The sequence below is a fragment of the Microcebus murinus genome, chromosome 3 (assembly GCF_040939455.1).
Source record: "Microcebus murinus isolate Inina chromosome 3, M.murinus_Inina_mat1.0, whole genome shotgun sequence".
Lineage (NCBI taxonomy): Eukaryota > Metazoa > Chordata > Mammalia > Primates > Cheirogaleidae > Microcebus > Microcebus murinus.
The window spans coordinates 109,490,338-109,562,426 of record NC_134106.1 but is presented as its reverse complement, the minus strand read 5'-3'; the positions used below and the strand labels follow the sequence as shown (position 1 = coordinate 109,562,426).

The following is a 72,089-nucleotide window of genomic DNA, read 5'->3' as shown; positions in this document are numbered from 1 at the left end:
TATATTAATTCTGATGTTTTCTTATTCTCTAATTCACTTAATATTGATTTTATAATTAAGTCATTCTGCTTTACTTTGGTTTCATTTATTATTATTCATTTTTTTAAAAATTGAATGCTCAGTTCTTTTATTTTTAAATCAAAATGTTCTTAAAGCTTTGAACTTTTCTCTGAACACTGATTTAGATGTGCAATGAATGCTTACATGGTATTTTCATTTTCATTGTTTTCTATAAATTCTCCAATTATGTTTTATATTTTCTTTTGTAAATGTTTGCTTTTAATTAATAAATTTTATTTTTTGAGCAATATTAGAGTTACAGAAAAATTGAACATAAATTGCAGAGTTCCCACATCTCTTTTCTCCTCCATTACTAACATCTTGCCTGAGGGTTGTGTATTTGTAATAAGGACGAACCAATTCAGGTAGACTATTATTATTAACTAAAGTACATTGTTTACACTGTCCATCTTTGTTTTGTAGAATTATTCAGGTTTTGACAAATGCCTAAAGTCATGTATCCACTATTACAGTGTCAAACAGAATTGTTTCACTACCCTAAAAATCCCCTTTACTCTACTTACTTAACCCAACCCTCTCCCCTCAAACCACCAGCAGCCACTGATCTTTTTACTGTTTCTGTAGTGCTACCTTTTACAGAATGTCATATAGTTGCAACCATATAGTATGTAGTCTTTTAAGACTAACTTCTTTCAGTTAACAGTGTGAATCTTGGCGATTTTAATAAAGTTGCTATAAATATTTGCATACAGGTCTATGTATGGACATAAATTTTCAACTCATATGGGTAAATACATATGAGCCTGAATGCTAGTTCTTACTGTAACACTATGTTTAGTTTTGTAAGAAGCCGCTAAACTGTCTTACAAAGTGGCTGCACCTTTTTGCATTCCCACTGGCATTGATGAGTTTCTGCTGACCCATATCCTTTCCAGCATTTGGTGGTGTCAGTGTTTTGGATTTAGCTATTCTAATAAGTGTGTAGTATTATCTCCTTGTGGTTTAACTTACAATTCCCTATGACATGTGATGCGGCTTTCATGTGCTTATTTGCCATCTGTATATTTTCCTTGGTGAGGTGTCTGTTCAGATCTTTTGCCAATTTTTAAATTGAGGTGTTTGTTTCTTGGTGTTATTTTTTTTCCCAATATTACAGGGGTACCAATGTTTTGGTTACATTGATTGCTTACGTATTGCTTGAGACAAAGATATAAGCGTGCCCATCACGCAGATAGTGTACATTGTACCATTAGGTATGATCTCACCCATCCCTGCCTGCCCCTCCCACCTGCTTGATTTCCATTGAGTTTTACTTAGTGTTGAGTTTTAAATGATCTTTGTATATTTTGGATACAAATACTCTACCAGATATATTTGCAAATATTTTCTCTCAGTCTGTGACTTTCTTTTGATTCTCTTAATATATTCCTTGTGACTCAGATTTATTTGGCATCTAGTACAATGCCAGTTTACCAAGGTTCTTTACTGTATACGTTGGTATTAATGGATAATGATTATTTTATATAGAAATCAAGTAAAGAAATATATGGTCTTTGAATTCCAGATCATTTCTCTCCATTGAAGAAATAGAAAAAAAAAGAAAAGGAAAGTAATAACTCAGCAGAGTGGTGTTGATGTATCCAAATGCTAATTTTTAAATGAGTACAGTAACAGAAGAAAATATATTTCTAAATTCTTGATTGTAATGAAAAAAATATTGATGATTGACATTTCTAAAATGAGATCCCTGAATAAAGTTGAAATTTTTAACTTCAGAAAAAAATATTTGCAGTGTTTTTTCTCTATTATCTATCAATCTGTCTATCTATATTTCTGCATTTTATTCATTGTAACACCATGTTATAATAGCCTTCCAGATTTTACTATGTTATTCTCTTCTTCTTTTAATTCACTTGTTTCTTTTCTTAACCATCAGAGACACTTTTAATTTGCCCTTGAAGAATCCATTAAATGTTCATTTTTCTAAAAGATTTTTCTCCAACTCTATATAATTAATCATTTATTCATCAGTATTTATTAAGAGTGTATACACACTTCTCTCAACATTTTTCTTAATTTATTGCTAATATTTGTTTACTATGTTGTGTCCCCAAATCGCCCATTTGTCTATGGATAATTAGAACTATTCTTATTTTAATTTTGACCTTGAACAAAAAGTAGAATATATAAAGTTCTCGTTAGATGTTAATTGAATAGATAATTCATTGTAAAATATTTTAAAGACAATATATATTTTTCTTTTTGTATAGTAAAGGTTTCTTAATTTCTTTCATTTTAAAATTAAAAGAAATATAGTAAGAAAATGAAGCTCATGACCTAAGATTGTTTTACATATTTTATGCTTAAATATTTCTTGCAGTCCTTTAGATAAAGGCTGACACCTAGGAATAAATATTTAAAGTCAGTAGTATTTTAATGTAAGAAATTAAGACTGGCAAACTATGATGACAAATGCATGTTTTACTTTAAAAAGTAGATGAAAAGAAAATCATATTTAATGACCACTTATTTTATGCCAGGAAGTGTAGTAAGTATAAAATATTTAATTGCACAACAAATAGTATATTGTAATCTCCATTCCATACACAATAAAATTCAGATTCAGCAAACAAGTTGACTTGCCCAAGGCATCACACATGTAGAAAGATTCAAAACTAGATCTCTCAGACTCTTAGCACTGTTGGATTTTGCTTCCAAACTGCTTTCACAAGCATTATCTTCAATTAGCCTCCTGTTTAAAAATATTACATTTCATTGAGGAAAAAATATGCTCAAGATATCATGACAACTAAGAGAATTAGCAATAAATTCTATTCACTTCACAGCTTCTAATTGTTCTGCTTATATTGTTAAAATAGGATAAATATTTAAAAATTATAGAAAATAATATGACAATAACATGCTTGTATTTAAGTTGGAGAAAGGAAATATTTACCTGTGTGTGCATGGGTGCGTGTGTTTCCAGAAACTCTTTATTAAATGAATAATTTTGTATTTCTGTTCAATTTTACTACTTGGATTTGAGGAAGAATTGAATTATATGAAGATTTGACCAAAAGCAGTGAAAAACTCAGCAGTCTTCATGGAGATTAAATGTTTCTCAGAAGTTCATAAGTGATCAAGTCAGATGATCGCAGTCATCTATCTTTTGTTGACTGTACCCATTTATCAAACCTCTTTCGCTTCCCCCACTTTTTTTTTTTAGTACAAGTCAACTTCCATGCCCAGTCAGTGATAAAGTAACCTCACATGATGCAATTTTTCTTTAAATAATTACCTTATCTAATCAATCTTACTTTCTTCATTTCCTGGGTCATTGTTTCTGATCATTCTTAAAGCAGTTGTAATGATGGAGGGGAAGCAAAACCCAGAGAAGTAGGAATAAAGGAAGGAATGATACACTGTGGCAAACTCATCAATTCCATTCCACGTTTGTCATCCTAGGAAAAAGGAATTTCTTAAAATATTTGGATATTACCAACAAAATAATTGGTAGCTTTTGTTAGGAACAGAGATAGTTTTATTTATACATTCATATAGAATGTATAATGAATGATTGCATAAAAATGTATCACTCCATTTATATTGTAAGAAAGAATTTTGAATTTATATTTCTATCTATATAAATATTTGAGATTATAGCTAATTTTTCTGTTGCTATTATATATTTATGAAAAATTAACTACAGGCTATCTGTGAAATTTTAGGGATTAATATAGTATAATCATGAAAAAATTGTGTATGTTTTGGATGATAATATACATTTCAAAACAATATACTATATGTGAGAATTTAGATACTGGAGTTAGGTTAACTTACACTGCAGAATATTGAACCAGGCATTTTTATTTAAAGATAATAAATTAAACTAAGAATGAACTTTTACTAAATTAAGAAGACATAATACTTTAAAGTTAGTATCTAGTGGAAAAGAAATTAAACCACAAGCAAAAATTAATACTAATCCTGTAATTCTGTTAAAATGTTCCTAAAGTTTCTAATGTCCCCAGTGAATTAACTATAAAAATAAAAAAGTCAATTGAGTGATAATTTAATACAAATAAATACATATCATAAAAGTTAATTTAAAACATGATGACATAATTGGAAAATTTTAACAAAGATTTCTAGCCTAAAATCCCATATAACTCTTTGATGTACATACATGGTTTTCCAACGTTTCACAGCAAAGTGAAATAAAGTAATAAAAATAGCTTGATGTAGATGTTAAAAACATCTTTTAAAATCATTTAAATTTTTGTTATGAAATATAATATATATTTTAAAAGTTCACAGGACATTTTATGACACAATGAATTATTCAAAAGTGAACACATAATCTGACCTAAGTCTAGAAAAATATTATATTTTAGTATTTCCAAAGACACTTTTGTGCTTCTTCTAATTCCTACCTTCTCCCTTTTCCCAAAATGTGAACATCATGATCTTGGTTTCTAACAGTATATTTTTGTTTTGGCTGTTTTGGGACTTTGTATAAATGGGTTCATACACTAGTTTTCTGTGATATCTTGCTCAATTCGACACTTGTGAGATTTAACTATGTTGTTGCATGTAGGTGTTATCTTCATCTTTATTACTGTATTTTTTCCTCAAAATTTTAATATATGGACATTTATGTGCTTTCTGGCTTGATATTTATATATTCTTATAAAATTGTCATTGCACAAGTAAACTCATTATCATAAAATACACATCTAGCAGTAGAATTGTTGTCTTAGAATTTGTATAGGTTAAACTTTAGTAGGGACTGCTAAATTTATTGCCTTGGTTTACTAAATTACATTCCTACCAAAATGAGTGAATATTACCATCTATCCTCTATAGTACATGCAGTTTTGGTAGTAAGTGCTGTTTACATGTTAGCTATACATGAAGGTTTACAGTAATATCACATTATGTTTTTATTTTGGATTTTCCTGAATACTAACAAGAGATTTTTTTCCCATGTATTGATAAAGCATTCAATATTCTTTTTTTCTGATGTGCTAGCTTAAATTTCTTTCCCAATGTTTTCTATTATTTTTTTTTTCTCTTTGCTTAATAGAAGTTATTTTTGTGCTCAGGATATGAGTCTTTTCAAAAATGTATTTGTTGCAAATAGTTTCCCACAGTTTATCTTGACTTTTCCCTTCATTACATTTTTGACAGAGTTCTTAGTTTTAATATAGTCAGGTTTATCAATTGCAAAATTTTAGAAGTCTTAACTTGCTCCAAAGCAATGTAGCTCATGTCATTCTCTAACAGTTTGTCATTTTTGATGTTATTTTACTTTTTCCTTTCAAGGGAACTTAATTTTAAAAATAGTTTGAGAATGAGCAAATTTAACTTTTTCTTTTAATGGTAGTATATTGAACTAAAGCCATTTATTGGTAACACTGTTCTTTCATTATTTCTTTGCAATGCCACTTTTTCCATTAATTAAGTATCTATGTTTGTATTGATTAGTTTCTGTGCTCTGTACACAAGATCATTGATTAGATTCTCTTGTGGTTAATTACTGTAGCTTAGAGATAAACATTGTTTTCCATTAGAGTTAGTTCTTCCACTGTGTCCATCTCACCTATATTTCTATATAAATTTTAGATTCAGTTTGTCTAGTTTTACTTATGCATACATACTTATACATGCAAACACATATGCTATGGCATTTTGACTGGGATAGCATAAAATCTATGAACTAATATAGATAATAAATATTTATATATTGAGTATTCAAATTAATAACATGCTTCCATTTATGTAGGTCCTCTTTCTTCTTTAATGTTTTAAAGTTTATAAAGTTTTTCTTACCATTTTAGATTTCTTATTGTTATGTGATATTTCAGTGCTATTATAAGTAGTATTTTTTTAATCTTAGGTTGTTTATGTGCCTGTCTGTTGCTGATATTTAGATATGCTGTAAATTTTGTGTTTTTAATATGTTACCATTTTTTACTATTGGCTTATAGATTTAAACACCATATATTAAATAATATTTCATAACACATTGCATCTTAATAAATGATATTTTTCTAATAAATATTCTGTAGATCCTTATATAGATAAGTACACAATCATAGGTGCTATTATATATTCACAAGTTTTGTTGTTTTTCCCTTTGTAAAAGGACTCTCAGTTATTTGACTGAAAGAATTAACCACATGGGAGGAGAAAATCAATTGTTTTTGTAAATCAAACTACCGTTATTCTATATTTTACTACTTTTTAAATCAATGAAAAACTTTAATACATTCTGAGGTGACTGAACAGAGTTATAAAAGAATTCTGAGCGTCGCTCTTATCTCTTCTCATCTTCTTCATGATTTAAAATGTTTACTTTAATGCAACCAACAATAAATCCTTTTATTAATCCTTTAACGAACCCTTTTAATAACTATTTTTAATAAAAGCATTTGTTCTGTAACATTTAGATTCACTCAAAAGACCTCACTTAAGGACCTAGAAAGCCATGTGTGGCCTTATGGCCTCAGGCCCCCCTCCCCCGCACAGTGCCACAGACAGAGTAGGGGTGCTTTCCCAGGCAGAAGGGGGGCCCCTTATGGGGCAGTCAGTGGTAACATTATGTTCAAAACCCTGTACGTGACCAGCGTTGTCTTTTGTTCAAACCATAAATGTTAATCATAAACTGCTATCAGAGAAAGGTAAGTGCAGTTTGTAAGACACCTGGTTTAGTAAATTCATCCATCCTTGGGGGTCCTGGGCCAGTGACTTTCTGGTGATGTCCTTGTTTATGGACACTAGGGTCTGGTATTGGTCAAAATGGCTACACTCAAGCTCTCTTGACTTTCCTTCTCTGCCTTACCTGTACATTAACCTCAAGGCTTGTGACGGGTCTGCAAGAAAGCCTCTTAGAGAAGTCTGGAAGCCTGTGAGGAGGGGAAACTATTAGCTGATTATCTTCAGAACCTTACAGGCTTATGTGAATGAGCCCTAAAAATATATTGCACAGAAAATTGTGGTTCTTGTTCACACACAAAAAAATTTAGAGAGAACGACTATGCGCACCTCATAAATGAAATGCTTTTGCCTGCTTTCCCCTATATCATGCTCCTGTACCTTCCTTGGCTGAAGGAAGCTAAGCCATGGCTCTGGTGTGAGCCTAGAATAATAGAGAACAATTGTATTTGCTGCAAGATTAAAGTTTATACGTGGCTGGACAGAACTTTATTACATCAGAAGGTGAGTAGAAACCACTACAATGAAATTAATAATATAAACAAACGTAAAAGGAAACGTAAAAGGAAAGCTCTGGGATTACCTAATAACATCAAAGGGTAGATGTGAGAGATTAAACATAGCCTGACTAAACATAGTATTATACTTGACAAAAATTAGATCATTTCTTATTTGTGCCCTATTAATGCCAACCTATTCAATACATCTGTTATGTATGTGAGTCATTTGGGTTTGTCTAAATTGCATCTTTATAGTCTGTCTACATTTTTCTTTTATGTTTTTTTTAACTTCACTCTCAGCCAAGTATTTTAAAAAGTATTCAGTCATTGAGAGCTTCACTATTCACTTCTCATCCTCAAATACATTAACACAGTTTCTGTGTCTTCCATTACATCATAACTGATTGTCTAAAATGGATTCTTCAGTCTACATCTTACTGAGACTTTCCAATGCATTCGATTCTCGTGTTTGAAAATTTTTCCTTCTTCAAGATGCTAGATGCTATTTTGTTTGGTCTTACTTTCCCAGTTCTTGGTATTCACTGTATGGGTTTTGACTCCCATATTTGGCCCTTAAGCATTTGTTCTTGCAAGGAGTTGTAAACTTACCTCTTGTGCTTTTTTTAAACAATAGATTGTATCATATATACATTTAAGGAATACAACATTATGTTAAAGGAAACATATAAACAGCAAAAAGACTACTATAGTGAGGCAACTTAACATATCCATCATCTCACCATCTTGCTTTTTCTATACCTTCTCTTTGGTTGTTTTAATTTACTTCCCTGATTGAAAATTCCATGAATATGCTAATGGCTCCCTAATGACTCCTGATGTCTCTCTTTAGCCCGGACCACATCCTGCATTTCTAACTCCTGTATTTACCTGCTTGTAAATCAAGTCTGTGTGTCTCAAAGTTGCCTTAAGCTCCCGATACTCAAAATAGAACTGAACATCTAGTATAAATCTTCGAATTAAACTTCGAATCCAGATAACCTAAATTAATGGCAAAACTTATCCCATGTACACAAATCTATAACCTGGAATCTATTTTATAATTCTTCACCTCCTCCCACTTCCAATTAATTACCAACAACTCTAAAAAGCTTTTCCCAACATGCCCTGTCCTGCCCATTCTTTGTTTTCGTATCACATTGCACACAAATTTATTTTAATACCTATATTGGAATTGGCCCATTTATATGTTTGTCTCTATTATTAAAATGTATGTTTATCCATGGTAGGAAATCTTGTAAAATAATTTTCTTTCACTTTCCACAATAAGATTTCAGCAGATCCAGATATTTATGTAAAATACCTTGCTGATAAGAATGTGATGTGCAAATATAAGCTGTGGCTAACCATCTCGGTTTCTTTGTGGAATGAAGCAGGATATAAAGAAACAAACAAAAAACAAATTGATGACTAAATTTAATGTATGCTCTGTAACCATATATGATGCCAAGTTTTATAAAAGTATTGAGTCTATTAGGAAAATGCCATTTTGCAGAATAAAAGTTCAAGAGCACTTCAGTGAATTGCCATAAAAATAATAAATTTCACAGGTTCTTCCTGTTTCCATTCCTACTACATAATGCAATATTTCCTTTCTTTTGCATCAACTGAAGCCTTTACCTTACAGAGCTATCTTTACCTCACAGAGCTATTTTTACCTCACAGAGCTATCTTTACCTCACAGAGCTATTTTTACCTCACAGAGCTATCTTTACCTCACAGAGCTATTTTTACCTCACAGAGCTATCTTTACCTTACAGAGCTATTTTCCCTTGCTTTGCACTGAGTTTCTATAACCAGTTTTTCACTTCTATTTTCTACAAATAAATGAATTTGTTGTTTACATCTATTGCTGCTCCTCAACATACTTATAACATTTTATCTCATTATAATCTGGCTTCTACATTCTCTTGATCTTTGTTCTTAATCATTTTGCCGCATGTGGCATTGCTGACCACTTCCTTGTGGACATATTTCCTTCTCATCCGAATATTGTTCTACTCCCACTGCTCACTCTGTCTCCCTTTCTCTTCCGTATGGGGAAGGCAATACATTTCCATTGATTTATTCAGTCAGTCAACAAAAACATATTCAGTATCTCTGTGTGGCAGCATTCTGCAAATGACAACACAGTGTCTATCCCCAAGAAACTTACTATGTTGTGGAGAAGACAGGTTGATAAGAAATGTAAAATGGAGTCAATTTTATGGCAATGAGGTCACAGTGAAGAGAGTGAATGAAGGAGAGTTAACATGTGCCAAATAACATTAAAGGAAGAATTAGATACCATATACCAATGAGTAAGTTTAATTTTCCTCTGTAACATTTACTTCTATGTAAGGCAATGGAGAAATACATTCATCTATGAATCATTGATAGAAAGTCATAAAATGTAAAATCAAGAATGAATGGCTTCACATTCATAAATAATATTGCTTTAGAAATTCCTATGCTTATTGCCCATCTTTTGTAATTTACGTACCCTTTAACAGTTATCTTATTGGGCAAGAATCTATGTGGTATTTACGTGATATTCTTTTTTTTTTTCGGCATATGATGGGGGTACAGATTTTAAGGTTTCAATAAATGCCCTTTCCTCCCTCTCCCCACAAGTCTGAGTCTCCAGCATGACCCTCCCCCAGACGATGCACATCTCACTCATTTAACCTGATAAACCGTAAACCTAATTCAAGTTCAGTAGTCTTCTGTAGCCCAAAGTTTTTATCATGGCCTTTGTGATTATTTCAGACTGAAAGGATGTCTTCTGTCACTCAGAATGCTTTTGCACAGTCTTTTGAGGACTCACACATATGAAAAATAATCCTTCGTGATCGTTTTCTCCAATTTAAGGCAACAGTTCACTCCATATCTGGCTGTTTTATTGATAACTGCCGTATAGGGGAAAATGAATAGTGTTTGCAGATTAACTATAAATGTAACCTTGCTAGAGAAATTATATCAGTTTGAGAAGTAGTGTCTCTAGAAGAAAGACAAATACTAAAGAGCTGAATCATGCAGTTTATGAAACAATGTAGTTTTCTTATTCCCCTTAACAAAATCAAAACTCCTTCTCCTTCCGTCTGTCCTTCCTTCCTTCTTCTTTTTGCACTGTATATGATAATTAACTAATCTGTATCCCAATTTCTCCTTATATAAAACTGGGATACTAATCATACTTACCTTACACAATTGCTGTGAGGATTAAATATAAAATATTTACAACAGTGTCTGGCACCCAGTAGGTGTTATTTATATATTGTACATTTATTTTATCACATCTTATCAATTGCTTACAGGACATTCAAAAACTCTGAAACTTTCAAAACTTCTGGTATTTATATTGTGAGTTGGGAACTAGAATCTCTTTTTTACACTGTGCATAGCATGTAGAACTGCCCCCCAACTGTCTATGCACTAATTGCTAGAAGCTGTGAATATCTTAGCCTTGCATGGCAAAAGGGACTTAGCAGATGTGATTAAGGTTAGAAACTTTAAAATCAGGAGATTAACATGGATTATAATGGTGAGCCCTATCTACTCACATTCCTTAAAACAGAATATTCTGTGTCTGGAATAGAGTGCAGAAGGTAAAAGATACTTCTACCAAGACAACTAAATGGTCACCATTACTACTGCTGTTGAACCTCAGAGGCAATAAGATGAGATAAAGACAGAGAAAGATGTTAGAGAGCCAGAGAGTGATGACAGCAGGAGAATGGAAGGCAAAGGGAAGTAGGAATGGGGTAGGTGTAAGAAGGAGGATAATGAGGAAAAAAGGAGGAGATATATAAAAACAAGTAATAATGAGAAAATAAAATAAGTATATATAGGCACCATTTAAAATAGAAATAGAATTCTAAAATATTTAAGAATGAATGCAACAAAAATTATACAAAGCATGATTGAAATAAAATTGAAAAACATGATTGGAAGGCAGCAGATTTCCATTTGAAGCAAAACAAACAAATAAAACAACAACAATAACAAAAGCAAGCTATCCAAAGACAAGATAATTCTGAGAAAGCAACATGAATGGAGGAAAATCTTTACTAGAAACCAACACATATTATAAAGTGTACTGATTAAAATCTAGTAGTTGTGCAGGATTATGGAAATAAACTCATGTAATCGAATAAGAATTCAGAAAGATAACAATACACTTAGACTGTGATTTTACAGCAAAATCTTTAAAAATAATCATAAAAAGACTATCCAATAGTTTTTCCAAAAAAATATTTTAAAAATTGAACAAATATGAAAATATCAAAGTAGATAGCAAATTGCTCAAAATAGTACAAATATGAAACAATTAAGTCTTTAGGGAAAAAAACCTGGAGAAAATCTTTTTACCTTGACATACAGAAGTATGTCTTAAAAAGCAGAAAGCAAGAATCTTAAAAAACTGATAATTTTTTTTATCAATCCCCAAAGCACATGTATCATCATGAATGTATTTTCAAAATAATATGTTAAATGAAAATAGCAAGTTGGTAAAAGACAGGATAATATGATAGAACTTATGTATATTAAACAGTTGTTCATAAAACTTACAAAGTTTCTTATGCAAGATAATTAAGCTCTAGAAATCTGCTACACAGCATAGTACCTATAACTAACAATACTGTATTGTGCATTTAAAGTTTTCTAAGAGGATAGATCCTATGTTGTGTTCTTACAATAAGTAAATAAATAAAAGGGGCGGGGTGAGCTTTGGGCTGTGAGGGATAGCCATGCCCTTGATGCTGGTGATGGATTCACAAACACGTGCTTATCCCCAGACTTACCAGGCGGTATACTTTAAATGAGTATAGCTTTTCCCATATCAGTTATACCTCAAGAAAGTGGTTTAAAAATAAACTTTATGGATACGCATATATTCAATATATAAAAATAGGGACTGGAACATACACTTATTTCCTGGAAATGTCTGTTGGGAAATGGAGCTGGGAAAACTGTTCATACACATGAATTCTGTGTTTTATGTATAGCTGTTTCTATATTCGCTTCTTTACTTTTTATGTTTAAACAAGAATTAAAAAATTTGAGGGACAACCCATCAGTTATTCTGCTCCTTTTTACAACACTATATTCTCATTAAAAAACAATGTAATCCATTTCAATTTTCACCATACATTGTGGAAAAGTTTGTAGTTTAAAAACTTTCACTTGATTTTTTGTGAAAATATTTGTATTTCTAAATTGACTTAAAATTAAATATTCCTGTTAGCAGCTGAAAATGTGACATAATACAAGTAAAACTGAAATTTGCATTTAAAATATGTAATACATTATTCAGTTGTATTCTGCTTTACATTTATAGAGTTTCAAGAGGTGGTGGAAGTCTTATTTTATTCTCAAACAAAAATATGAAATATATTTTAGTTTTAAGAATTTTTCATTCATTCATTTGTTCATCTAGGCAATGCATATATATTGACCAAAGCATAGTGTTAATCTTTGGAGATCAAATAGTATTTAGAAAAGTACTATCATGACTTCTAGAATACTTGGTATATTTGGAATTTTTTCTTTCTACCATACGTAGGCTATCTACTATCTATTATATAGCTAATGTCATATATCTGCTTGGGAAAGACTAGGGAAGATTTTACTCTGCCAGATGACAGGGTTTGAAAAGAGATATGTAAGTAACAGTATGACAGCTGAAGAAGTTGGCAGTTTTATTTAATAAATACATCCCTGTTAATTTTTAAGTCATCATCATTTTGTCATCATTAAGTACACCATGTAATGTCATCAAAATGACCTCCTTACTGAAGTTTAAATGAAATAATCTATGTGAGGGGTCATACTTGGTTATAATAAAACTTAATACAACATTTACATTTTTGGAAATAAATCAGTAATAGTATTTTAAATGATAAGATTTCCATTTATTAATGCTTTTATTTTATTATAACCAGAGACCTGATTCATCCTAGTTGATGAAATTGCAAAAATGCAATCTGTGTGCATAATTATAAAATGTTGAAGTCATATTTAAAACAATTGTAATCATTTGTTCTTGACAATAGAAAGCCATAATCACTCATTTTGACAACACAATGATGGGTTCTTTTTATAGATGACTCAGATGTTCTGAGAACTTAAGGAATTGCAGTTAAAATACTTTCATTTAAATACAATTTCTAAGGCAGAGACCTGCTCAGATTCTTTAATTAATCTTAAAAATGGAATCCTAATGCATAATTTAGACATTTAAGTATGTCAACTTTAAAACTAAATTGAACAGAAATGCTATTTAGAAATCAAACATCCTTCTTATCTAAAGTTGATGTAAAATAAATTTCTTCTAAAAATTACCTTATATTTTGCTACATATTAATACCAAGTATATGATTTTTACTTGCTATGAACTGTTCTGTTTACATAATTATATTTCTAATAAATATAAAAGTGTTACAGATTTCATTAAATTATCTAGTATTATTGTTTGACTATATATTTTAGTATACACGTAGACTTTAGTGGCAAATGCACACTTCTAAATAATTTGAAAAATTTTATTGGCTAAGAAAGAAACATCTTTTATGAACAATGTATCCCTAGAAGACCATAGAATTAATGTGATATTTTTTAATCTATATATTTGGACATTGTTGTCTATATTCTAGAAAATCTTAACAGATTTGTGCTTTACTATTCTTCATAGGTAGATATAGTTGTGATAAAAAAAACTTTTCCAAATTAAATTTATATTTTTGTTGTCAAAATTAGGGAAATTAACCAGCAATGAATACTAACAGCATATGTGCTATTATTTGGCATCTGAAAATATTTAGACATAAAAAGTGCTCTTTGTATTGGATCAATTAAAAGATAGTCATCCCACTGATTGCTCATTTTTAGAATTATTGTAGTTTTTAAAATTTTTTCAATACTCTTTAATTTTTATGAAACATTTTATTATGATGTCTCTGTTAAAACTATTTGTTTGCAAAAAGTCCTACATATTATGAATAGACCTGTCTTTGAAAACAGCAAATATCCAGAGGGTTCAACACATCCTATTGAATTCAATCTTGTCAAAGTTGTCTTGGACCTTTTCCAAAATTTGTAATTACTATACAAAAAATTTCAGAAGTGTTTGAGTGCTTATCATAATTAGGCCTTTCCTTAATAAGTAGGGAGAGATATGATCATTTATAGGAATTATACATGAAAAAAGTTTTAAAAATGTATTTTTGTGATATGCTATGTTGAGAAAAAATTAAATATTTATAATTTTAAAACATTCTTACTGAAACTTTGTACAATGTAATATGCTCAATTTTAATTTTTTGTTAATTTGTCTAAGATATATTAAAAAGTCTTTTGTATATTTTCTTAGTCAAATGGACCCAGTAAGAAAATTTAAATACTAGCACAACATAAAAATTAGCAAATATCTATAAGCAAAATCTATATATATTGAAAATAATAAATTGCGTTTAAAAAAGTGATAATCAAAGAAATTTATAATATGAAATTATATATTTGTTCATAATCTAAACAACTCATTTTTCTGTGTTCCAAATATATTTTATGTTTAGAGCAGACAAAAATAGTATCCTGTTATTGCTGTCTACTACTGTTATGATATCAATAGTTAGACAATTTTTATGACAACCTGTGACTGTCACTTCACAAGGTGCATTTCTGAGGAATAATATATTTTCTGTGCTATTCTAATATGGTAGTCAAAATTGTATTTTTTTTCTTGTTTTATAATTTGATAAGAATGATTTTCCTATTTGTTTTAATACTTTTGGATTTTTTCATGATATCCATGACATACGATAGAGTGGTCTGATAATTTATTTTACTTTTTTCAAGTTTTATTTATTAACTTTTACATTTTATCATTTATATAATCTATACCCAATCATGTACAACTTTACTACAATTATCTCCCAGCTACTAGATAAAAATCTATTTATGTGAGAAAAACCTTTCTAACTAATAGAGCTAAGTTTTTTGATATTCATTATTCTACAAAATGAGAAATTGCTTCTCATGAAAAGAAACTCACATAATATGCATGTGTGTGTGTTCATACATGTATGTATATGTCTTCCTTATGGCCTGCTTGTAAATTCACAATCTTTTCAATTGTGAGACATGTAGCCACTTCATAAATGATTCACGTGGTGCCCAGGGGGGTAGTTAAAGAGGGCAAACTGATACCATGAATACAAGTTTATATAAAGCTTCATTAATAATAAATTAGTTCTCTCTTGTAGAGCTCAAGATAGAGCATCTCTGTCCAATAAATGGTGAGCATGAAATTAGGCAATTCTTTATTAAGAAAATGTGTCTTTCAGGACTCTCTTTCCTTGTAATGAATGCCTCGGGAGAATAAGGATGAAAGTACAACAAAGCTTTTAAAATAAATTCTCTACTATATATTTTTAGAAAATACAGAACCTCCATTAATTTTTATTTTACTACATTGTCCTTTTTTATTATCTACGCTGCAGGATACAACTACAAATTGACACACTGCTAAAAATATGCTGTGAAAGGTATAGCAAGGAAGAAAATTTTACATTTAACCTTCCATTTAGCAGGCTTCTTATAATTTGATGAGTTTATAGTGCATATGAGAGTCATTTTTATAATGTACTTCTTAATATCAATATGGATAGTAGTTATACTGATATGTGTCAAGTATTACACATTTTTTAAGAACTTAAATTATCTCTACCTAGTGCTGCATGAAAATTTAAGAAATTCCCTTAAGAAAAGCAAAACTGATTAAAATCATTGTCTTGGACACATTTATTTAGTTCCACTTTATCTGTAAATCACCAAAATGACAATCATTTTTTTGTTCCACAAGAACAAAAGAAAAGAGAGAGAGAGAAAGGAAAGAATAGCAATATATATATTGGAATCTGGAAAGAAGACAGACGAATGGGAACTGGCTTATCTGAATCAAAAGCTCTGAATCTAAGACAAAAAAAGAAAACTAATTTATATTATAAAATTTTCAAACTCCAAGGAATACATGGGTAGTGAGGTCCGTTGAAGGAATAAAAATGGGAGGATTATGTGACAACATTAATAAAGAAAAATAGACAATGTAGAATGGCCAATGGAGACATTCTAAAACTCTGAATGTCCCTTTACAGCCCTTGGAGAAGCTTAGAGGTTATATCCTGCAAAGAGTGAAAGAGAAGGTCTTTGTGTAACTGGCCCCATCAACAAATCTCAATGACCCCCTATATGTTTTCAATGGCCCTTATATGTTTTTTATAATCCTCTTCCTTAACTAATTACTTGGCCTTTTGAATTGTTTCCCAAAAATGGGGCATTTTCTGCAAGACAAAGGAGCTGGTATCTGAAGGCTCCTAGGCAGCTTTCCTGACCAAGCCCCACAACCTGCCCCCAAAGTGCATAGCCTCTTGCTAGTTACACCATGAACTGCCCCAACACATGTGGCCCATACTGTAACCACTTCGGTGCGAGTGTCGACTAGAGTCGACAGCCACAGATGAATGCGCACAGCAACTTTAGCTGATAGCCGTCGTATGACTTTTCTAATTTTTCCTTTATCAAAATAAAATTGTGAACATTCAAAAATAATGTAATGAAAACATACATATGTATATGTTACCTATTCTGATTTATATTGCAAGTAAAGCTGCCTGTAAAGTAAAACAAGCTGTCAGTGCTTTCAAGCTTTCCTCATCACACAAGAGCAAAACGGACTCGTGGTCAATGCGCAGCACAGACCACCGTGCGGACTGGGAGTGCGGCTCTGGGCAAGGTTTCGCAGCGGGTGAGTGCCATACCGAAGTGGTTAAAAACTCGTGATGTCTATTAGTTGGAGTGAAAATTTTGAGGCAGATTCTTCTGACAGGATATTTGTTGTGTTAAGAAATTTCTTTTTCCCCTGGCAATCGTCATTGTCTCAATAATTGGATTTTTGTGCGAAGAGTAAGTGGCCCTGGACCAAAACCCACTTGCAGCTTCAACAACAACTATGAGGGCTCCTTCAGGATGGTGTGTCTTGTGGTTTCACGGCTGCAAAGCAGGGAGAGACCAAAAGCTTCCCTTAGCATCTGCCTGGCCATATTTGCCAGAGGGGGGCTTTGAACTCTCCCACCAGCTCCAATGTTACTGGCCTCTCTTGTGTTGCTGATTGCCTCCAACTCTGGATTTGGATTTTGACATGTGTCCAGATAGGTGAGTGATATTTGAAGACATCTAACAGTGGTGGATGCCCTTCTCAATTGTTTTGGGTTGGATAAGCCCCCAACCATTTGTGAAAGCAGAAACTAACCTGTTTTGATTTGGCACTCCCAGGGCTTATTAGGTAAAACTGCAATTCGTTTATTGGGAATATCCTGAATTCTCTTTGCATTGAGTGTTTATCCACATTAGTATGTGATATATAAATGTGGAGTCTGGGGCCAGGCACAGAGGCTCATGCCTGTAATCCTAGCACTCTGGGAGGCAGAGGCCGGCAAATCACTCACAGTCAGGAGTTTGAAACCAGCTTGAGCAAGAGTGAAAACCCGTCTCTACTAAAAATAGAAAAAAATTAGCTGGACTACTAAAAATATATAGAAAAAAAATAGCCGGGCATGGTGGCAAGTGCCTGTAGTCCCAGCTACTCGGGAGGCTGAGGCAGGAGGATTGCTTGAGCCCAGGAGTTTGAGGTTGCTGTGAGCTAGGCTGAAGCCATGGCACTCTAGCCCAGGCAACAGAGTGAGATGTCTCAAAAAAAAAAAAAAAAAAAAAAAAAAAGCAAAAATAAGTAAATAAATAAATGTGGAGACTGTTAAGCTCTTTGTCTCTATTTTATTTTTGCCTACTTTCAGTTTGCTGCTGATGATATTGTGAGTGCAGTCCAAGGTCTGGGAGGTTGAAGGACACCTCTGATGGTAGTTTCTCTTGCAGCAGGTTCTAAGGTTAAAAGACACCTCCATCCTAATGTCTGGGAGATTAGAAGACACCTCTGTCCTAAACTCTAGGAGACTGAAAGATATCCCATCCACGGAGGCAATCCTAACCTAGATAGAGGGAATGCTCTCTGTTGGAAAGGGAAGGAAGGAATGGAAACATAACGTGTACAGATTTATGTGGAACTTCAGAGGATCTCACGGCTAGAGTTCTATGACAAAAGCTATTGCAACTTTAGGCTGGGGGTGGTGGCTCACGCCTGTAATCCTAGCACTCTGGGAGGCCGAGGTGGGCGGAGGTCCAGAGTTCGAAACCAGCCTGAGCAAGAGCAAGACCCCCGACTCTACTATAAATAGAAAGAAATAAATTGAACAACTAATATATATAGAAAAAATTAGCCAGGCATGGTGGCGCATAACTGCAGTCCCAGCTAGTCAGGAGGCTGAGGCAGAAGGATTGGTTGAGCCCAGGAGTTGGAGGTTGCTGTGAGCTAGGCTGATGCCACGGCACTCTAGCCTGGGCAACAAAGCGAGACTCTGTTTCAAAAACAAAAAAGCTATTGAAACTTTGTGTGGATGTGTTTTATGTATGTATATGTATTATATGGTATCAAAGTTCACTTATAAATAAAAGGAGTTCTCATAAATTAAGTAAAAGTTCATATGAATTTAGTAATATTTGGTAAATAAGTTGGTTTTAAAAAAATTATTGGTAAAATAAAAATAAAAATGTCTTCAAAATTGTCAGTATACATTTTTTCCTGGGGTTTACTACTGGTTATTTTCATATTTGAAGGTGCCAGGGTTTGACACACAAGTTATAAAACTATAAACCCAGCCAAAACAAAAGGATGTATGTTTGTGTGATTTTTGATAAGTTGCTATAATTAAAATAGTAAAATCTCCTGAGTTAACTACAAAGTTACCCATGTGTTTAACTTTCAGATTCTTGCTTGGGTAAAAAATAGGCATGCCTAAACAAAAATGTGTCAGAATTAGAATAAATAAAACTTTAACTAAATGATAGCATAAAAAAAGAAACTTTTGGTCAAAGATTTATAAATATATTTTGGTTTTGGTCTCTTAATTCTGGTTGTTAATGCAGTTTTTTCCATTGACTTTATAGTCTGTGAAAATGTACACACAAGACTGTTTAAATAAAATTGGAGGCTTCCCTGTAGTTTGGCTCACCCTTGATTTGTTCTGAGTAGTGGCTATAAGCCAGCCTGCTATATATATATGCACATTGTATTGCCCTAGCAAAGGCCTTTGCCTAAGAAAATTTTTTTTTTTAATTCCCTGAACTGTTCATTTTTACATGGTAATTATTCTTAGAATCCAAAGAGAATTTCAAAACAATCTTACTGTTTGGAAGTACTTGAATTTACACTTAAGCAGAAAAGTGGTTTGAGATCATTTAGATTTTTTTAAGATAGTTTGATCTTGATCCTTACGTAAAAAAATGTTAAGACTTTGTATCATTAATTGAGATGCTAAGTGTCAGGTTGTAGTTGTCCGTTCTCAGTTCTTGCTATGCTCTTGGCTAAAGAATGACCAGACACACCAAAAGCAAGACAAGCGTGAAAAGAAGTTTACTGAGGAAGGATAAGAGGACAAGATAGGTGTACAGAGCCAGAGCAAGATACATTCACCATAGACAATAAACGGACCCCCTGTCATAACAAGAGGGCCCTGATTATGATCTGGGATCCTGTTTTATAGTGTCTGGATTGGGCCCTCCTTGTGGTTCAGACATCACCACTGAACAACTTGAATGAACAGTTAATGACATGATAATTAGCCTTAAGTCACTCTAGGACACTTTCCAAATCCTATGGTGCCTGGGCTACCTGGCCTGCTGGCTGGGGGATTCTCTGCATTCTTTTGCAGATTAGCCGGAGTTCCTTCTTTCCTCATCTGTGGCAGTTGATATGGCAGGCTTAAGGTAGGGCAGCTGTAAGATGGGGTGCCCACCCTTGTCCTTCTTCCTGGGTAGAGCAATTGCTGGAGGCAGCGCCAAGGCAAGGCACCAACTTTCGTCCCTAAGAGAGACTCAGGTCCCATGCTATCTACCTGACACCAAGTCTATAGTCAGGTGATGTCATATCAATAAATTTTATTTGGGGATGTTGGTATTTTTAAAAAGATGTAATTAGTTAACATTTGTAAGCAAGATGTTTTAAACTTCTACTATATTTATAAAATTTAAAGATGTTACATTTTTCAGAACAGCAAGTCTTACTAGTATACTTACATTTGTTAGTTTGGCAGGTTTTTTACGTTTACAAGTAATAATTAAAAGTATATTTTGCAATTGATTCTTGGTCTATGTTTTAAAATTCTTTTCCTTCTTTTTTCCCCCAACTATAAGAAAATTTGTTTAGATATTGAATTTCTTTAGACACTGAATGACTCTTTGGAGGGCATAATTAATCACATTGGTTGTGCTTCTAATATTCTAAAATAACTTGAAATGATAACTGGGATCCAAGTATTCTGTCTCTCACCTGTACTGGTGCTAAAATTATGGGCATTCTTCACCCTGTTTAGAGCTCCACCCTAAAGCCAGTAATCTAATTAAGAAACAAGCTAAATTGAAAATACCACCTTCCACACTAAATCAGCCTATAATTAGCTATTTGTAAGAGAAGTTTTACTTCTATAAAAAGAAAGTCTCCACTTGTCAGGGCCCCTCCCTCTCTGCATCCAAACTACTAAAAACTGTCAGAATAAAAAGGGCAATGGCTCAAAGTTACATAACAAATTTTCTTTTGTTTAAGTTCTGTGCCTTGAGATGTAATTCTTCGCAGTCTTGACATCTGGACATCGGATAGAAATGGAGGACTCAGGTATCACACTAAAGACTGGACACAGACATTAAGTGAATATTTGATTTTGAAATGTAAATTATGTCAAAAGCACAAGCACAAGTGGGTTTTGCCCTAGGTCTAGTTGTTCCTTGCACAAATATCCAATTATTGAGACAATGAGGGTTACTGAGGAAGAAAGGAATTTTTTAATACAACAGATGTCTTGGGAGAACGGGGGAAGCTGCCTCAGCTTTTCTTCTCCAACTAATGGAGATCTGGGCTTACAAAGGAGGGGCCAAATTCCTTGGGGCGGGTGGTAGTGTAACTAACAAGAGGCTATGTGCACTGGGGGCAGGTTGTGGGACATGGTGAGTCTTGGCATCAGGAATCTTGCTCAGGGGCCTTCAGAGTCTCAACTCTTTTATCTTACGGAAATTCCACCATTGCTAAGACACAACTAAAAGGTCAAAGGAGAAGATTATAAAAACATATAGGGGTCATTGAAATTTATTTGTAGAGCTGGTTACATTAAGACCACATACTTTCTCCACATGCTAAGCAAAACCACCTGATTACCATGTGATTTACAATTTAGGTGGATAGTGGAAGTATTTACTCTTAAATATGTTGAATTAAAAAAAATGCATAAAGATACTCTTATGGAGTATATGTATATTAGGGAGATGAAAACAGGTCTTAATTTTCTATCACTAAATATAAAGTGGCAGCTAATGACTACCACATAATTAAGAAAATATCTAAAATTGAAAGCAGAAGCAAACAAACACAAAAAACAAGTACAAACGAGGAAAACAGACATAAGGCTCAAATAATAAAAGATTACTATAGTATTCTTAGCATTGTCAGTATCTATTATAAAATTAAAGATGATATAATAAGTAATTCCTTACCAAAAAAAAAAAAAAAAACGAAAGTTAAAAATATGATAGCATAAATTTAAAACTTAGTAGAAATATTGGAGGATAAAAATGAAAAAAGAATCTCAAAGTGTTAGGTGGATGGTGAGGATTCTGGGTCTCCTAGGCATGAAAGTGGGTGCTGCTGCCTTGGTGCAATTTGCCCACCTGGGAAGAAGGACAAGGGCGAGCCCCAGGACCTCATCGTGGTCCTGTGCCACCCTAATACTCTCCCAAGAGACTGCCATACTTGGGGAAGGAGGGGATACTCTACGAATCTGCCAATCATAGCTTAGCGCACCAGCTGAAAAAGAACACAGAGGACTCTAGAAGCAGCATAGGTACCATAGAGTCTGGAAATTGACCTAGAACTACCCACATATATACTAATGCAACTCCCAAATGTCCAATCAAAGTGGTTCCATGGTGACGTCTGAACCACAAGGGAGGTCCCAATCCGGGCACTAGATGCAGCCATAACCAATCCCTTTTTTGCACCCTTCCTTTGGCTCTCCCTTTGCTGCCACAATAGGTCTTGTCACCATCTGTGGTGTATGTGCCACTCTCTGTAAACCTATATCTTGCACTTGCTCTATAATCCTATCTTTCCCTCCTCAGTAAACCTCATTTTTGTGTTTTGCCTTACTTGGATGTGTCTGGTCATTCTTCCACCATGAGCGCGCTAAGAACCAACGTTTCAGACTAAAACCTGACACAAAGAGAAAAAATAAAAAAATTAAAACACTGATCTTGAGAGTCCAATAAATGTTATTTGTTGGAAGATTTGGAACACAGGTACTTAAAACAACATGGTCAGTTTTCAATAATTTTGAACTATTCCTGCATGTTTGAAAGAGAGACAAAGCACAAAACTCTTATGAACTGCTGATCCCTAGAAACTGATGCATCAGTTTCTAGGGATTTTTTTCTTCACACACGGCAAGTGAAATCTCTGACTCCTAAGTCAGAGAGCTGATGCATCTTAAACACACTCCCCAGATGCATTTGGATGTGTGGGGTTAAATTTTGTGATAATCCAAAAACACTAGGTGCCTTCCAAGAGCTTTTACTTCAAGGCTATGGGAGAAAAAAAGATATGCCTGAGTGAGTAAAATGGTCATGTCTTTATAGTTGGGGACTTCTGAGTAGCTCACATATGACTTGTAGAATTACAGGGAAAAGGGGAGCCTTCCAGGCTAGCTTGGGGAGCCACTGTTCTATCTATTGCTAGTAGTAGATGAATATGTTATAATCTTTTGTCTGACTTTTTTTCTTCTGATCTATTTCTCTTGGAGGACTGAGAAAATATGTTAATTTAGACCTCTCCTAGACAACAAAATATCATTGGACTTATTTTTGACAAGGTATAATTTTTAAAAAAATTTGACTTTGTAGTCACCAATTTTCTTCCTATCTTTCAATGACCTCAGTCTGGTATATGTTTGTACTCTATGTAATTTGTTTCTCCCAACCTTCATAAGGCCATTTCAAAGGGAATTAGAGAAAAGTTTTCATGCTACACAAGAACTGCTTATTTTTTTCACTCCAGTGAGGAGAATATAGGCATGCTACTTAGAAAATGATCCCAGACTTTTTATATAGTATCTTTTAAAAAAAATTCAAGTATTCATATTTTAACAAAACTTTGAAATAAAAGAATAATAGGAAGGAACCACCTTATTTTTTATTTTCTATTTCTATCTTGTAGCGATGTACATCTCTTTTGCTTATATGATATAAACCCCCTTGGTGTGTGTGTGTGTGTGTGTGTGTGTGTGTGTGTATAGAGTATATTCAATGTAGTTTTCAAATAACATATAATATATGTGAAGAATGTTTACACTAAAACCTAAATCTCTTCCTCCCATAATTTTAAACGATTATGAAGGACTTCCACTTCCAGCCATGATAGAGTAACAGTTCTTGTCTAAAACAACTAAAAATTCAGAAATAATATAGGTGAAAGAAATTGTTTTTTGGTATAAGACAATAGGCAGCACAAGGCCAGAATCAAGAGAAGGGAAATACACAAGGTGGCTTTTGCTTGTCATAGCTTGTCTGGAAAGAGTTTCTAGGCCAAAGTACACAAAGCAGAACCCCAAAAGTTTTACCCTGTGCTTGTATTACCAAAAGCTCGGCACTTGATCTTGAGCCTGTATCAGAAGAATGAGAGCAAATGGTTTGAGGAGAAGGAAAGAGAGGTTTATTAATTTGCTGTCAAATGAAAAGGTTGACAGACTCCTTTCTTAAAGTACCAATGTCCTGCCTGTGAACTGAAATACAGAACTTTTGAAGGGGAGGTTTTCAGCTTCACGCTATTGTTCAGTTACAGTTGATGGGTCTGACTCATCCCATCTTTGGCTAAGACAATCTTGTGACCTCCACCTAGACTATTCTCCTGAGCCATCTCTTATTGCACAAAGAACAAAGGACTCTCTGCTGCCCCTCCTGACCACTGGGCCTGGAGAAGGGATATAGGTTTTAATTCTCAAAAGGAGTTGGGGGAGGTTTTAGAGAGACAGAAAACATTTTTTACCGCTCTCAGGCCATTCCCACTGTTACAATAGTAGTGTTTGTTATATTTTGTCTAGAATTTGTAGTTATCTGAGTCACATTTAGTCCCCAAAGTATCTGATATTATTTTTTCTCATAAGTGATTGTAATTACTTCTTAACTTGAACTGGATCATATAAGATGAAATGTAAATATTTACTTGTATTCATTATAAAATAATATTAAAATGCTTAGCAGTCTTCTGTCAGTATTCCCTTTGTTGAAAATAGATACAACCCATTTAGTAACCTGGAATTCCAAATGTTTCATTTTCTGATAATATCTTTTGCACACACATACATTATTGATAAATAAATACATAGTTACAGTCATGTTTTATATTATTTTTATTCTTAATTATGCTAATTATAAATATAAAAGGAAACAAGTCATATAAAAGGTATTATAATAGGTTGCATTTCATTATGAAAATAATCTTTGACCAATGTGATTTCTAGTCTTGTTTATTTACTTTGAATTTACATATATTATTACCAAACAACAGTTAATATTCCAGATTGGAACACAGCCAAAAAATTAAAAAAGATATGAAAGTTTAAAATAACTACAGATTCAGTGAGTATAATCTGAGAAATATATAACCATTATGTTCCTCCTTCATCTAGTGTTCAGGAAGGGTCTCTTAAAGAGGAGTACCTTTAGGTGCAGATATGAAAGATGAGAAGAAATCATTTTGCAAGATGTTGGTAGAATGTTTTTCATAATTAAGGTATATACAGATGGTACAAAGACTCTGAGGTGGCAAAGAGCTTAATGAGAGTCAGAATTATAGAGGCCAGAGTGACAAGGTTTTTTTAAATTTTTCTTTTAAGTAAAAAACAAAAAAATCAATGGAAACTTTGTAAGGAAATATTATGATTTAAATTTTTTTTAAATGCTCAGTGTCTCATTCATCTGGGGTTGCTGTAACAAAATACCATAGACTGGATGGCTCTTATATCATCAGGCATTCATATCTCACAGTTCTGGGGGCTGGGAAGTTCGATACAAGACCGAGATCCGGGCTGAGACAGCTCCTGGCAAGGGCTCTCTTTCCTGCTAGCAGAGGCCCAATTTCTTGCCCCCAAGTCTTTTGAGAGAGCAAGTTCTCAGATCTTTTTTTAGAAGGGCACTAATTCCATCATGAAGATCTCCCCCTCATGTACTCATTTAAGCCTAATTATCTCCCAAAGTCCTCACCTTTGACCACCATCGGAAGTTAAAGTCTCAACATCTGCATTTCAGTTCAGAACAGTCACTCTGTGTGCTAAACATAGCAGTGATTGCAAAGCAGCAGAAAGTAAGCAGGAAAAAGTAACTTCTTAGAACCAGATAAGAAATGATGGTTGATTGGATTTTTGCTGATTGGGGAGGTGAAGAGAAAGTAATAGATTCAAAATATAATCTGAGAGTACAATGGGGAGATTTAAAACTGAATGTGTGCAGCTGATGGACAAGATAATTCTTTGATCTCTTTGGAATTCAATCATTTATAATATAATTATGATTATTATAATGAAAGCTTTTGTTAGGAAATTGCTTATTTTATAGCCCATCTATTTTATAGTCTGATTATAAAAATTCACATTTATCATGCGTTTTAAAAAAATTTCTTAGATTTCTATTATTTGTATTAAATTTCTCCTATAAAACTTTTATCTGGCACCAGTACCACACCCCCACTAGCTAACGCCTTGCACATCTATTCCACTTGTTAAAATACTAAATATCAACACTTCTATACTGGTTAGTAAATAGCCACTGCCCCAATCACTGTTTCTCCCTCAGGGCCTTTGGACTTTATTGTTTTCTAATAATTAGAGGATTAAATCCTGGCATAGTGGGGAGTGTCCAGAACCTTGCTGTAACTTTATGGTTTGCTACTTGTGTTCACTCAGAATGAAAGGAGCCCAAACCACATATTTTGCATACCACAAAAGACCAATTTTTTAATAATTATTTAACTTCTCTCCAACTAAAATTTCCTAGCAAGATTCATTACACCTTTTAGAGCAATTTTCTCTATTTCTAAGAACTGTTATAGAATTTTATACTGTGGTTACAATAAATATGTAGATAAAAACATTTAGGGAGACTGGAAATTTTTATGAAATTGTAATGTTCCTGTAAACCACATAGTTGCTTCACATATTCAAATTTTTCTTTAGGTCTCAAAATACATTTTTATAGTTTTCTTCATGTTAAATTGTGTACATTTTCAAATTTTCCAGTAGTTTTGTTTGTTTGTTTGTGCTTTATACTTAGTAAATTAAATAATTTTATTGGTAAGTTCCTATCATCATTTTTCGCTTCTCTTTCCTATATACTTGTGTCTCACGTATACATTACATAGATCAATACTTTTGTCAAGTATTTTATGGTTTCCTTCTGAGCATGTAGCATTGGGTATGACTGTGTAGATAGCTTTGCACAATATTTATGGATGTCATTTCCAGGTGGGATGTTTAATAGCCAGGTAATAATTGGCCATGTTTCCTACTCCCTGACCCAGTAATCAGTGAATAGCATGTAGAGATGATTGCTAAATCAGCCTGGGTACCTGGGTGATTATAATGTCATATGTTCAATGAAATCATTGGGCCTGTAGCATAAGTAAGACATTAACATTTTTTAAAAACATTAACCTTTATTTTCCTAAATCATGAAGATTTTGAAATTATGTACCCTATTATGTTTCTTTATCTATTGACATTGACAAGGATTCAAGAGTAGGCAGAAATATTTCACTGTGTGTGCCCTACCTAAGGAATACAAAATAACCTGTCCTGCATATATTCAATATGTATCATGTCTAGAAAAAATTCTACAAAATATGCTAACTGTGGTTACTATTAATCCTTACTTTCACCTCACAGAGAAGTGTTCTTTTCATAATTTTTCTATAAAGAAATGTATTTAAATTATTCTACTTAGAAAAAAATGTGACACCAACTTTTACATATATATGTGCATGTATATGTATACAAACATATGCATTTTCATTTAAAAATAGCATTTAAATTTGAGCAAAGCTAATTCCAACTATATGTGTGTGTGTATTTCTTTTATTGTATAATGAATTCATTGAGAGGAGATGTGAGTTGTTTATTCTTAATATTTATCTTTACATATCACCTGCATAGTTCAGAAAATATTTTTGACTCAGGTTCTAATTTTAAATGCTAAAATTATATATACATTATACTTTCTATACTATTTATGAGGTCAAATAATTTGTATACTTACAATATGAAAGGGTGTAAAACTTGCCTTTGTTTTAAAAAAAAACATTTAAATTCCTTTTCAACCATAATAAAACACTGATATAGAGAATTAAATGACTGTCTGTATGTGTATAATTCTTTGCTTATAGTTTAATAAGTACAGTTATTATTTTATGAGGCATCATTAACTTTTATGGTAGTTTTTCTACACATATAAAGTCATTGCCCATTTGGTATTTGCATGCAAAGGGCTCCAGTTATCTTTTTGTAAGAGCATATTTTACTGAGTTTGCATGCCTAAGCAATGAAACAATGAGTAGTAGGCCAAATATAAATTCAATCATCCTTATCTGGGACTGATTATTTATGCTAATCTTACAGATTATAGTCATTAACAAATATTGAATATATCTTGGGGATACAAATCTGAAGACAATGGATCTATCTCAATTCAAGTAGTTTTACTTCCTCTTATGTACTGAGGTACAAAATATTAAGGCCTGCTTGGGGTCATATAAATTTATGAGGCTCAAGGTATGCACCCATTCCCTGGAGAAGCCGGCCACTTCTTGAAGGAAGGGGAATTGATAGCTCTGAGCTGTGTGCCTGGGAATGTTTATCCTAGGCTGTCCAGGAATGTTTATCCTAGGCTCATGCCCAGAAGTGTTATGTGAGACCAGTCACTATAGGCCCCGGCTCCTGGCCAGATCTGAGACCTCATGTGACCAGAGCATAAGCCTTTTTGGCGTCAAAGCCTTCCTTTGTTTCCTTTGTTCCCACCCCTATATAAACGGCATGGGAAGCCCCCCGGGCCGCCATTTTTCCTATCCAACCTCTCGCCCGCGCTGCCTGCCTGCTGATATCCCAGCGCGATGTTGCGGTGAGCCGTCTGATCCCGCGAGACTCGCAGGTGATGAGTAGCCTCCAGCGCTGAAAATGGGGTCCTGGTGGTATGGTTGCTCTTTTGTGCTCTTCCCCTGCGGTACTTCTCTCTTACTTTCACTTTTTCTCTCTTCCTAATGAATACAAGTAAACCTAGAACTGGTGTGGCCCGTGGTGGTGTGTCCTGCTGATAGAGCTTAAATTGCAGAAAGTCTGTGCACAGCGATTGATAAAATTAATTATCAATACATCTTACTAATTTTTTTTTCAAAACAGGTATAAAACCTGGTGGTTTTGTCTGTTATGTGTAGTTCACTATTCTACCTCCAATGCTGACTTTGTTTACCTCTAGATATTTAGGACCAAATGTCCTTTAGAAAAAATGTGAGTTTGAGGTAGAAAATAATTTTTCCCTCTCTAGGAAGTAGGTTTAATGGGTGTAGTAAATACATTTTTAAAATGTAATGTTCTAAATTTACGAATAAAGTAAAAGAAATGAGTTATGAGGTAATGACAGATTAAATGAGGTGATGAATATGTGCACAGCAAAATAGCTGAAATATTCAAATAACAGATACCCTAAAAATTAAAGTAGTTAAATTAAGAAGGGTAAAAGTAATTCATATTAATTTATATGTGTATATCATATCCATAAAACATTTTTGCTATTGGATTGGGAGTGTCAACGGAAAAAAAGCCAAGTCTGCAAAGTAATTTTAAAGAGATTTATTCTGAGCCAAATTTGAGGACCATGACCCGGAGCCACCGCCAAGAGGCCTTGGGCAAGTGTACTCGCTGTGGCTGGGTTACAGTTTGGTTTTTATACATTTTAGAGACAAGGGTTATGGGTAAAGCCATCAATCAATGTGTGGGAGGCATACATTGGTTTGGCCCAAAAAGGAGGGCCATCTCGAAGGGGGGGGGCTTACAGGTTATAGGTGGGTTTAAAGATTCTTTAGATTGTAATTGGCTAAAGACATGAAGCTTTGTCTAAAGAGGTGGAATGTTTTAACATAAACTGTTTACCAGAGGTAAGCCACCATTTGTTGCAAATAGAAGGCCTGCAGGTTTGTCTTGCATACCCTCAGGCCTGTTAATGGGTTACAAAGGAAGTCTCCAAGAAAGGAGGGGGGCATGATAAGGGCTGTCTGACCTCCCTCCTCCTGGCAGGCAACTTTGCCCTTGAATATTCCTCTGGCCATGAGGGGGTCCATTCAGTCAGCCGGTAGGAGTTGAGGATTTTAGTTCACAGGAGGTATAAGAAAAGCATCTTAAGAGTGAGAATACACTCATTCTTAGATGCTTATGGATTGTATTATAGTCTCATTAAAAATATCAGTGTAGACTGTCTTGATATTTTTAGAGTAGATGATTTGGGAGGGATATTATTTATCATATTTCTCCTATCTTTTTTTTAATTCTTACAATTACAAATTTATACTTCCATGTGTTTCAGGGTTCTCAGTTGAAAAACCTCATGGATTGAATGCTGCTATAACACAGCTCGATTCTCCAAAATTCCCAGACGTTGTGTGTCACATTTTTAAACCTGAATTTTTATAAAGGCAAACATGAATGACGAAGCCAAACAGGTCAATAGTAAGTGGGAGACCAGGTCCAAAAGCTAAGAAATGAAGAGAAACTAATTACTGTTGTGACTATGATACACTTTTCCAGCAAAGAAAAATTGGCTCTTGAAAACATGTTTGTGACTCTTATTCTGGCTACCTCTACAATTTTTCTTTATATCATCATTTCACCTCATTTTGCTGTAGACAACCTGGTCTCCCATTTTCTTGACTATACCAAACTATTTTCTCAGACCTGAGACTTTTACTTGTTTCTTCTAAGTGGAAGGAGTGGCTTTATATTTCTTGTGACATTTAACTTGAGTGTCTCTACTGGCATGCCACGCCTTCACAGGTAAATCACCCTGTTGAAATTAGCATCCTCTCCCTGGATATTCTATCACATCATCCTTTAACCATCTCTTCAAATAATTTATTATAATCTGTAATAGTCTTCTTTGGTGACATGTTGTTTTCTGATTTGTCACAGAATTTAAGTTCCATGAAGATGGAATCCTTTTTATCCTCATTGCTGCTCTATCTTTAGTGACTAACACAGTAATCAATATGGTTGTCAATAAATTGATTTAAATAATGCAATAGTAAAAAGTAGATTGAATTTATGATTCCCAAATTCCCCTCCCTCCATTTCACAATTTTACTAGGTAGAGAATTATCAGCTGCATTAACCTATTAACTATAATTGGTGAATACATATAAGTTCTTGATGCAACAAATGGGAAAAATATTACATATAATTAGAATTAGCTGGAGTTAATGTTGCTAACCAGAAATATTCATGCTTACATTAACACTAATTTTTTAAATTCCAGTATGCCAAAGGCATAATGTATGAAGCCTAAGAGTGTGGAGTCTGTAATTAAACTGAGTTTAAATCCTAGCTTGAAACTTTCTATTTATATTACTTATCTCTCTGTGTTTCAGTTTTTGTAACATGAGGAGATAATAATAGTGTCTATGAAATAGACTTTTAGGGGTATTAAGTAATAAATAAATATATAAAATGCTTACACATCAAAAGTTTTCTCTATAATTTTGTTCCCTTCTTAAGATTGAAATCACAAATAATCACTTATTTACCTGTCTAAAAATGAACTACACAGAGAACTAACCAACTTCTAGGTAAATTGCTCAGAAAAGTTGTGATCTAATGAGGGAATTTATATTTTTATGGTATCAAGTTCCATAGCAAATGTAAACACAATGTTTGTACTTAAATTTGAGCCATACTTAATCGATATCAATCATAATTACAGTGTTGATTTATTTTGTAAATCATGAATTTTTTTCCATAATACAATTCTAAATTGTAATTCCCTTTTTCCTCTGCTTAACAATAAACTTCTCTTCAACTTGAACACAGAAAAAAAATTACTGCTTTTTAACAGTATGTGATTATCATTTTTGTTTATGCCCACAGCCAAAAGGATGAATTTGCTGTTAATATGACCCATTCTCAACTGTTATTGGCAATAACTGTCATTCTACAGTGAAAGTCTCACTTTTATTTTTGCTCGAGGTAGAATATGTCTCTTTTATGTTTAGAGCATAGAGGATGGAAATAAGTTATCTGCCTAACCACTTGAATCCTAGGGGAAATATTACAAACTGTGTCTAGGAATTCAGTGTCTCATTTCTTAAAATGTGAGAGTTTTACCTCATATTTAGTTTTTTTTTTAAGTGAAAATTTTATTATAATAGTGTAGTGTATGATTCAAATGATTTGCTCACTTAAGGAAAATCATTTGTGGTTCTTCATATTGGCTTTAAAAATCTAATTTTAAAAAGAAATTCAGTAGATTTCACAATTTAAATAGAGTGTAAGGATCAAAAGAGTTGTGAAATGTATCAAGAAAAGAATAATGAGCATAAAGATTGAAACTTATCATTGCCTTGAGGTCACAGAGGCAGAACTACTACTTATAGAACCCAAGACTGTTGATTACCAATATGATAATTTTATTATACTGAGTATAAGACTTATTAAACCAAGTAAAATAGATATTTAAGTTAGCAATGCTATTTTTTGAAACTCTATTTTAGCTAGTCCCCCTGCCATTTCCTGACAGATGCCTGAGACCATTATGGAGATAACATTAAGATATGCAATATTTTTTATCTATAAAATAAATTAAGAGCATAAAACAAATAAATCTAAACAATAATTGTTATTTTGATTCAAGGGCAAAATTACTTAAAACATCCTACTTAGTTGATGAGACCAGATCGTTACAATATCAGACTTGAGGAATTGATGCTTTCCTGCCCCACTACCCCATTCACTCTTAGCACCTAGTAGTAAGAAAAATACATTTTATCCTTCACCAGAGCAAGAACAGAAGTAGTGTCTTTGCACATACCAGTTCTCCTATTGTGACTGCCTACTTTTTTCTTTTTCTTGCTTTAATAATAGTATGTTTCTAATTCTATGTTCTCTGCAAAAATTTTCTCACTTCCCTAATTAAATTGAATCACTCATCACTCTGAATTCTCTGTCATAGTTCTCACTAGTCCACCAAACAGGCCTGTAAGCTCTATGTAGGACAAGGATGTGTCAGTCTTGCTCATTTAACCATTGTTAATACCTAGTGCAGTTCTTGGCATGTGGTAAGTACTTAATCAACATAGTAGACTGAATTCATTCTGCATGTATTTTCTCTATAGCAATATATCATAGCTTAAGATGGGTGGAGGGTTTAGCTTTGAGTGTTTCATCCTCCTGAGCTTTACTTGTATAATTTGTTAAAGAAAAAAAAAAAGGACATGGTAGGTAATAATACTTATCTGGCAAGTTCTGTAGAAGACTAAATAAACGATTATAAGAAGCATGCTTATATAAGGCCTGCTATGTAAGAAGTACTCAATAAGTACTCAGTAAGTGGTATTTATTACTGTGCTTATGAGAACCTGGGGAAATGAAGTATATAATTTTGAGTAAAAGAGAGCTTTAGAAGAACTCAAATAATAAACTCTTCACACATCGCTGACTGGCTGCTAAAATGTGCATGCAAGCAAATGAACACTGGGAATCCTTCAAAAATGAAAAGAATGAGATACCACCTAACCCCAGTGAGAATGGCCTGTATCAAGAAATCCCAAAACAACAAATGCTGGCATGGATGCGGAGAGACAGGAACACTCTTACACTGCTGGTGGGACTGCAAGTTAGTACAACCTTTGTGGAAAAGAATTTGGAGATACCTCAAATGGCTAGAAATAGAAATACCATTTGACCCAGCAATAGCATTCTTGGGCATCTACCCAAAAGAACATAAGTCTCTCTATTATAAAGACATCTGCACCCAAATGTTTATGGCAGCACAATTCACTATTGCACGGTCATGGAAACTACCCAAGTGCCCATCAATTCATGAGTGGATAACCAAAATGTGGTATATGCTCACAATGGAATATTACTCAATCCTAAGAAACAATAGTGAGCAACACCGTTTATGCTATCCTGGATTAAGTTTGAGGCCGTAATACAAAGGGAGATGACACAAGATCTGGAAAAGGGGCTACACATCTACTCGCCATCACATTGGTACTGATTGACCAAAACTACAGTGCTCAAAAAATGGTAGTGTTCCACAGGGATGTGCAGGGGGAGACCCACATCTTAAGGAAGTGGTGAGCATTGCAGGGGGGAGGGGGAGGGATTACCTCTATCCCTTTTTAGAGAGAGATAAAGATATACATTGTAACCAAAATGTCTGAAAAAAAATCTGTAATCGAGAGGTGGGCAGGTGGAAGAGGGGAGGTGGGGAAGGGTATGCACTTACATGGTGGGTGCGATGCGCACCACCTGGAGGCTGGACATGCTAGAAGCTCCAGTGTAGCGGGGTGGGGGAGGGGGGGCAGGGGCAAGATATGTAACCCTAACCGTATTTGTACTACCATAATATGAAGTAAAAACAAACAAACAAACAAAAATGGAAAGAATGGAGGGTCTTGTAAAATTGCTAGACTACTGAATGTATTTCTCAACCTACATACAGCTTAGGCCCAGAGGCTTCAGGTATGGAGCATAAAATAATCTCTGCTGAGATTATTTTTCACTAAACTATAAATATCTTTAGGGATATTTGGCAGGGGGACTAGCTCAAACAGAGTCTCAAAAAATAGCATTGCTAATTTAAATATATATTTTACTTGGTATAATAAGTCTTATACTCAGTGTAATAAAATTATCATATTGGTAATGAACAGTATTGGGTTCTATAAGTAGTAGGAGAAAAGAATGGAAAAAAGAAAAAGAAAGGAAGAAAGGTAGAAAAGGAAGGAAGGAAGGAAGGAAGGAAGGAAGGAAGGAAGGAAGGAAGGAAGGGAGGGAGGGAGGGAGGGAGGGAGGGAGGGAGGGAGGGAGGGAGGGAGGGAGGGAGGAAAAAAGGGAAAGAACACCAGAGAATGCACACACCTCATGAGAAAGATTTCATTGCTTTGTTAAAGGCAAAGTAGTTATCTACTTATACAAAACAAAACAAAGCAACAATGAAATAGTAACAGAAAAAAATGAAATAAGTTTTGATATAACAAATTATACTGTTTTCAACCAAAAAAAAACCTAGCCATGCAAAGATATAAGAATACATGACATATTTGCAGGAAAAAGAAACCATTAGCAACTAACTCGAAGTGGGAAGTGATGTTGCATTTTAAGCTGGCAAAAGCTTCAATAAAACTATTATAAATATGTTCCAAAAAATGAAAATATGTGGAAATAATTAAAGTAAAATTGGTTAATAATGAGTGAAATAAGCAGGGACTCTCAACAGAGAAGTGTAAACTATAAAAATGGGAATTCTAAAGCTGCAAAATAAAATAACTCAAAAAAAAAAAAAAACCCTCAGAACGAAGAGAAGAAAAGAAGATTGAAGAACCTCAGAGAACTGTGGGACAATATCAAGCATTCAAATATATGTGTAATTGCGGTCTAAGAAGGACAGAGAAAGAAAATGGAGTAGAAAAACACCTGCGTGAATAATGGCTGTCAATTTCCCAAATTTGGGAAAATGCTAACTTAAAGATCCAAGAAGTACAGTGGACACCAAATAAAATCAAAGAAAACCACTTGTAGACACATCATAATAACATTCTTTAAAGACAAACCTAAAGAGAAAATACTGAGAGCAGCAAAAGAAAGATGATACATAACATACAAAAAACAATGAATAAAATACTGGCTGAATTCTCATCAGAAATACTAGAAGCCCAAAACAAAGAATGGCATATTTAAATATTGAAAGGTAACAATCTATCCACCAAAAATCCCTCATCCAGAAACGCTGTTTCAAAAATGAAAGGAAAATAAGGACATTTCTAGACAAAGCAATAGAATTTATATTGCTATCTAAATTTATTTCAAAGTCTTAGAACAGTTTAACGAAAAATGAAAGAAATAAATACACCTAATGATATTGTAATATGTAAAGCAAAATATTTTGAAAAATGTAAATATAAATATGCCTAATGATATTGTACTTATTTTTACATGAAAATAAGTATAGTGTTCTAGGGTTAAATCAAGATATAATTTCAATTTCATTGGAGTATACATTTTATATGCACTTATTAAAAACCTGTTTTTTAAAGACAAGCAGAAATTTAAGCATATGCTATTAAGCAAATTTTCTACAAGTTTTTTCCTTTTATCTAACAGCTTTAACTTTGTAATTAAGTCAGTTTTATATCAAGTGCTTGAATTAATTTTAATTTAACAAACAAGCACAATTCCTTTCACAAACTCAACTTTATTATCCTTTGGGGAAAGTCAGGGGAATTCTAGTAATTTTGAAATTTTGAATTCTAGTATTTTTGAAAAAAAATAATATAATGTTATGAGCTGAATTATGTACCCCCCAATTTCATATGCTGAAGTCCTAACCCCAAAAGCTATAAATGTGACTGCATTTGGAGGTAGATTACAGGAACAAATATGCATGAGTAACAATCGATTATGACTTGGGTCTATGTAAGAGGAGATCAGGATACAAACAACACAGACCGAGGAAGAAGCATGTGAGGACATGGTGGGGACACAGCTATCTGCAAGCCAAGCAGACAGGCCTCAAAAGAAACCAAACCTATCAACACTTTGACCTTGAAATTCTAGCCTTCAGAACTGTGAGAAAATAAAATTAATTGTTTAAGCCACTCTATTTGTGTTATGTGTTATGGCAGCTCTAGGAAACTAACCCAAGTTAATGCTCACATACAATAATAAAATATAAAAACCAAAATATGATTGCAACATTATTATTTTCTGATTTAGTATTGCTTTTTTTCTTTAACTGTCTGCTTTTAAGTTAATGTGTTCAGGGGTAATGTTCACATACACACACATATATACATGCACACATAACAACCAACTGAAGATTTATTAATTAAATAATCTAAACAGTGGCCAAAACTCATGTAATACAGAGATATCATGGAAGCCAGTTGGTGCTACATCCATGAGAGTAAAATATATATAATATATAACCCTTCTTTTACTTTATATATGTTATTCTTGGAAAATTATTTTAATTCAAATTTAGTTATTAGATGTAGTTTTTGCTTCATTTTTTCCTTTAATTCATCTGTCATTATGAGTTATGCTTTTCTAAATGTATGCATTTATTAAAAGAGTTGTGAATAATAAGGTACTTAATAATTAATATATAATTCTTATAAAGCAATTCTAGATCCTGAAAAACCCAACACTGCTATAGCTCCTTAAACATGCATATAGGTCTAGACAGATTATTTGCTCAGCATCACAAATCAACAGGATTTATATTATAATTAATAAAGTTTATATGAGTTATTTTGCATATGTCCAGGATATTTTTATGATGTATGTCTATATCATATATGTTAGTACTGTGAATAGATAGAAAAGTGGGTAGATAGAAAGACAGACAGATAGTAAAACAGATAGGTATTACCAAATTGCTCTCTGTTGAGGTTATATCAATATGTATCTTGACCAGCAAAGTATGAGAGTGTCAATTCCTCAAGCCTCACCAGGAGAGTACATGCTTATCTTGGAGATACTGCTGTTTGGATCTAGATCACTGCAGTAAAGTAAATATCTCAACAAAGCAAGTCACAAGATATTTTTTGGCTTACCAATGTAGGAAAAGTTATGCTTATACTATACTGTGTACAATAGTATTATGTCTAAAAATGTACATACCTTAATTAAAAAAATACTTTATTGCTAAAAGATGCTAACAATCTTCTGAGCCTTTAGTGAGTCATATCTTTTTGCTGATGTAGGGTCTCGCCTTCATGTTGATGGCTGCTGACTGATAGGGGTGGTTGCTGAGGGCTGTGCTGGCTATGCCAATTTTTAAAAATAAGACAACAACGAGGTTTGTTGCATTGATTGAGTCTTCCTTTCATGTAGGATTTCTCGGTAGCAGGTGATGCTGTTTGATTCCCTTTGACCTGCAGTAAAACTTCATTAAAACTTGCAGTCAGTCCTCTTCAACTCCACTAATGTCTTAGCAACTAAGTTTATGAAACATTCTAATTGCTTTGCTGCCATTACAACAGTATTCTAAGCATCTTTACCCAGAGTAGATTTCACCTAAAAAAACCACTTTCTTTGCTCTTCCTGAAGAAGTAACTCCTCATCTGTTGGAGTTTTATCATGAGATTGCAGCAAGTGAGTCACATCTTCAGACTCTATTTTTAATTCTAGTTCTTCTGCTATTTCTGACACATTTGCAGTTACTTCCTTCATTGAAGTTTTAAACCTCTCAAAGTCATCCCTGAAAGTTAGAATCAACTTCTTCCAAACTCCTGTTAATGTTGATATTTGGACCTTCTCCCATGAATCACAAATGTTGTTAATGGCATCTTCACCTTTCCAGAAATTTTTTTATTTAATTTGCACAGATCCATCAGATGAATCACTATTTATGGCACTTATAGCCTTACAAAATGCATTTCTTAAATAATAAGACTTGAAAATTAAAATTACTCCTTGATCTATGGCCTATACAATGGATGTTGTGTTAACGGCATGAAAACAACATTAATCTCCTTGTACATCTTTACCACAGCTTTTGAGTGACCAGTGCATTGTATATAAACAGTATTATTTTGAAAGATATGGGGTTTTTTTTATAGTAGATTTTAATATTGGGCTTAACATATTCATCATGCTCTAAACAGATCCGCTGTCATCCAGGCATTGCTATTCTATTTCTGGAGCACAGACAGAGTAAATTTAGTACAATTCTTAAGATTTTAGGATTTTTGGAAGAGTAAATGGTAAATGAGCATTGACTTCAACTTAAAATGATCAGCTGCTTTAGCCCCTAACATCAGATTCATCCTTTCCTCTGAAGCTTTGAAGCCATGCATTGACTTAGGCTCTCTAGCTATGAAAGTCCTAAATGACATATTCTTGGAATAGAAGTTTGTTTTATCTAAATTGAAAATTTGTTGTTTACCATTGCCACTTTCATGAATAATCTTGGCTAGATCTTCTGTATAACCTGCTGCTACTTCTCAATCAGTACTTGCTGCTTCACCTTGTGCCTTTATGTTATAGAAATGGTTTCTTTCCTTAAACCTCATACACCAACCCCCGCTAGCTTCAAATTTTTATCTCTCTCAGCCTTGATAGAATTGAAAAAAGCTAGAGCTTTGCTCTGGATTAGATTTTGGCTTAAGGAAATGTGGCTAGTTTGATCTTCTATCCAGACCAATAAAACTTTCTCCGTATCAATAATTAGGCTGTTTCACTTACTTATTGTTCTTGTGTTCAATAGAGTAACACTTTTAATTTCCTTCAAGAACTTTTCCTTTGCATTCACAACTTAGCTAACTATTGAGCTCAAGAGGCCTAGCTTTCAGCCTATTTAGGCTTTTGGCATGCTTTCCTCACTAAGTTTAATTATTTATAACTTTTGATTTAAAGTAAGAGACTTGCAATTCCTTATTTCATTAAAACACTGAAAGGCCATTGTAGGGTTATTAATTGGTCTAATTGCAATATTGTTGTTTCTCGGAAACAGTGAACCTAAAGAGAGAAAGAGAGATGGAGTAACGACAGGTCAGTGGAGAACTCAGATCACATACAACATTTATCAATTAAGTTTTCAGTCTTAGATGGGCACAGTTTGTGGTGCCCCAAAATAATTACCATAGTACTATCAAAGATCATCGATCATAAATTATCATAAAAGATATAATAATGGTGAAAAAGTCTGAAATGGTGAAGAATTACCACAATGCTACACAGAGGCACAAAGTGAGTGCATATGTCGTTGGAAAAGTGGCTCCAATAGACTCTCTGGACACAGGATTGCCACAAACCTTTACTTTGTAAAAAATACAATATCTGTGAGGTTCGATAAAGCAAAGTGCAATAAAACAAAGTGTGCCTGTATGTTATAAATTTTAGATTTTTATCATTCTGATTAGAGGAAACTGATATCTCATTATATTCTACATTTTTATTCCTTTAATTATGAGCAAGGTTGAGCATCTTTGCTTATGTATTAGGCCATTGGTATTTCTTTTTATTGAACTATATGTTTAAATTTTTTGATCATTATTCCATTCAAATTTTGAATTTTGCCTTAGAAATTCTAGGAGGAAGGCAATAGAAAAGTGGACAGATATAGAACCAAGATTTTTCAAAATAAAAATTATAATTTTGGAGTCATATATTAAAAAAATAAATTTAGAAAAAGTAGAAAGTATTCTCTAAATTGGAAAACAACTAAAATAAAGGACCTAATTTCATAGGAAGATCTAAAATAATCAACTGAAAATTATTTTAGATGTCTTTGAAAAACAATATTTTGACATCCTTAGAGGAATATATTCTAAGGAGCTATAGAGCTAAAAAAAGTTCATTCCATAGTCTAAATGTAACATAGGCAACATTATTTGGAAAATATTTTATATATTTCATGAAAATGGAAATAACTATATTCAAAATTTAATACTATTCAGCCTTAAAAAAGAAAAACACCCTGTCATTTGCTACAACACTGAAGAGCCTGGAGGACATTATGTAAGTAAAATAAGACATGCACAGAAACACAAATACTGCACGATCACACTTATATTTGGAATCTAAAAATGTAGAACCCATAGAAGTAGGGAGTGGAGTAGAATGGTGGTTACCAGAGACTAGGAAGATGGTATATAAGAGCGAACTGGGGTGAAGTTGGTCGAGAGACACAAAGTTTCAGTGAGACAAGGAGAAATAACTTGGAGAGATCTATTGGACAACATGGTGATTATAGTTAATAATGTATACTTGAAAATTGCTAAGACAGTAGATTTTAAATATTCTTGCCACGAAAAAATTTGAATGTGTGAAGTAATAGTGTGCTAATTAACTTGATTTACCCATTCTACAATGTGTACATACGTGAAAACATCATGTTGTGCACCATAAATTTATATAATTTGCATTTGGCATTCTTGCTGCATTCTTTTTAAAAAAGTATAAAATTAGCATTAGGAGGCATTCACAAATTCTTTGTCACCTCTCAATTTTCCTTTTTTTTAGGTGGGGGAGGCTGAGAATACTTTGTTTTATGTTATTAATTGTCTATTTATTTTTAATTGATGACTAAGAATTACTCAACTCTGTTTTTGTAGTACAAAGGCAGCCATAGAGAATACGCACATGACCAGCGTAGCTGTGTTCCAATAAAACTTGACTGACGAATATTGAACTTTGAATTGCATGTAATTTTCATGTCTCATATTACATAATATTAGTCTTTTGAATGCTTTTCAATCATTCAAAAAGGCAGCAACTATTTTACTCTCGTGGTTCATTGTGCCAAAATAGGTGGTGGACAAATTTGGCTGGTCCAAGTCTTCTCTGTACTGATCTAGACAAATGGTTCAGATAGAACACAGACTAGTCACTTGAAAGCAGAGATTAAGCTTTGTTTTTCTTGTGCTACACTACGTCCTTGGCCCCATGCATTCATGCTCCTTGTATCCAGGACCATTGCCAACTTCATTTTTAGTTCTTATGACTAACAGGATGGAGTACAATTCCATGTCACTTTATCTTGGGTACAACCACATACCTTGTTTTGAACAATGAAATGAGGCAAACATGAAAATGTGCCAGTTCTAGACTTAGGCCTTGTAAGGGAAAATATGAATTCAAAATGAAAGGCTTAATTCTCCCTGTTGAAAATAAGAGAAGAGACTTCTCCACCTTCCCTTTTCTGAAAGCCATTTACATTGGAAAATTCATAATTGTGAGTTATTTTTCTGTCTCCTTGAAATGAGCATAAATCATTTTAAAAGCTAAATAAGCCTCTTGCCAGCTTTAAGAGCTAGGAATGTCTTCTCAAAAACCTGAGGGCCCTTGCTTTGAAATGTGATTGTCGAGAAAGATAAATCCTCTATTTCCCAGTTTCTGTGGGGAGCTAGGAACCTAACTTCAGCAGGCACCTTGATCCCAAACTACCTCTTCTCATAGAGATATGAGGAGTTTATTGTTTTTTTTTTTTCCTGATAAATCCATTTAGTTAATTATGGATGATCACTCAAACTACCCAGTGAATTTAGGATGATGTGACAAATCATCCTAAGCTAAGCCCTCTTACTTGAGGACTAATTATTATTTATTTGAGAACAAATGTATGTAATGGCTTTTATGTAGTTAGCTACATAAAAGGGTGAGATTTCTTTCTGTCTTTGCAATTTCTTCATGGATTGCCTGTGATCCACATCACCTTCTGTCTTAATGCTCATTCAATAATAAAATGACATTCTTTTATCCTACCTTTGAGGACAGAGTTTCTGGATTCAGAGGATATTTCATTTCTAATTATATTTCCCCAAAAGCCTTAAAAAATATCACATGTTTATGTTTTTTGTGCTTTTTTGTCTCTTCTGTCATCAAAACAAGCCTAGATTCATCTATTGTTCTCAAAAGAAGGATAAAAAATAGGTGGAGTAGAGCTGTTATGGCCAGCTTTTTCTGTGTAACTGGCTCGAAGAACAAATTTCAATGACCCCTGTATTTGTTTATATAATTTTCTCCCTTTATTAACTTCTTGAAATTTTGTGTTGTTTCCCAGAAATGGAGGATTTTCTGCAAGAGAAAGAAATTGAGATTCTGAAGGCACGTGGGCATGCTTCCTTATTCTAAGACTCACCTATCCCTACTGTACCTAGCCCCTTGTAAACTGCACCACAACCTGCCCCAAAGCACATGCCCCCACCTTAAAAAGCCCATGACATCTGTTTAGTCAAGGAGACAAGAGTTTGGAGGCAACTTCTCCAAACAAGATATCATTCATATTCAAAATTCCTTCCTTGGTGATACTCGTTGTCTCAATAACTGTATCTTTGTGTGATGAGTAACTAGACCTAGACTGAAACCCTCTTGTGGTTTCAACAACACCTACAGAATCTATCTCCATTAGCCACCTCTGGCCTCCCCCTAAATCATAAGCAAGCTTGACTATGATCGACAGAATCCATAGATATTCCAAGGTATTCCTAGATAAGCTGACATCCAGCAAACTTGAAATGCTTATTATTATATACTCATGAGATTTTCAGTTGTTTCTTTCACATCATGGCAATAGATAACAGATATAAGAGCCAGGGTACAAATATCATCTTTCTTCTCACTTATTGGCTAATTAACCTTCAGTAAGTTTCTTAAACTCTTAAGGTTAGTCATGCATGTCATGTAGATAAGGCTTAAATCAAGAGCATTAAATAAGAAGGGCATGTAGGGACATAATACTAGGGACATAATCCATGTCAAATGTTGCAGTAGTAAAAAATATAAAAATATCTCAGATAATAAATATTCTGGGGTTTTTGTCCCAATAATTTTTTACCATTTTTTTTTCATTTAATTCATCCTTTGTTCCATACATCTTTGAGTTACTACTATATTTCAGGCTATGTGCTGGGCACAGGGAATAAAATAGTATATAAAATAGCCTAAGGCCTGATGCCATGTAGCTTACACTTAACCTGAGAACAATATGAGTTGCTGTAATAAAGTTGATAGTTCCTAAGATTGATGAGATTTCTGCTAAATGTGATGAGAATATGGAAAGATCTGATTTTTTTGCCACTCAGAAGTATATATTAGAGTTTAGTAAGAGAGATGGACAATAGGCAAATAATACTATGAACAATTCATAAATGCTTGCAGACAAGAGAGTTAAGGTGGCTGACCAGAGACACCGGCTGCCAGATCATCTCAGAAAGATGGAAAAGTTGTAGATGAAATAGAGAAAATAGCAAACAAACATAGATTGGGCATAATTCTGAAGTAAATGTGCCAGAACCTATAAGAGATCCCAGGGGAATATGTTGCAAAGCAGAACAAGAAGGAACAAGATATTGGCAGAGCTCAGCCCCAAAGGCTTGGAGTCCAGCGAAAAGGGTAGGTTGGAACAGTTGGTTTCTGCCTCCCTCACCTCTCTGGCAGTCAGCAGGCTCCCTAGCTGCTGGAGAGACTTTCTTCCCTCATGTGCCCCAAAGCTGCTGCCACCAGTGAACTGGGAGCTTCCTGAAGACAAAGCACCAGGCTGCCAGCTCCCTAAGAGTGCTTCTTGTCATCACAAAACCAAGCTTAGACGACAGGCACTATATAGCTTCTCTAATCACTATGTACCTTAGTCCTCCCTAGAGGGCTTTAACTCCTCAGTTTTTGTCTTGCTTATTCCCACACAAACATTTCCCAACTCTGTTCCAGACTGTGGCAGCCACAGAGAACTGGTGGGTCCCAGGGGATCTGTATGACCTCAGAGCCTGTACGTTCTCGGTAGACTATCTTCCAGACAGAGGGCCAGAGATGACCAGAGTGCTAGCTTTCCTCCTTTCAGACTCTTTTCCTCCCATTTCCCTCCCCAACCTGTGGCTGCTGAGAGAGACAATTGAGTTGTCAGAGTTGCCAGAGTTTTCAAAGGCTGCTGCTTCCCCTCTGAGGATATATCCACAACACCAGGGCCTCCACAGACAATGGAACTGAAGGCTTTCCTCTTAAAGATCTGCAGTAGACTAAGGGGTATGCAGAATGTGAAGCCTTTTACTGGTGCTGCTTGCCTGGCTGTTCCATTAGACCAGGGCACACTCTGAAGTGGAGGGACACCAAACCTACTTGAACATCCCATGGGAAACTCAGGACCAGCATGCTTCTATGTAGCATGGACCAGGATTGATCTTTGGGAACCCAGAGACAGGGCCACAGGTCAGATCCCATAGCCCCAGGATTTAATCATATATCTTGGGGACACAGAGGGGAGATTTATGAATTAATCTTTGGAGGCAAGGGATCCCATGTGGGCAGAACTGAAGCAATGTGGATCCCAGCCAGAATGCACTCATGGAGCACCCTTCCTGCCACAAGAAGGCCATGCTCCCAGCCCTGGACAGGGAAGCTCTCAGCCTGCAGTACCATCGTTAGGGAATTTAGCTAGTTTAAGCTCCTCTCTGTTGGCAGATGATGGAGACCATGGAGCAGGAGAGGGAGAAGAAAACAAAAATCCACTCATGAAAGCTAGATTGTGGATCTCAGATGGCCCTGAACCTACAGCAGACTTCCTGGCTGAGTTGGGCCATTTCAGCCCTTCCATGGTAGCCATACTTAGCAGCTTGGGAGAGACCTTTAACACTTCCCTAGGCAGCTAACTTACCAGCTTTTGTGGAGTCTGAAGGCAGGCTCAAACAACCCAGCACTACCCAGCCTCACTCCCCCATCTGCCTCGGCAGTGGTAGAGAATAAAGACTCATCTGGAAGTCCAGGGCCCCACCCAACACCTGAGGAAAAGGACAAACCTAAAGGGGAACACCAGCTCTCTAGCAGTGCCTACCAGTGAAAATGAAAATATTGGAACGACAGATAAAGAATTCCAAATATGGATTGTAAGAAAGTTCAATGAAATTCAAGAGAAAAAGTAAAATCAATTCTAAGGAACCACACAATTTAGGAAATTAATGGAAAATTCGAAGAGATTGTCATATAAAAAAAATAGAACTTCTGGAAATGAAAAATTTATTTAAAGAAATAGAAAACTCAAAATAAAGTTTTAAGAACAGACTAGACTAGCCAAAAGAAAGAATCTCAAAGCTTGAAGACAACTGTTTTGAATTAATTCAGTCAAAAATAAAGAATAAAGAATTAAGAGGAATGAACAAAGCCTGCAAGAAATTTGGGATTATGTAAAATGGACAAATAAAATAATCATAAGGATCCCTGAAGGTGAAGAAGAAAATGCTCACAGGCTAGAAAACCAAATCGAGGGTGTAATTGACAAAAACTTCCTTGGTCAGGTTAGGGATTTAGACACCCAGGTCCAAGAAGCTCAAGGAACACCTGGAGATTCATTGTAAAGAGGCAATCACCAAGACTCATAGTTATCAGACTGCCCATAGTAAACACAAAGAAGGAACTCCTGTGAGCTGAGAGGCAAAAATATCAAGTAACTTACAATGGAAAATGTAGCAGCAGAATTTCATACTTTTAAACAGAGACCTTACTAGCCAGAAAGGATTTCAGCCTCATCTTCTGTCTTCTTAAACAGAAAAACTGCCAGCGTAGAATTTTGTATCCCCTAAAGCTAAGTTTCATATATGAAGGAAAAATAAAGATATTTCCAGATAAGCAAACACTGAGGAAAATTGCCAAGACTAGGTCTACCCTACAGAAAATACTCAGAACTGCATTATACATAGATCAACACACTAGACACCCACCAGAGTAAAACCACCCAAAAGCTAAAGCTCAGAACTCATATAAAAAAATAACAGAAGAGGTAAAACAAAGCAATAAGATATTATTCAACAGGGTGAACAGAACAGCAACCCACATATAAGTTTTATCATTTAATGTGAACAGTTTGAATTCTCCAATCAAGAGACATAGGCTGGCTGATCGATAAAAAACAAACAAACAAACAAAAAAAACACACAAGCCGAGTATCTGCTATCTCCAGGAAACACATCTAAACCACAAGGGCTCAAACAGACTCAAATTGAAAGGATGAAAAAAATTCCATGCAAATGAAAACCAAAACAAAGCAGAAGAAGCTATTCTCATATCAGATAAAATTGACTTTAAATCAACAATAGTAAAGAAAGACAAAGATGGTCATTTTATAATGGTAAAGAGAACAATTCAACCAGAAGACATAATGATCCTAAACATTTATGCACCTGACACAAAAGTGCCCAGATTCATAAAGCAAACCCTACTGGATCTAAGCAAATAGATAAACAACAGCATCATAATTTCCGGGGACTTCAAAACCCCACTGACAGAATCAGACAGATTATTTAAGCAGAAAATGAAAAAGAAAAGTTGGACTTATATGGGACTCTATTAATAGAAAAAATGGGCCTAATGGACATTTATAGAACATTTTACCCCCAAAGTACTGGATATACATTCTTCTCATTAGCACATGGAACAGTCTGTAAGATTGATCATACCTTGGCCTTAAAACATGTCTCAACCATTACAAAAAACAAAAAAACAGAAATCAGACCACAGTGGAATAAAACTAGAAATCAACTCCAAGAGAAACACTCAATTCTACACAAAGTTATGGAAGTTACATAATGGCTGCTGAAGGATTATCGGATCAATAATGAAATTAAAGTGGAAATCAAAAGATTCCTTGAACTAAAAGATAAAGTGGGCACAAGCTATCAAAATCTATGGGATTCAGGAAAAAGAATCCTAAGGGGAAAATTCATCACCTTAAATGCCTACATCAAAAAGGCAGAGGCCGGGTGCAGTGGCTCATGGCTGTGATCCTAGCACTCTGGGAGGCCGAGGCTGGTGGATCGTTTGAGCTCTGTAGTTCGAGACCAGCCTGAGCAAGAGCGAGACCCCCATCTCTACTAAAATATAGAAATAAATTAGTTGGCCAACTAAAAATATATATAAAAAATTAGCTGGGCACAGTGGTGCATGCCTATAGTCCCAGCTACTCAGGAGGCTGAGGCAGGAGGATAGCTTGAGCCCAGGAGTTTGAGGTGGCTGTGAGTGAGGCTGATACCATCGCACTCTAGCCCAGGCAACAGAGTGAGACTCTATCTCAAAAAAAAAAAAAAAAAAAGACAGAAAGATCACAAATTAACTATCTAATGAAATATCTCAAGGAACTAGAAAAGAAAAAGCAAACCAAACCCAAAGCCACCAGAAAGAAAAAATATCTTAGGTGAGAGCAGAAATAAACAAAATGGAAAACAAACCAAAACAAAAATGCAAAGGAACAATGAAACAAAAAGTTTGTTCTTTGAAAACATATTTTTAAAATGACAGACCTCTTGGTAGATTAACCAGGAATAGAATAGAAAGGACACTACTAAGCTCAGTCAGAAATGAAAAAGAAAATATTACAACTGATACCACGCATACATGAAATATAATCTGTGAATACTATTAAAGTCTCTACACACATAAACTCAAAAACAGAGAGAAAATAGACAAATTTCTAGAAACACACAATTTCCCACGGCTCAATTTGGAAGAAATAAAACTCCTGAATAGACCAATAATGAGAAAAAAGAATTAAGCAGTACTAAAAAATTTTCCATAGATAAAAAGGGTAGGAGCAGATGGATTCACAGTCCAATTTTAACAGACCTACAAAGAAGAGCTTGTACCCATAGTGCAGAAATTATTCCATAACATTGAGAAGGCTAGAATCCTCCCTAACTGATTCTACAAAGCCAGTATCATATTGATACATATTGATACTGGCACCCAGGAATGGACACAACAAAAATGAAAACTACAGATCAATATCCCTTATGAATCTAGATTCTCAAATCCTAAATAAAATGCTAGCAAACCAAATTTAACAGCATATCAAAAAAATAATCTACCATGACCAAATGGGCTTCATTCCAGGGATGCAAGGATGGTTCAACATACATAAATCAATAAATGTGATTCACCACATAAACATAAGCAAAAACAAAGACCATATGATTATCATAATAGATGCAGAAAAACCATTCTACAAAATTTAGCACTCTTTCATAATAAAAACCCTCAGCAAACTAGGCATGGAAGGAAAGTATTTCAGAATAATAAAAGCCATATATGACATACCCATAGCCACCATCATACTGAATGGGTAAGGTTGAAAGCATTTGCACTAAGACTGAAAGAAGACAAGAGTATCCACTGTCACCACTACTATTCAACATAGTACTGTAAATCTTAGACAGATAAATCAAGCAAGAGAAACAAATAAAGGTATCCCACTCAGAAAATAGGAGACCAATCAATCATGTTTTTGTTGATGATATTATCTTATATCTAGAAAACCCCAAAGACTCCACCAAGAGACTCCTGGAATTGATAAATAAATTTACTGAAGAATCAGGTGATAAAAACCATGTATACAAATCAGTAGCATTCCTATACACCAGTAACAAAATGAGACACAAATCAAAGACCCATTACCATTCACAATAGTTATAAAGAAAATAAAATAACTAGAAATATACTTATTCAAGGAGGTGAAAGATCTCCTACAAAGGGAACTACAAAACACTGACAAAAGAACTTGCACAAGACACAAACAAATGTAAAAACATTTCATGCTCATGGATAGGTAGAACCAACATTGTTAAAACAGCCATACTACCCATAGTGATTTACAGATTCAATGCAATCCTCATCAAAATACCAACTTCATATTTCACAGATCTAGAGAAAATAAGTCTACGCTTTGTTTGGAAACAGAAACGAGCTCAAATAGCCCAAGCAATTGGTTAAGCAAAAAGAACAAATCTGAAGACATCATTTTATGAGCCTTCAAATTGTACTATAAGTCTATCATAGCCAAAATCACATGATATTGCCACAAAAATAGAGACATAGACCAATGGAACAGAATAGAGAACCCAGATATAAAACCATCCACATACGGTCAATTGATCTTTGACAAAACAGACAACAATATATGCTGGGGGGAAGCATATTCAATAAATGCTGCTGGGAAAACTGGATAGCCACATGCAGAAGAGTGAAAGAGGATTGATATTTCTCATCACTCATAAAAATTAATTTAAGATGGATAAAAGTCTTAAATGTAATGAATGAAACCATAAAAATTCTAGAAGAAAACATAGGAAAAAATTGTTCTAGACATTAGCCTAGGCAAAGAATTTATGAAGAAGGCCCTGATGGCAATCACAGCAAAAACAAAAATAAATAAATGGGACTTAATTAAATTAACAAATCTTCTGTGCAGCCAAGAAAATAATTAAGAGAGCAAATAGACAACCTACAGAATGGGAGAACCTATACATCACAACCTATACATCCAACAAAGGTCTAATAACCAGAATCTACAAAGAACTCAACCAAATCAGCAAGACAAAAAACAACAAAACAACAATCCCAATAAAAAGTGGAAAAAAGACAAAAACACAACATTTTCAAAGGAAGATAATAGACAAATGGTCCATAAACATATTAAAAATTGCTCAATGTTGCTAATCTTCAAGGAAATGGAAATTAAATCCGCAAGGAGATATCACCTTACCCTAGTCAGAATGTCTTTTATTAAAAATCCCAAAACAATAGATGCTAGCTTGGATATAGACAAAAAAGAACACTTATACACTGTCAGTGGGACTGCAAATTAGTTCAACTCCTGTGAACAACAATATGGAAATTCCTCAAAGAACTAAAAATAGACATACCCTTTGATCCAACGATCTCACTACTGTTATTTACCCAAAGGAAAGAAGTAATTTTAATCAAAAAGACACCTGCACTCAAATATTTATTACATCACAATACACAATTGCAAAGATGTAGAATTGACCCAAGTGTCCATCAATTCATGAGTGGATTGAAAAAAATATGGTATATGTGTGCTAAGAAACTCAGCCATTTAGAAAGATTAAAAGGCATTAGCCTTTTGCAACAATTTGGATGGAACTGGAGACCATTATCCTAAGAAAACTATCTAAAAAATGGAAAATAAACTTCATGTACACACTATTAAATTGGAGCTAACTGATGAGCACATGTGTGCTCAGGGGGATGTAAAACTCCGTGGAAATCAAGCAGGGAGAAGGGGGAGGAGGGAAGCAGTGAAAACCTAGCTAGTAGGTACAACATGAACACTGTCTGTGTGATGGGCCCACTTATAACCCTAACTCAAGCATTACCAAAGTGATGCATGTGACTTAAAACATTTGTGCCCCTATAATATTTTTAAATGCAAAAGGAAAGAAAAAAGATAAAAAACTTGCAGCAAGTTTCACAAAATTTGTAACAGTTAAAACTGGTCTAGTGTGGTGATTTAAAGAAGATTTTCTTTAGGAATGTTGTTTGAATTGAATTAAGCAAAGATAATTGCATGTAGAAAAAATAGACTTAGGGCATTTGAATATCCTATGTCCTCTACCAGGAATCTACATGGTAGTCTTCTCTCTCTTTAGCTAGTTATCTCCTACTGTGTGATATAGAAAATGAAGGCAAATAAATCAGGTTAGACTAGGTTATTCCTCAGTGGAATTTCTCAGTGGATATTTTTAAGCAGAGGAATTTTAATTATGGGCATGGCAAATATTTTTGTCCCAGTGGCTAAATTACTGGGTTTATGACATCATTACATATGACACTCAGAGAGATAACTAACTGCCATGCTTTTCTTTTTGGAGAGGAGTGTGGGAGATGGAAAGCAGGGATAAATCAATCTTTCCACAGAGGGAACTGTGAGCAAATATAAAGTAAAGAAAATACAAAATATAAAATCCCTTCTTTCTTTTGAGGAAACCTAGACAAGCATAGTTGAATAGTCAGACATGACTGTTTAGTATGATAATCTTCACTATGTGTGATTGAATTATTTTTTAAAATATCCAAAGCTGTGGTGATAACAAAGTAACTTGTATTGTCTTTAAATCTCTAAATGAATTAAAAGTTTCTCTGTTGTGAGTTTCTCTGAATCATTATTTTACTAATTTGGTTTGTATTGAAATAGTTACAATTGGGCTATTCCCAAAGTTAATCCCCTCACATAAAAAATATTTATGAAGAACAGAGAAATGAGTTTGTGATTTAGAAGGATATATTTAAGATATCTAAGCCCTATTAAAAAGAGAAGAATGGAATGGAAGCAATTAAAATTATGATAGAAATGTAACTTTGTAAACAGTGTTAGATCTTTTATTGAAGTTGCTTGCTCTAAATTATATCATAGTCTCTGAAATGTGCCCTCCCATTGCAAAGTCAGAAATTATTTATGTAATTCTTATCACATTTCAGACTTCACAAGCCTAAAAATGCATTACTCCTGCTATGCACAATAATCTTTAATTAATAGACTGGTATTCAGTATTCCTATTGCAAAATGATATATCCATGTTCTTTGCTTCCTTGATCTATTATATGAGTGTTTGAAGTAAAAGTAATCCATGTACTTCATTGTTAAGATATGGTTCATCTACCTTTATCTTCTTCTTCCTTGTTAATATTTCTCTAAATAGGTTATTATAGTTTATTATTTCTAAATCCTAAACACCTGGACCAAGGCTTAACTGAGTGATCAACATCATGAATGAGCAAAGAAATAGTGAGGACTGGGGTTGAGGAAATGCTAATAGCAGTGAAGATTTTCAATGCATACCATACATTAGAATGAAATAAAGCGTTAAGCTGTTGCCATTTCTTCATTCCTACATAAGTCTACCAATTCACAACACAGGACGGGTTGAGTGTTCCTAATCAGAAAATCTAAAATCTAAAATGTTGAAAATCCTTAACTTTTTGAGTGCCAACATGACGCCCAAAGGGAATGCTCATTAAAGCGTTTCAGATTTTCAGAGTAGGAATGCTAAACTAGTAAGTATAATGCAAATATTTCAAAGTTAGAAAAAAAATCCAAAATCTAAGATACTTCTTGTCCCAAGCATTTCAGATGAGTAATAGTCAATCTGTACTATTTCTTTGAACACAAGAAAGAGGAAAAAAACAAATAAAATCATCTTAACTATTGTAAATTAAAACCTTGTTGAGGAAAAGGGAAAACTTCTCCTTTGCCCCCTGAAGTTTTGCTGAAGGATCAACTCAAAATAAGGCATATTAATAAGAGAGGGATGAATAGATACTGGCAAGAAAGAATGAATGAGGGGAAATGGATTGATCCATAAAAGATTTTTTTTAGAAATTAAATTAACCTGAGAGAAAGGTATTATATTTAAAATAGGTTGGATCAGGTCTGGTTGCCTTTTTTATTTTCTTTTCTGGAATATACTGATATCAGGAAGACTAAGGAAAGGCAATTGTTCTTTTTGATGGGCCCTCAAGTTTGAAACACATAGAGCAAAAGCCCCTTCCATCGCCTGTTGATCTCTAAAGGCCTTTAATTCAAAATATTCTTTACAGCAAGGAGTTATATTTTGGAGTGAAATTGCCTAAGCTCCTTCAGTCCCCTAGCAAGTTGAATGCACCCCCTCTTGTCCAATGAGATCCCAGAAACACCTTCAAGCTGAGTTGCGGCCATAAGAAGGGAGGCCAGACATGCTTCATTATGACCTTGTAGAATTACTCTTTGTAACAATGAGATTAATAGGACATAAGGCCACATGAGACAAAGTTTAAACCACACCTGCAGGCCATCAATTTACTTAACAACCACTTGAATTTCAGCACATGTCTGATAGCTTGTTTCTGATTAACAGACATCCTTATCTTAAAACATTCCAAGATTTTAGACAAACCCTCATTTATTTAATCAATTACAAACCAAGGAATCTTTAAACTCACCAATAAACTGTAAGCATCCTCCAGTATGTCCCACCTTTTTTAGCCAAACCAATGTATGCTTTCCACATATTGACTTATGATCTTACCTGAAATTCCTGTCTCCATGAATATATAAAACCAAACAGTAATCCAACTGCTACAGGCACATTTTCTCAGAACCTCTTGGAAACATGTGTTCTGGCCACATATACTCAGCTCAAAATGTTTCTCTTTAAATTATTTTACAGAGTTTGTGTTAGAGCGTTCCACCAAAACCTGCCTGTTTCACTTATCCTGTTCCTAAATTGAGCAGCTACTAATACTCACAGCTGATGAGGTGATTTTGGGTCATACTTCTGATTGGTTGACTACCATGTAAATGAGGTGACTTTTAGGACATAGTTCTGATTGGCTTACTACTATGTAAATGAGGTGACTTTTGGGACATAGTTCTGATTGGCTGACTACTATGTAAATGAGGTGACTTTTGGGACATAGTTCTGATTGGCTGACTACTATGTAAATGAAGTGACTTTTGTGAAAACTTGTGATTGGCTAATTGAAATCCCCAAAACGGTATAAAACTAAAAGTAAATGAGAAAGGGGCGCTCAGAGTTTTGGTGGCAGATATGTCTCTCTGAGCCTGCAGGCGTCATAAAGCTGACTCAATAAAGCTGACTCTCCAACTCTCCAACTCTCTGTGTGCCGCTCGGGTTTTTCTTCGGTCAAGAGCTGTTCACATCTGCCGGAACATTTGGAGTTTTTTCTGTTAACATATTGTCAAAGCAAAAATTGTACGTGACAAAGTTAAATAGGCCAGTATGATTTTATTCAAGCTATTGCAATAAGGAGAGAGACTGAACTCATCTCTATGGAAATAAAGGTCAGAATGATTTTTAAGCTCTAGGTGACCTACTGGAAAAGTACTGAAGAAACTCTGGGAGAGGTAGATTGGTGGGATGTGTGGGTCATATAGTTATTACCAAGTTTTCAAATGCTTTTCTCTGTACTGAGGCCATTTGTGTTTGCTAGTTGATGCCATTTAAGTTAGGCTTCTACTTGCACTAAGACCATGAGACAGGGGTAGAGGTAATGACTTCCTTGATAATCACACTTCAAGTTGATGGCTCCCAAGTCTTTGAAAAGATAGTCCTGGTTTATACAACTGGTAAGAGGTTTTTAAAAAGATTTATATCTCAAAAGGAAAGAGAAAGATTTTGCAATTACAAGTTAGCTAAAGTCAATACTGCAAGGAAAGAGAGGTCTGGAACAACAGGCAGGAAAAACCTGTCTAAAGTTTAGTCAAGCTGAAAGGAGTTTTTAGTCTCATTTGATTGCTTTTTAAGTGTATGAGGTTTCAGGAAGCTTAATGGATACATTTTTTTTTTTCTCTAGTAGATTCAGAACATCTAAAACCCCAAACTTCCCCAGGCTAAAACTATTAAGATTTGAGTAAGCTGAAAAGAATGTGGTTGCCCACTCAATTTGCAAATTTCTTATGATCACACCACTGAGAGTAATAATTGCTCCAGATTTTATTTGCCCTTACAGCAAACAAAAATACTCATGTCTAAAAATTTTTGTACAATGTGAAGGAAATCGAAATATTTTACCCCAAAATATATTTCTATGACATATTTTGAGGTGACTGTCAGAGACTCAGCAAACAGAAATAGCCCTATAAAGCTCTCTGTTTGGGTGGGTGTGGGTGGAGATTTGTATCTGTAGAGAATCTGCACCAGGCCTGCACCATGCCACCAGGCCTTCTTTTGTCCAGATCTAGGAAAGATGAATTGAGAGTCTTACACCTTTAAAGTTCTTTTTTAATTTTTTAATTTTTTTTATTTTAGCATATTATGGGGGTACAAGTGTTAAGGTTACATATATTGCCCATGCCCCCTCCCCCTTCGAGTAAGAGCTTTAAGCGTGTCCATCCCCCAAATGTTGTAAATCTTACTTGTTGTGGTTGTATATACCCATCCTCTCCTCCCCCCTCCCACCCTCCCAACACTCAATAAAAGTTACTCCTATATGTCTATTTAGGTTTGATCCGTTAATACCAATTTGTTGGTGAGTACATGTGGTGCTGGTTTTTCCATTCTTGAGATACTTCACTTAGTAGAATGGGTTCCAGCTGTATCCAGGAATATACAAGAGGTGCTATATCACCATTGTTTCTTAAAGCTGAGTAGTACTCCATGGTATACATCTACCACATTTTATTAATCCACTCATGAATTGGTGGGCACTTGGGTTGTTTCCACAGCTTTGCAATTGTGAATTGTGCTACTATAAACATTTGAGTGCAGGTGTCTTTTTCATAAAGTGACTTTTGATCTTTTGGGTAGATGCCCACTAGTGGAATTGCTGGATTCAATGGTAGATCTACTTGTATCACTTTGAGGTATCTCCATATTGCTTTTCACAGAGGTTGAACCAGTTTGCAGTCCCACCAGCAGTGTAGGAGTATTCCTCTCTCTCCACATCCATGTCAGCATTTGTTGTTTGGGGACTGTTTGATAAAGGCCATTCTCACTGGAGTTAAGTGATATCTCTCATTGTGGTTTTGATTTGCATTTCCCTGATGATTAGAAATGTTGACCATTTTTTCATATGTTTCTTGGCCATTATTCTGTCTTCTTTTGAGAAGTTTCTGTTCATGTCCTTTGCCCACTTTTTGAAAGGGTTGTTTGATTTTTTTCTTGCTGATTTTCCTGATTTCTAAATAGATTCTAGTTATCAGCCCTTTATCAGATGTGTAGCTTGCAAAAATGTTCTCCCATTCTGTGGGTTGTCTGTTTGCTCTCTTGATGGTTTCTTTGGCTGTGCAGAAGCTTTCTAATTTGATCAGGTCCCTTTTGCTTATTTTTGTTGCTGTTGTGATTGCCTTCCTGGTCTTCTTCATAAATTCTTTGCCTACGCCAATGTCTAGAAGAGTATTTCCGACATTTTCCTCTAGAATTCTAATAGTATCACACCTAAGGTTCAAGTCTGTTACCCAGCGTGAGTTGATTTTTGTGAGAAGTGAAAGGTGTGGGTCTTGTTTCAGTCTTCTACATGTGGCTATCCAGTTTTCCCAGCACCATTTATTGAATAAGGATTTTTTTCCCCAATGTATGTTTTTGTCTGCTTTGTTGAAGATTAGTTGGCTATAGGACGATGGTTTTATATCTGGGTTCTCTGTTCTTTTCCACTGGTCAATGTCCCACTATCTCTACTTCTCTTCAACATAGTGCTGGAAGTCCTCGCTACAGCAATCAGAAAAGAGAGTGGAATTAAGAGCATCCAAATGGGAGCAGAAGAGATCAAACTCTCACTCTTTGCTGATGACAAGATATTATACCTAGAAAACCCCAAGAATTCAACCATGAGACTCCTTGATCTGATAAATGAATTTGGTAAAGTCTCAGGATACAAAATCAATACACAGAAATCGGAGGCATTCATATACGCCAACAACGGTAAAAGTGAGAATCAAATCACAGACTCAATTCCCTTCAAATAGCAACAAAGAAAATAAAGTACCTTGGAATATACTTAACTAAGGAGGTAAAAGCCCTCTACAGGGAGAACTATGAAACACTCAAGAAGGAAATAGCAGAGGACGTAAACAGATGGAAGAATATACCATGCTCGTGGGTCGGCAGAATCAACATTGTTAAAATGTCTATACTACCCAAAGTGACCTACAGGGTCAATGCAATCCCTATCAAAATACCATCATCTTTTTCACAGATATAGAAAAAAATAATTTTACACTTTGTATGGAATAAGACCCCATATAGCAAAATCAATCCTAGGCAATAAAAACAAAATAGTAGGTATCAATTTACCAGACTTCAAACTATGCTACAAGGCTATAGTCATTAAAACCTTTAAAGTTCTGAAGAAACACTTACCATCTATTCTCTTTGAGGACTGCTACTTGTGCTGTTTCATCTGCATATCAAGACCACTTTGCTGCCCACCAGGCTTCTTCTTACCCCTCTCCCATAACTTGTTTTGCCAAGATCCAAGCCCCCATTCATTTTGTAACTTCAAGATGATATACAAGCTTCTGCATCCTGTTGGGGGGGTTGGCTCTCCATGTGCACACCAATAATTAGTTTGTATGCCTTTTCTCCAGTTTTCTGCCTTTTGTGAATTGATTTTTCAGTGAAACTTCAGAGGGTGAAGGGGAAATTATCTCTTGGCCCCCACAAATAACCACATGTATTTAGGTTGTAAGATACTGGGCTATAAGGACACCTTCCAGCTTCTGTTACTGCTTGTTTGCTAACCGCAAGGCATTATGAGTACATTATGGGATGCAGAGGAAAAAGGCAAAGAACGCAGAAACCGGAGTCTCTCAGCTAGGACCAGGAACAGGTTAGAGCCTATCAGAGGCAGGATGAAGTAAGAATCACTGTGGGGGCGGATGCATGATCAGTATGTAAACAGCTTAGGTATAAAAGGCTCACTAGCACACAAAAGGAGTGTCCCTGCCCAAAGAAGAGGCCACTGCACTGGCACTCTGGGGGCTCAGACCCTAGCTCCAGCTAGACAATAAAACTCCTTTTGATAATTACAGCCTCAGTGACTCTGTCTCTCAGTCCTGCGGCCCTGTGAATCTTGGCTATATAACAAGGTAACCATAAAAATTATTCATTTGTGGCCACATTTTCAAGATGATATTATTTCTTGATCATATGCTATCATTTCCTACATCCCAGTATATTTTCTTTTAGTGAGGAATATAAAAAATAATGGGACTTCAAGACTATGGTTGCAGGATTCAATTGTACCTGCTTTTTAATTTTTAGATATGATAGTTGCAAATAATTTTCTTGTTTATACAGATATGCACAACATAATGATGTTCCAGTCAATGATGGTGCTAGGTCTGGAGCCGAGAGAGACACAAAACGAGGCCTCATGTGTAGCAAGTGTTTATTTTGAGCATCTGGGTGCAGATGGGTGGAGGCAGAAAAAGGCATCCACAAGAGAAAAGGGGAGAGCCTTGGGTTTTATAAAGAGTTTTCCTGGGAGGAGTAAATAAATTATTTTTAAACAACTGAGAGGGATAAGGAAAGTAAATTACCCTGTTACATTCCATTTCTTTATCTCCCTAGGGAACAGCCAGGAGGCATAAACATTGTCCTTACCAGGATAGAAGAGGCTTGCCTTGTCTCCCTAGGAGCCTGGCAAAGGCTACCGCCTACTACACCCCCAGGAAGAGGAGAGAGGTGAGTTTTATAGGAAGTTTGGATAGAACTTTGGGAAGGGTGATTTCTTTAAACCTAACAGATGGATTGCACATGTGATGGTGTTTCCACAAGATAATAATGGAGCTGAAAAATTTCTATCACCTAGAGAAATTGCAGCTATCTTAATATCATAGCACAACACATTACTCCTGTGTTTATTGTAATGCTGGGCAAATAAACCTATTGCACTACTAGTCCTACAAAAGCAATTATGTACAGTTGTCCAAATGTCCACCTTTCTTGTTTTTTGTTTTTTGTTTTTTTTTCCTATTCCCAGAGACTTGGTTATCTCTGAGATGTACCAAGGCTTATTGCAGGGGATGTGATTTTGTTCCTGAGATATGGTTTGGGGCAGGAAATGAAGGCCTGGTGTGTGCTCCACTGCTGTGTGTCCAGGGGCTTCTCAGGAACTCCTTGAGGCTGTAAAACAAATTCTAAAGGCTGTGAGCTGGTGAATGTATAGAGAAAGATTTACATTTCCTTTCAGCTCTTGTTAGATGTTTGTGAAAATAGAGTCCCTTCAGGGTGCCTGCTAGCTAGGGAGAGAGAGAGCTCATAGGATCGATGTTCAGCTGTTATTAGAAAATTGTGGGATTAGATGTTTTCCTGTTATTTCAGCAAGGACACGCTTACAGTTTATGTATTTACTATGCTATACTTTTTATCATTATTTTAGAGTGTACTCCTTCCACTCATTAAAAACAGTTTACCATGAAATTATTGTGTTATATTGGTAAAAGACTGTTGTCTCTTATATCTTATATTTACTATTTTTCTTGGTTGTATCATTTTCTATCGTGCTTAATTTAACCTTGTGTTGTTTTATTTTTCATGGCCCTAAAGTACACAAAATTCATGGCTAATTTTACCAGTAAGAGGCCACATCAAATGAATGACCTGGAAGCAAAATTAAGTGACAAGGACTACTATGGTGGGAAATTGGCGATGGCTTCGCGGGCCAGGCAGGCATATCTCATTCCACCATAGCTTTCATCTTGAATATCAAGAGCGAAGTGATGGAATCTGTTAAAGGATCTATCTGCTTCATTGAAGGCAATGAGACTAATAAAAATATCAAATGGAGAAACTTCTAATGACCTGAATTGAATAGCAGACACAAAAGTGTATCAATAATCATGATGTTGAATTTACTGCTAGCTCTGGGTGGTCTAAACAATTCAAGAATCATTATTCATTACATAATATGAAAGTAAATAGTAAATATTTGAGTGCTGATGTGTAGGCAGCTGGAAATTTTTGGAAACTTGACAAACTGAATGTGCAGGAAAATTACTTGCCAGAGTAAATATTCAATACAAATGAAAGTTCCCTGTTTTGGCAACAGATGCCTGAAAGAACTTTTATACATAAGGGTGCCAAGTCAAAGCAAGGTTTCAAGGCTTTTAAGGATAACAGTCTTGCCTGGGGGTAATGTTACAGAGTACGAATTTAAACCCTTTGTGATCTGACACTGTGAGAACACCAGGGTCTTCAAGCATACTAGTAATCACACACTACAGTGTACAGTGTACACTATCAGTGTACTGCAGAAGTAGTTAAAGTCATGAATGACTGAGCTCCTCTTCCATGGTGTCCTCATGAATTGCTATGCCAGTGAAATGGAGAAGTATTTTGCAGGGGCCAAAGGCTAAGTTCCCCTCGGCCCTCTGAAGGTTTGCTGAAAAATGAATTGCAAAAGGCCCATTAATTGGAGAAAAGGCACACAAATTTTTTTAACATGTATACATGGGAGCATTAAGAATGAAGACCCAAATATACAGGAGAAATTGTCCATTTTTATTCTTAAGATCAACAAATTATAGACAGCCATGTAGAAACGTGATTGGACAAAAATTGTATAACTCATGCTAATAGACTGAGAGAGGAAACCCAGCAAAGCCTGTCTGTCTAGACTCTTTTTGGCCTCTGAGCATGTATTACTTTCTTCTGGGTGTGGGGCAGGACCTTCTCTGGAATGGAAGTCTTAAGACCTACAGTCAAACAGGTAGGTCAGATAATGTATGGCCAGTCTTATACAGATAGAGTGGAAGAAAAGTTAGAATAATATTTTTTTGGTTTTATGGCTGGCTTTGGGCAAAAGGTGGCCTGATTTCTGTGATCCACCTATGGAAGAGGAATTCTAGTTTCTATGGCTAGAGGAAGTCTTGAGGGAGAATGTAACAGGGAGACAGGAGGGTAGGAAAAGATCAGATAAAAACGTTTGCTCCTGAGGCTGCTTCTGAGGACTTCATATTGGGGTATTGTTTTCTGAGCCCCAACAACTGTTTGGAGAATAGCACACCTTCTAAAATTTTGTTTACTATTCATAATGCTCCTGCACATCCTCCTTTTAGTGGCCATCTTCATTTCAATATCGAAGTGGCACCAACCAATGGATCAAGAAATTATAGCAGCTTTAAAGGCCTACCACCTGAAGACGAGCTTTGCCCAAGTTATTGCTGCAACTGAGGAAGACACTAAGAAGACACAGATACTATTCTGGATGAATTACAGTTTCTATGACTGCATCAAGAATGTTGCTTGGGCTTGGAGAAATATCACCAAGGTATGTATAAATGACCTCTGGAAAAAAAACACTTAAAAAGTTCATCCATGACTTCAAAGGATTTGCCAAAGATATGGTGGGTGCAAAAATTAACAAGGCTGTGACTGAGATGGCATACAGGTGGTACCTGAGAAATTGACTATTGAGAGATTGTTGGAACTGAAACTGGAATATATAGGTGAGGAAGAAGCCAGAAAAAAGGAAAAGGAATGAGAAGAAAAAGAAGAACCCTCAAGAAAATTCATAGTGAAGGGTTTAGCTGAAGCTTTGTCAGACCTCAGCAAGCTCTTTACAATGTTTGAAAACATGAACTCCAATACCAAAGGCTTTCATAAAGGGAGAGGATGTTCATGGGCATATTATTTGTTGACAAGCAGGTATCTATGATGAAGAGAGGAAACAGACCAAGCAAACCACCATGGATATATTTCTTAAAAGAGTGACATTTCCTCAAGAAGAACCTCAGGCAGGTCCTTTAGGAGGTATTCCAGAAGAGGCATTGCTATCATAGGACATGACAGCCCCATGTGTGGCACTGCCCCTGAAGACCTTCCGTGGGACAAGATGTGGAGGTGGAAGATGGTGATATTGATGACCCTGACCCTGTGCAGGCCTAGGTTAATATGTGTTTGTGTCTTATTTCTTAAACAAAATTTAAAAAGAAAAAAAAATTGAAAATAGAAAAAGCTTATGGAATAAGAATATAACATATTTTGTATAGCTGTACAATGTGTTTGTGTTTCGAGGAAAGTGCTATTTTAAAAGAATCATAAAGTTTAAAAAAATTAAAAAGTTCATAAAGTAAAAGCCTTACAATAAACTAAGATTACGTTATTATTGAAGAAAAAAATTTTTTTATAAATTTAATGTAACTGAAGTATACAGTGTTTATAAACAATACAATAGTGTACTAGAACATCACATTCATTAACCACTCACTTGACTCAGAGCAAATTCCAGTCCTGTGATCTCCATTCATGGTAAGTGCCCTATGAAGTAATACTATTTTTATATTTTATACCATGTTTTTATTATACCATTTATTTCTATGTTTAGATATGCTTAGATATACAAATGCTTACCATTGTGCTAAGATTGTCTAAGTATTTGGTACAATAGGCTGTACCACATAGCCTAGGTCTGTAGTAGGTTATGCTATATCATCTAGGTTATTGTAAGGATACTCTATGATGTTTGCACAACAAAGTGGCCTAATGATGCATCTCTGAATATATTCCTGTCCATAAGTGACACACCACTGTGGATACATCTGCACAGACATATCTACACAAAGATAAAAACTAGAAATTTTAATTATATATTATTCCCTTTCCAGTAAATTGGAATAAGGTCTATGTTTCAATTACATCTTACAAATATGTGCTTTATTATAAAATAATTAAAATCAAACAGGAGAGCTCTATTAATACTTTTATTTTGTGTACATACTGAAACCATAATCTGTCTACTTTATTTCTATTGTTTTATACAAATATTTTATACTCATAATGCTTTAATATCAGTTTGACTGAATTCTTGGGGACATGTACTAAAATCTCTCTGCTAAAATATTTATCTATTTTTTCTTTAATATATGTTATCAGTGAATGCAAGTTTGAAATTAAACATCTCTAAGCATAAATACTTTTTGGCCAAATATTTATTTCACTGGATATTGCTATAATTCCCAAAGCTTATTTTTGTCTTTGCTTGCTATTTATATTTGCATATTGATGCTTATGTAAGGTAAAACATTATATATAGCTGGATCTTTAAAATCCCAACTAATCTCCCGCTATTTTTAATCTTGAAAGTTTAGTTTTTATGTAGTTATTTGGCTTAGAGATGTGATAAAATTTGTTTTTGTTATTTTATTTTGGACTTTCTCACTGTCTCTTATTTTTTTTTCCTTTTAATTTCTTTAGCTCTTTTATTGACACTTCGAATTTATTAAAGTTTTAATTTTTCTTCTCATTCCATTTATTTCTCTTTACCAGTAAGAAATAAACATGAAATGTTTCTATCTTGTGGTTCTTCAAGAAATTTTACTGTGCAAATAATTCATAACAAAATGTAAAATTAACATCTTTACCTTCATTTTAAATAACGCAATGGCTAGAGTATAGTTTAATTATGGTTGCTTACATTCTGACATATTCTTGTATTTATGGATTATAAATGTCATCATTTTGTTTATTGTTTTAGCACCACAGAGAACTTATTATTGTTATTATTTTATACAGTCAATCTTTATTTAGATGCACTCACATATTTGCTATGGTTTTTGATCATTAATCCTCCTTACAGCTCTGATTCTCCAGTGCAATAATTTTCTTTCTTACTAAAGCTCATACATTATAAGTTACTTGGTAAAAGTCTGTTGAGTGTAATCTTGCATTTTGGTTTGTGTAATTCTTATTTTACCCCCATTCTTAAAATAAGTCCCTCTGGATGTACACTTGTGGGTTCTATTATCTTTTTCCAGGACTTGGAAAATGCTATTACCGTGTTTCCCCAAAAATAAGACCTACCCATAAAATAAGCCTTAGCAGGATTCCTAAGCATTTGCGCAATATAAGCCTTACCCCGAAAATAAGACCTAGTGATGGGCATGGCTACGCAGCGCATCTGCACAACCCATGCATTTCATCATGGAGTGGTAAAGAACACGAGCAGCCCTTCTCATCTGCCCCATTGTGACAGCTGCTACCCCAGAGGTGACCGGAATGCTGCAGGTTCCCCATCAGGTCCCCGCCATCCTGTGCGTGCTGCAAGTGGAGGCTTGGAGGGGAGTATCCTCAGTGAAGTGAGGAGCAGGACGCTCAGCTTTAGGTATTGTGTGTCCCCAGAGGGGAGAAGGAAAGCTGTGGCTGCCATTTTACTCAACACTGTGGGCCTCTCTCACCCCCACAAACACCAGGGGACAGGGGAAAAGCGTCAGCAAGCAGTCTCCTACTCAGCCCAGAGAGATCATTTCTGCTCCACTGTGCAGATTGGACCCAGTGCTCACTGGATCTCTGATAAATAAGCCAGCCCTGCTCATTTAATGAGAGCTCTATTGCTTGACATGAGAGATTGGGGCTAATGGTTCTAAAGGAAATAGAGTCGCAAGAAATTCAGGATGGAATTTGGGGTTTGGAGAGTTATGATGATGTTCCAGGAGAAGATGACTTAACTATATTTGAATAAATGTAGATTGTTGTACCGTTCTTAAAAAAAATAACACATCCCCTGAAAATAAGCCCTTCGGGTGTCTTCTTGAGGAAAAATAAATATAAGACCCTGTCTTATTTAGGGGGAAACACGGTATATCATCTTATAACTTTTTTTCTTTAAAAATATCTTTTCAGTTAAATTTTTATTTTTTGTAAGTAATCTGTTTTTTATCTCTGGCTGCCTTTATCATTCAATATTTGTCCTTGGAGAACTCCAGTTTCAGTAAAATGAAGTTGCGTGAGCGTGTGTTGTGTTTGTGTGTATTGTTTACACCTATTTGGAAAGTTTTGGACTATCTGAATCCATTATGCAGTTCCAATATAGAGGCTTTCTTTCAAAGAATCTCAAACAATGGTTGCTTGTTTGTTTGTGTTTAGTAATATTTTTAAATTGCTTGCTTTTATTACTTGTATTATTACAAATGTGAGTTTTTTGAAGAATGAATTTAAACTATTTTCCTCCCAAAATTTTCTTTCTGTTTCTGCCAGGCATGAAAGTATTACATCAAACTCTAAGTCAAAGTTTTAGTTTGCTTGGGTGTTAATATTTTTATTATTGTTATTTTAACTATAAAGATATTGTTAAATATAAACAAACTCAAGAAAAAATGTGTTTATATTTAGGAATGGCCAAGGGAGCAGTTTTGTTTTCTTTGTGTTCATTTTATATTTCCTCCCTTTTCCTTAAAGCCAAGATTTAAGATGGGCAAGTATCCCCTGTTCATTCTAAGGGACAAGATTTTTTGTTTCATGCACTGATGGGAATCTGTATCACCTTAGGTATGTCTCAGAGCTGTCTCTTGTACTGTAAAAACGCAGTCTAATAATACCAAAGCTCTAAGCTGCAATGAATTGGCATATTCTACAGGTTCTAGCTTGAATGCAATTCTTGCCTTGATGCAAGATTACTTATATATATTCTTGTTTCTGGATTCCTTGCTTTTCTCTTGTTCTCTCTCTTCAACTTAACAATGTATTTAAAAATATTTTTAATATATATTTTTTTTATTTTTTTTTATTTTTGAGATCTATGACTATGTTTTTTTTTTTTATTTCGGCATATTATGGGGGTACAGATTTTAAAGTTTCAATAAATGCCCTTCCCCCCTCCCCCCAAAAGTCTGAGTCTCCAGCATGACCATCCCTCAGATGGTGCGCCTATCACTCGTTATGTATGTATATCCCTGCCCCCCCTCCCCCCCTTCCCCAATACTCTATTACTGTAGTACCTATGTGTCCACTTAGGTGCTACTCAGTTAATACCAGTTTGCTGGAGAATATATCATATTTTATGCAGCATGTTAAAATAGACAATATATGTTATCTTAGAGCATTTTTCCAGACATCTAATCTACCATATTTCCAGAAACTCAAGACCTGTTTTTATGTAAAACAGTATCCTATTTTATTAGGCACAGTGTATTTTATTCATTCCATTATGTTTTATGTCTTAAGAGAGATCAAAGGACTAAGAACCAATTAAGAAAACCAAACCAATTTGGAATTTAAATTGACTTATGAATCCAATTTATGCCAAGTCAATTTAGATTTCTTGAATATAGAGACTGTGGATTTTCTTTCCTTTCAAATAATATACAGAGGTTTTAGTTGCTTTGTTCTGAATTCTAGCTGTTTATGTTAGAAAGCCCTAAGTAATCAACCATATTAAACATTTTCATTGTGTTATACTCCGTCCTTAGATAACACAAAAAAAGTAACTAGGAGATAGTAAAACTATGGTATTTCCACTGTTTAATCAACATTATGGGTAGAAGGATCTTTTCTAAGTTACTATTTTATCTCTAGAGTTTAGAACTAAATAAATCCAAAATCAGAGATGAGCTTTTGTGTTTAGAGCAAGATATCTTTTTATACAAATTTTATATATTATATTTTTCCAACTATGAAATATATCTTTTTGAGAGAAAGTTACACAGAACCTTTCAAATATAGCATTCCAAAACTTTCCATGCTAATACATCATAATGCAAACAAACACCGGAACAAATTTGATTAATCATGCCAAAGAAAAAATGAATAATCTTCTTGTTATCTCTATTCAACAGATTATCAATTTTTAGTTGTATAAATAGATAATCAAAATATACAGTCCAAATGTAGGATAAATCTATAAAGATGTGCCAAAAATTTAATTATTAAAAATATCTTGTCATATAATTATCTGGTTGTGGGATTTGGGGGCTTTTTTAGATTTTTTTAAATTGCAATTTTTTTTTTGTTTGGTTGTTTTTATTTGAAATAGCCTCAACAACGTCTCTCCATATTTTTCCAATTTCAAAATCACATTTTCAGCTACTTTAGTAACAAAATTCATTGGTAAATTTGAATATAGTGACCAAATTTTGAGTGAACAAGGTCACAAATTTGTATTTCATAATAGTACAGTACTTTTGCCAATGTGGCTTTGATAAGGCAAAACAACATTATTCCTATGGATCAGTGTGTCATAATCATTTCTATAAATTGTAGATTTATGGTTCCTCAAGATTTACTAATACATACATTAATTTTACATTATTGACTTATTTGCATAAATGTCTACTTTGTATGTCAATTATCCTTACAAACTGCGCTGTTATAAGAGGAAATCCCTCCTGTTCAAATGTTTTCTATACTGTATATAAACACGAGTACACTCACATACAATATTTGTGACGGTTAATTCTATGTGTCAACTAGGACACAAGGTATCAGGATATTTTGTGCAACGTCATTCTGGGCGTTTCTGAAAGGATGTTTTTGGATGAGAGGAATATTTAAGTCAGTAGAGTGGTAAAGCAGATTGTCTTCCAGAATGTGGATGGGCCTTCCCCAATCAGTGTAAGTCGTGAGTAGAAGAAAAATGCTGACCTTCTCTAAGTAAGAGAGAATTCTTCCTGTTGCTGGCCTTTCAACTGGGACATTGACTATTTTATTCTCTCTTCAGATTTGCATTAAAATATCAGCTGTTCCTGAGTCTTGAATCTGCCAGCCTCACACTGGAATTGTATCGTCGCCTCTTCTGATTCTCAGGCCATCAGGTTCCAACTGAAACTAAACCGTCAGCCCTTCCACGTCAGCCCTTCAGCCTACTGATTCACCCTGTAGATCCTGGGACTTGTCAGCCACCATAATCACGTGTGCCATTTCCTTATAATAAATCTCTTCATATACATAAACATTCTATTGGTTCTGCTTCTCTGGAGAACCCTAATACAATGTCACAAATTTATCAATTGGGAAAATTGTATGATTGACTTTCCTATTTATATTCTTTTGTAGGGGAGCAAAAGATGTCATTATGAACATAAATCAAGGCAAAGTTTTTTGACTACAATTTAAAGTGGGTGGAAATTTTTTAAATGCCCCCTTTACATGGTATATTTTTTCCTTGAAAGTGGTCCTAGCAGTGACATACATCAAAGGCTAATAATATGCTTCAGCTTTTACACTGTACATTTGATAAAAATTATAAACATATAAGCCACTAATGTCAGATAACACATTATCTCATAATCTTTTATACATTTAGATTACCAAAGGAATTAGATCTTGAACTGTTCTGCTAAAACAGAGGCATTTGACTTTAACTTATTTATTCATTTTCATGATTTTTATGATAACTCTATGCAATTAAGCAAAGGGAAATTCTAAAATGGAGCTCTTTATATTATGTAAAATATGAGAAAGTGCTAACTTCTGACCATAATAGGTTTTATAAAAAAAAAAAGTAAAGTAATGAATGGAGCTGTTATACAGATTCTTGTTATAAATATCCTGCAAAATATAAATCAAATAAATCACAGAGCTTATGAAGAAATTAAAATTTAAGCAGATGTTACTGAAAACATATTTGAGGTGTTTATCTTAGCTTAATGTTTGCTAAAACCAAAACAGAATGCAAATGGTTGCTCATTTATAAAATGCTTATTAGATACTTCTTGTTTTCCTGGGACCATAAGTTAATCAGACAACACACAGCCCACATTTCTGGGCATTTATAACAAAAAAGCAGTTTTCATTATTTGAATATCAAACAAATACAACATACTACACTTGAAAAGCTTTTATAACCTTTAAGCATTTTCCAGGTTTCACCAGGGCAACTCCACTTCCTAATTTGTTTGGTGTACGTATTTCTGCTAAAGAAACGAATACCTTCCTTACCATCAGTTCTGTACTGTCTTTGGATTATTATACACTCCCAAAATATTAAAAAAAAAATGTAAATGCATGTGACTCTCATCTTACTCCTTAAAGATGTCTTCAATGCACTCATTCTTGTCCTGGTCTCGGTCTCCCTGAATCTCAAGTGATTTTCTATATTGACAATTTCCAGATTTTCCTGGTGACAAAAACTCCAGTCTATCTCTTCCTTCTATAGTTGGCATTCACTTGACATGGCCTAGATATTATTATATTATCTGTTCCTTCCTGACTGTGCTATGCAGCTACCACTATTCTTGTTTTTTTTTTTTTGTTTGTTTGTTTTTTCTCAGAGAAGTACATATGGTAAATGGGATGATTTCTCTCTGATTTGACTTTCAGTGGGCTCTCTTTCTTTCCTTGTATTCTTTGGTGTACCTCTTGCCACTCTGTTGCATGATCCTTGATTTGCTTTTCATCTTGTTCTCCATTAAAGTCTATGCTACTCCCATCATTTTAACTTCAAAATCTCTCTTCCTTTTTTTTTTTTTTTTTTTGCTTCAAAATCACTGTCTTTGCCTGACACTTTTACTGCATCTTTGTTTACTGCAGCTTCACACTCAATAACCCATGTGCTTGATTCTGTGGCTCCTGTTTCACTGGAACAATGACATGAGTATTTACAAAAACATTTCTTTTTGATTTAGCAGTTTTCTTAGATACTTAGGATTCTGTTGCCATCCTCCTCTTTGTCCTGTTCTTGCTGGTATGAATTTGCCTATTTTATTCCAACTACTTCTCTGTACCACGGTTAAGTTGATTTTTCTCAAACTTCTGCCATTGCCTGCCTTGAAAGTTTAACTGATCCTGTATCTAGGAATCTTCTATGATATTATTTTCTTTATCTAGCATCTCTGATTTTTGATTCGTGGTCACATAAGAAAGTTTCTCAAGTATAGTTACAGCTATTAATATTTCTCATCCTCAGAGAAGGCCAATACATTGCAATGAAATTATTTTTTAAAACACTTTATATCCTGGATATGTTAATCTCTATTAATAATTTATGATAAGAATCCATCTAAACATGTTCTTCAATAACTAAGAGCTGCAAAAAACAAAAACAAAAAGACTTGTGCTAAAGGCCATGAACACCTTCCTGGGAAAGATTCAAAAGTTTCTAAGGATGTCAAGTTTGAAATGAAACACTCTCTTCTCAACTTTGGTGCATTTATACTTTTTGCCATATTATATAATTCCTTTTTTTTTTTTTTGACACAGTCTCACTCTGTAGCCTTGGCTAGAGTGCTGTGTGTCAGCTAGCTCACAGCAACCTCAAACTCCTAGGCTCAAATGATCCTCCTGCCTCAGCCTCCCGAGTAGCTGGGACTACAGGCACGCACCACCATACCTGGCTAATATTTTCTATTTTTAGTTTTTTGTCTAATTTTCTTTCTATTTATAGTAGAGACGGGAGTCTTGGCTCTTGTTCAGGCTGGTCTTGAACTCCTGAGCTCAAGCAATCCGCCCGCCTCGGCCTCCCAGAGTGCTAGGATTACAGGCGTGAGCCACCTTGCCCAGCCTTATAATTCCTTTTTTGAAATAATACATGGCATTATCTTAGCATAAATTTTTTATCTTTTTCAAGCAATCCAAGAAATTCTTATTCCATCCATATAAGACAATAATAAAATTCTGGCCCTCAAACTGTTTGAGTAGCTAAGTAGAGCTTCATTAAGGAAATTAATCATCTCTTATTAGTTATAACATTAAAATATTAATACTTAGTCTGCTAAGTAGATTGTTATATTGAGGCTCAAATTCAACTAAAATCATAATGAAAATTTATATATCCACATTTCAAGTTTGATGAACAAATAATATACAAATCTCTATGTATATTTGGATCTGGTCTCCTTTCTAGGATATTTATATAACCAAGAATGCAGAAAAACTGAAAGGATAATCATATATTTCAACTTACATTGAGTAAAACCAAAATGAGGTTTTCTGATTGGCTCTCAAAACTATCAAAGCACTCTCAAAGTTTATGGCTAGAAGCCATGGTATACTGTCAAATTCTGCCTATGTTTTCCAGAACTCTTCATCAGTTAAAGTAGTGTTAGCTTTTGCTGTCTTCATTAGTAGCACTTTATTTCATTCTTTTCTTGGATAATATTTAGTAATAGCAATGATAATATTTTTTTTAAATTTCTACTACAGTTCTTTTAGGCCCAAAGTTAAAATTTTATAAGATCACATTCTTGATATTGTTTGTAAATTTTGTATTCAATAAATAAAGTCTATAACTCTCCAGAACCACAACTTATTTTTACTATTTAGAAATAACAGTTGGCTGATGATACCACCAAGATCTTGCATATACTTTTCTGATTTTTTTTTAACTGGATATTCTCAATATTCTGTTCAGGGGGTCTGACAGTGGCATGTGTTTAGGTTTACAATGAACGTTGTGAAGGAGGTGAAGAAGTCATTCCTGCTGACATCACATTGGAACTGCTTCCACACTACGGCATTGGTTTTTTTCTTTCTCATTCTTATTCCTCCTCCTGCTACTGCTCTTAACATGATCCTGCTCAATGTTCCTGCTCCCAATGCCCCAGGGATGTAGCTCTGACTTTGCTGCTGCTGCTGATAGCATTTCTATCTTATCTATTTCTAACATTCAACTCAGGGCCTTACTGTAAACTTAATATTTATGTCACAGCAGTGCTTCCCAAATTGTCTGATTCTAATATGTTTATCCCCTTGGATGCTTCCCAAATATGCATATTCCTAGAACCTAAGACCAGTTGAATCCAAATTATTTAGATTTGGATCTACAATTTAAGAGTTTAATAAGATTTTTATAAACAAAATGTTTGAGGAATACTGTACTTGTGAGTGCAGCAATATCTGGCATTACCTTTACATCAACTTTCTTTGGAAAAAAAAAAATTGTCTTATTCACTTTCAATCTTCCCCAAATGGGAAATCTGTTTGAGTTGCTAGCCATTATTCAATATGGCCACAGTTAGGAAGAACACTCCTTCTACCAGCAACCCCAGCGGTCTTTGGCCAGCCTGCAGTGGCTGCTTTGATCTCAAACACCCATTTTTGACCCATTCAGCTATAGTCATGAGATCCAGGAACAAATGGTATAAAGCTTAGTATTTTGGGCCTCCACCTATGGAAGTCTGTTGTCTGGGAAAGGGATTGTGGGTATGACTTATGATTTTTTTTTTAATACACCTGAGAAGAGTGTTACATAAGACTGAAATACATAGAAATGAAATGACTTTCTCATTTGTAGAAGAGTGGAAAATGAGAGAAATATCGAGGAAAAAGAGAAATATATATCTGAGATTGAAACTAAAACTGTAGAGTTTTGGTTTTTGTTTTGCTTTGATATTTTCTTTTCTTAATACCCTTGGATGTAAAAAGGGTCTCTCTGTCTGTGTAATTGTATGTGTGGTCATATCCTTCATTTCCCATTCTGGTTGACGAATCAAATCAACGCACTAGATTAGGTATTAAAAGGGACTTTCATTGGTGGAGGCAAAGGAAGAGCCCTCCACAAAGGATAAATTTATAGCTAGTTCAGTCAAGGTGATAGAAGTCAGAGTGACAGCCAAACACACGTAGTAATTCTCTAAAAATAGCAGTCCTGATTTAACATCTCATCAGCACAGTGCCCATGCACAAGGACAGGACTAGAAGCAGTCACTGTTCTTAGTAAGTTTTTGCCTTCAATGAGCAATGCAGAGTAGTTAAGCTGCTCAGGAGAGGGGGAAGGTGAACTTGAGACACAGAATAGAAAAGTATTATATTATTGTCTGAGTAATGTATTCACCTATTTAACAAATCTTTATTGAGTACTTATTATATTCTAGACACAGTTCTAGGAAATAAGTATATTACCATATGTAGTAGTGAATGAAATGGAAAGAATATTTGCCTTCATGGAACATGGATCAGGACGTGTGAGATAATTAAACAAATATTCTGATATTTCTATGCTAAGTAGAAGCAAAAGAAAA

At 34.6% G+C, this 72,089-nt stretch overlaps 1 long non-coding RNA gene across 1 annotated transcript; it reads left to right on the top strand.

Moving 5' to 3' along the window:
• The first annotated feature begins 28,485 nt into the window (after positions 1 to 28,485).
• LOC142869994 (uncharacterized) lies at positions 28,486 to 59,179 on the top strand. Its single transcript, XR_012918521.1, has 3 exons — positions 28,486 to 28,580; positions 57,988 to 58,101; positions 58,966 to 59,179. It is a non-coding gene; the product is annotated as an uncharacterized LOC142869994 (long non-coding RNA).
• Positions 59,180 to 72,089: the final 12,910 nt, after the last annotated feature.